Consider the following 71,738-nt stretch of genomic DNA (forward strand, 5'->3'; position numbering starts at 1 on the left):
CCATTCACAAGTTCAAAACTAAGTTAATTTTTTTTTGGAGAGTTCATTTATTGAATTCTGGTTCACGAGTCAAGGCAAGTTCTTGGTCAGTCTTTATTGGTGCGTATAATTTAAAATGCACCTTTTTATTTGAATAATGACAGAAATACTAATCAATCTATAGCAAAATCTGAAACATAGTCTTGAAGAAGCGTCCGATCATATTACCTCTACTTTTTTTCCTTTCTATTTCCTCTAAAACGATATATGAAGGGGAAATTCTCATCACGATTGCATCTTGGTAAACCTCCAATTGATTAAGTCACACAAGGTCAGGCAAAAACTCGCAATTATATGTAGTAAATTCTCAATTACTAGAGGTTAGGTATGTGTTTGTGTCTATAAACTGAGTAACTCTTTCGCATTTTGTGACAGACATATCCCTATTAAAGTGCAAATGTCGCAAACAAACTAATAGTACTTGGTGGTATCCCGATGGTTGGTGCAATGGATGAGACAGAGGTTGATAGACGGCTAGTATCTGTTTTGAGTTTTTATGACATCAACTTTTTATGCTACAAAAAAAAAAAAAGACACCAATATGCAAGTTGAAATATAATGAGAATGTCACCATAAAGTCTCAAAAACAGGTTTGGTACCTCGAGAGAATATGGGGAGAAGTAGGCTCCTACTCTAGCTAGGTGGTAGGACTATAATTGAAAGTGGGATCAGAATGACATACTACAAGAACTGCACTATTCAATGACACGGTTTACCCCAGCCTGGCATCTCTAGGAAGTGCCAGTGATTGAGTGGAATTCTTGTATTCAATCAGATCCGAACTACCAGAGACACACAAACACACGTACATATGTAAGACAATTGATGCTAGAAATTCACCTGATCATGTTGGAGGCGTGGAAGCTCATGTCCCTGCACATGTTGCTGCTGCTGCTGCTGAGTGCGTACAGCGCGTTGATTTCACATGGCTCTGCTGCATTTGATTTGGAGCTAGATTTTGAAGTACTTGTTCGGGAGGAGGACGTTTGCAGAGAGGAAATTGATGTACCTTTCTCGTGTTCTTGGTTTAGGAGGGTTCATCAGGCTCTGTGCCCACGTCTTGTTGGCCCGTCCGGGCTGTAGATCGCTTGTTTCTTGTTGCTTGTCATATGGCGTAAGCGCTTGTACCTCCCAACTGTACCTTGATCGAGGATAGTGATCCATCTATGTCTTGAAGAAACACATCTGGTTGATGGATCTGCCGCAACGATCATCGCAATCTTCCCCCACGCCGAAGTTACAAGCTCATTTTGAATTTACCACTGCAACTGCTCTCTCTTAAGGCTGTGTACGTACAGAGTTTCCAAGAGGACATAATTAAAAAACATTTGTTTCCTGATCCTATGTTTTTAAACACTATGTTTTGATTCTAAAGGGGTAACTATTTTTTGGTGAGCAGGAGATTAACAACGGCTATCTCGTGAAAATGGGGCCTATGAGGCCTGAAGGTTTCCTCATTTCTCCCTGATTTTAGGGTCTTACCTAGATGTGGTACTCTACACCTAGAGTGTCACAATCTCACAGTTATACAATCCATGTGAATAACACCTATAGTAATCAAATTGACTTGCTTTTCAGATTTAAAAAAAGAGAAGGAAGAATCAATGTTTCATTCCTATCAAACCAACCATGTAAACAGTATCTATGCAGTTAAAATTTAACTTCAGGCTTCAGCGTTAGCATTCAAAAGGTAAACTATAGAAGTTTGGCTCACAGCAGATATAAATGCAATTATGCAGAGAAATGACAAAAGCAAGGAGCACGATCAAAAAGAGTCAGCAAGCACAGCTTCTTTTGTGGAAAACTAGCATCTCAGTGCCTGTCCATATGGCCGGCTTTAAATAAAATGGGTGGATTTTTTTGTTTTACTATTTTGAGAATGTTAATTAGTGTACATTAAACTAAGAAAATATATGGGCATTAACTATGTAGGCTTGTCACATGATAGTTATATGGTTAAATATTATTTATAGGTAAGAGTGTCAACTGCTGAGTCATTGATTCTACGGCTGCATCGTTTATGGAATTTCATCATGAGCTGACACTACACAAGGAAATCTACCATGTAAAAAAGAACAAAAAATGCTACGTAACATTTTTCTTATCCCCAGCAGATTTTTAGTAGTATTGTAGAAGGAACTGACGGAGCGTTATTTTAAAAAAAGGTCAAAAGGTGCCACATTTTTTGCATTTGAGCTTTTCTGCCTTTATAATTTTTAAGACGAGAAAAAGATTGTACCCAAGTTTAGTACTGCATTCTGCCGTGCTAGTGAATGAAACAGTGGGCTAAACCTTCTGTTCTCTACGCAAGTGGAGACATAGATGTCCTTATCCTTGTCATTTATCCTTATCTTCATCCTCTTAAAGACTGACAGCCATACTTGCTTCGACCGAAACACCTGCAGATTCTTCAAACCTTGTCACAAATATCTTTAACTGGTTTTAAAAAGCGAGATTTTTCTCAGATATAATATGATAAAGTTGTTTTTCTCAAGAAAATCACGACAAATTTAAAAAAAAAGAAAAAAAGTTTCTAAAAGTTAAAGTACAAAAATACAGAAATAAAAATGCAAAAAAAAAGCCAAAAAACGTGAAAAAGTGTTATTTTCATATTTTTTGGAGTTCTTTTCCTTTTGAAGTTTTGTCTAACAAATTTTTTTTTGGCAGTTTTTTTTGGGTAACCTGTTTTTTATGTATAAAACAGGTTTTTCTTAAAATGCATATAGTGAATGATATGGACTGACATTTGAACTGAAAGTTACTAAATGCACTAGAAAAAGGGCCGAAATTTTCAGTAGATGTAGGATATACCCTAACAGCGGACAGCTAGCTACCTTTACCATGCAAAACCAACGGCACACCCTTGGCATTATAATGTTGGCAGAACACCTTTATGCAGTAGGTTATGGGGTTGTACCCCATATCACGTGCCACTGCTGTGGGCAAGTTCTGTTCGTGAACTTACTTGTGTCTAATGCAATGGGAACCATCTGATAAGTCATTTTAGAGAGTGTTGACAACGAAGTTCATGCACTTAGTTTTAATGGCATGTGCACCATATGATGAATCAATCTAGCATGACTTTTCCTTTTCTTGCTTTGAATAGTTGGAGGGCCCAAAGAGAAGAAATTGAGCAGCATAGTGGCCAAGGCACCATCCTCCATGGTAGAACAAAGGGTTCTAGGGCTACTTTTCTTAGACTAGACATAAAGATGCACTGGCTTTGAGCAACTCTCTGCATGTCTGCTAGGAGTTGGAGGGGCCATTGAAAGGTATCAGTCAGTGTCTCCTTAAGTTGCAGCATGGCTGACCATATGGTAGCCAGGACAGAGTGTGAAATCAATGAAGACTGACTCTTCATCACTTTTGTCTAATCTGGTTTTAGATTCAAGTGGCTAGGCAGGGTCACTTCCATCCGGCTGGAAAGTCCTTTTCATAGGAGCCTTCCTCTACAGTAGAGTTTTGGAGTACTGTTTGAGTCTAACCTCAAGATGGGTTACCATGGGAACTATTTGGTCATCAACATCTAAGTTCCATACGGAAGTAGCATGCTTAGTTGTTTTAAATTCGAAGGCATATGTGGTGTAAAACCTTGCGGTGACCTCCTTCTGGACACACGTGAAATGTCGTGCTTTGTTCGGACTCGAATTGAGCGTCGCAGGAGACTCTTCAGAGACATCCGATAAAATTGGAAGGATACAGAGGATCGGAGGACACACCAGCTTTTGCTATTGGAGTGACAACCTTGAGCCTTCATCAATTTCCAGTTAAATGCTATGTCTTAACAGTTGAGTCTATTGATTTATCTGATACAGGAAGACCAGACGAAAACTGGCTCTTGTCAAGAAAGAACGAGAAGGTGTTTTTAGATATCAGACATCTAAGACGATAGAAAAGGGAACGAGCTTCCTATTTCGCACTTCTCATTTTTTTGCTAATTATACGATTTAGCAATATCTGAAATTTCGGAAGGCCAATTTTGGGTACTGGCCTTAAAAAAAATATTGATGCCCATAGGAGTTGAGCCATGTTTACCTCCTAGTACTCCACTCTTCATGATCACAAAACGAAAATGAACCCACGGCCCGTTTCATCAAGTCCAGGTCCTCGATTCCCATCCTAGTTATCAACTCCCAAGGAGAGCACTAAGGTGGTTGTATTGGAGTGAATTGCTACCAGTTTAGCTACCAACCTCCCATCTTTGCCATTAACTCCCAACAGCGGATCAAGGTGTTTGAATTTGATGGTGAAGATTGCGACTGGGGTTCTAAAAGATTCCTTTTGGGCTACAGCGATTCATCCTTTTAAGAATGTCAGGAAAGCAAACTACTTCATCTATCACACTATTAGAATTTGGGACGATGAAAGTTCTTGATGTTTTTGCACCACTGCTAAAACATGCAGACTAGTCCTGTGCCACAAGGGAAACAAGGCATCCCCTTCTTTCGCCATTGACTTAAGACTCGAATAGGGTCATACTTTGCCAAGCATGGTTCCGTCATAACGGAGGACAAGAAGCTCAATATCTTCTTCTGTGCAGCGACATTGTGGTTAGGTGGCAAATCCACTACCATCTCAGAAATAGTGGCAGCAAATGAAAAAAGGTATACCAAAACTCGATCTTATGCATAATCTCCTTAAGTTGTCAACTCCCATGCATTGAATCATAGCTAAGCATCATAAGTGGCAACTAGAAGCTGCACCTTTTATTTTTATTTACTATTACCATAGGAAGAGGAGTATTATGTTCCCATTGATTATTCCAATAGATTAACAATTATCATGAGAAGTTTCTGACGCTACACTGTGAACAGACTTAAATATAAAGATAAAGATGGTGCATTACATCACATCGTCAATTTCGTTGATGGTAATACTTGTTCAGGAGCTTCTCGGAGTACTCTCCAAAAGTCAAACAGTCATTTGGTTCAATCAGCTGCAATATCTACCACATTAGTGATGAGTAAAAAAATGAAGCAACTGAACAATGAAGGTGACGTGGGTCAGTCTGTCATTTGCAAAATTACCTCTTGATGAAGGTTCAGACTAGAAGGAAACTTCAAATTTTCATCCCTACATCGAAGAAATATTCCTTCTTAGAGAAACATGAATTTGTTATTTTGCATAAACTTAGCAAATCAAAACGCGGTTAACGGCAAAATCATATGCACCATGCAACAACCGTTTCTGGACTATTCCTGCTGTTAAGTTCATTATATAAAGTTCAGCACCTAAGTTTCCAGCGTAATCCAAAATGCACATTAAGCCATGTTGGCTAGTCGCAAAAATATACAAATACCAGGGAACAGAATAACATAAACGAAAAAACTGGACGTGCATGTTTAATTGGCAGCAGCAACTGTACCCTTCCTAGATAGCACAGATTAACAAGATGGAAGACAATTGCTCACAAAATATACAAATACCAGGGAACAGAATAACATAAAGGAAAAAACTTGACGTGCATGATTTGGCAGCAGCAACTGTACCCTTCCTAGATAGCACAGATTAACAAGATGGAAGACAATTGCTGCTCTGTTGAAGACAATAAACTGCAAACCCACAATAGAGTCATAACCCGATGTTTTCTTGAAAAAGCTGGGAGGTACTAACCAGTTAGGCTGCATGAAAAGTGCGAATGTTGCTCTGCTCACATCATAAGCCATGTCATTTTTAGGGGCCTAGCATATGGGAGCAAGGAATAAAAGACAGGGATTATGTTATGAACGTCGATGGAAAACCATAAAATGGAAAACAGAGTCTTTGCAATCTATTCTGATATATGTTAGTGTGAATTAAAGAGGATAATTCTATTGTAAGAAAGATAAAATTCTGATTATCTGACCCTAACCATAAACATGAAGCACATCTTATCATTTTTTTTCCCTAAAAAAGTTATCCAATAATACAGATAAGTAGATATTTTTGACATTCTGATCACAACAGAATAATAACCGTGAACTGAACTTAGAAATGGTAAAGGTTTAACTCATCCAACTATAAATGCCAACTTCTCAAATATGATCTCGGAAATCCTCAATCAAACATTTGTAGATAATGAAGATCAGACTTTACCCTATGAAGTTCAGTTTCAGTACTATTAGAATTCAAAACATCATTTGCTTCCTTTTAATTTACGGTTTATTTACTACGTTCACCAACATCTGCCTGATACTTGGAAAAAAAAAAAAAAGCATGTGCGTTTTCCCTCGCCAAAAATAACAAGAGAGTACCATTTTGATCCAATATATATGACCCCAACTCTCGTGAACGACAGTACATCTTTTCAAAATTCTTCCAAGAAAAAGTTTGCTACTCTGCTGGTCAATACATTGGATTTCTAAAATGACCTATGACATTACAAGAACGTAGCTAGTCACCTAATAGAACTTTTACTCTATTGTTCATTCATCTACCTTTGCAGCTTATTATAAAAAAAAAATTAGCAAGGGAATTGTGGCCATCCTTTTAAAGCCATACGCCACTTTATATACATCTTATCATGGTCTACGTACTGACTATGTGTACCTGAACACAATGTGGTGTTGCACACAGATAGCCATGTGAAAGAATTTCAGTCATTTCTCCTATCTGGTATGCCAATTCATCATCAGAGAAAACCACCTGAAGCATGAAAGAGAAGGCTTAGACAACACAGGAAATGAATATAGTTCATGTGTTTAGTAGAAATGATGAATGCAAGTAGACAGTGATCTAAAGAAGCCAAAATATAAAGTTACTAATCAATATCTTGCAAACAAGGCCCTATCAAAAAGTAAAATCACTAGCACAAGAAAAACTCTTCTTGCCAATAATTATCAATGAAGCATTGAACCATAAGAACAAAGAATACGAGGTAGACAGCATTGAGACATATCACTTTGCAGCCAAATGCTTGGAGCAAAAAGCCACATCTAAACATAAGCTTTTCTGGCACACTAGCATGATAAGAAAAAAGACTCAAACTATTACTCCTGTAAATTAACCAAATGCATCAACTTATATGCATCGACCTGTTTGTGTGCATGTATGTGACACCTGCAAGTAAGACCAACAGTTAGATCCATTATCCAATCACTTTACTGGCATCAACTACCATAAACATCATTAGCATTTTCCTGGTTATCAATAAGAACCTACAAAAGTAACAATTCCAGGTCCTGTTAATCTTAGTAAAAGCATTAAAAACATGAAATTGGTATATCATTTCTCAGGTAAATGCTTAGAATCAACATGGTTATACTGAATATGAGTAAGTTGCCTTGCAGTGCAGCTAGAGTTCTGAAGTCATCAGGTTTGCCTTACTGCTAAATCTCTTTGCACAAGTAAAGCCTCAGCCTCATTGACATAGGGCAGGATTAGACATGCATCAGAATTAACCCTTGTGCTTATTTGAACCTAGAATGCTAACAGGATTGAGTTAATCTCCATAATTTTCATGTGAATGATGAGATCCACTCTGTGACTCTGACTAGAAGTATATGTTCTATTGCATTTACACCTCAGGCTCAAATCTCTCTCTGTCATTTAAACCGCTATTTGTATATCTCCATTTTAATATGTATTGGTTCACAGCATTTTTCCCTGATGCACCCCTTGATCTATTAAGCAACATTATTTGTGATTTCCATTTATTAAGCATTACATACCGAGTTTCGTGCCAGCCAAATGCCCAATGCTGGTGCTGGACTTGTGGAAATGCAGTCTAATTATGTTGTGTTATTGACATCTACTGGATTTGAATAAAACTAAATCCCCGATTTAATGCCAAACTCGTAGGTTTCTACGATGATGCAACTGTCATCTACATATCAGAATTTGACAATGCAGAATTCGATGTTCATCACACTAGGACCAGGACCACCAACTTGCTACAAGTACTAAATCCTTCACAAGAGATCAACACTGAATGACTTAGAATGCAAATAAATACTGATTGCAACCATATTTACCTTAGGGGGATGCTTTACCATAGACTGGTGTATATCTATTTGTAAACTGTAGAGATAATACTTATATGAAGTGTTGTACGTGTCGTACGTGTCGTACGAAATGGGGCCGTATCGTAAGTTATATGTGTGACTTTATTAGGCTTAGGATATCAATGACACTTGGAAATTGAAACCAAAATGCATAAATATCAATGTTGACATCGTGATCCACAGCTCATTAGTCATTTTGACTATCTTGCCATAATGTCTTAATTCTTAAACAACATTCTTTCTCTCTAAGGACAGATGGCTTGTAAGAGAAGAACCTTCACATGCTATCCATTTTTAGCCTAATTAATCTTAACCAGGGTAGCTTGCAGGTGCACTGGGCATAAAGCTACAATGCAAGAACAAAAGTATGCATGCAATGCTATGAATACTTAAAACTAAACCAAAAAACCAGCCTTTTATGAGAGATTTGGCACAATGAAATCTTAAGTCATAATGAGAAATAATCAACTGTGAACAGACTATTAAAATATTTGGCAACCTTAACAATTTGATCCATTCTTGTTTTGATATAAAGTCCCGCGGTGGCATCAGGACATGGTACTTCTTGAGTGCCTCTCATAAACATGGCACAAGTAAGACCTACAAATGGAATTGGTATGAGTCAGAATAACAACAGAAAATACAAAAAGACCAAGGAACAGATCAAAGAAGCTATGAACATGACATTCTCAAAAGTTTTGAGAAATTCTTTTCCTTTTCTTATTGACAATTAAGCAATTTTATAACATGTGTGACATAACCTGTACTGGCTAGGCCCAAGGTTAGAAGCATAATATGAAATAATAAGGAAAAATAGGGAAAATAGGAAAAAAAATCTCTATGAAAATATGAATTGTATAAACGTAAGAAAATAACAAGTACATGCCTCCTACACACTGCATGTTTTCATTAGAATAATCAAAATTGACGACTCAAATAATTTATAATACTTAAATGGGCATGGAAATAAATAAGTTTTTATTATGTATGACTTACTCCCTTCGGCTCTTGAAACAACTAAATAGTCACAAAAATTGAAATCTTTTATTTTGGAGGATGTAGAATCTTAAATGACAAACCATGAAACGTTTCATGCATGATATCAGCCTAAATTTTATTTTTTTGCTACAACTGTGTAAAAATGCCTGTCATGAGCAACATAATATTCAGCCTTAAGACATATAACTTTCAAGTTAAAAAGGTCACTTTTTATTTTCCGAAGGGCAAATTAAGTTATACACTATCATACCATAACATACAGATCATGGGGTGTATTGTGAGTTACACCTCATATGGTATGATACATCCCTGAGACTATCCAATTTTTTTCATAGTTAATATTGCATAACAGATCCTATAACACACTATGTTATGTACAACACTGCAATCAAGAAATATTTTCACAACAAAGTTGATAACCACCATGTCAGCTTCCAGGTTTACTTACACATTTGTCGAAAGGGTACTTTGCTATAATGAATTCAGTGGACTATGAGTCACAGGCACATTTTACTACAACCACATGAAAAGTGCCAAGAGAATATTCACTGTGTTGCATTGCCAAGATGATGCAACAAATATCATTCGCTCAAGTTGGAAACAGATAAAGTGGACATCATGATTTGAAGTATCACTGCTGCACATTTCAGTAGAGATATAGTACCTGTCAACGAACCATGGTCTGTATGCCAGCCACACCAAGAAGACATTGAACCAGCTTCTTCTCCCAAAACACTAATGGCAACCACAAAAATTGGAGATGAGAAAGATACGAGGACATTTTCTTAAACAATGTATTTATTTAGCCATATTTCATATTAATGAATTTGCAGATTAGCATGTATTGTCCTCCATATCACTACATCATGTTGTATGTCTCTGAAACTCCATAACTTGCTAAAAGAAACTAAGCCTCACAGTGAAGCACAAATATGAAAAACAGAAACCACACATACAGAAATGCAAGAGATATAGGTGCCAAAATAGAAATGGTTTATTCTTAGTGGTGCTATGCAAGATGTAGCACACCATCCAGATGGTTTTGAAGCCAATGACACCAAATGTCAATAGAAACACTAAAACATATAGCAAGCATTATGAAGTTTTTCACATGCACATAAAGCAGGTGCTTGAGTGAATGAACTGCACGCATGGTTATGCATGTTCAATATTCATGGTCTGAAACATGAAGTATAAAAAATCATGTTAGCAATTGTTAGTTCATAGACAACATGAAGAGAAATAACTTAAAAATTAAAAGGCATAATTAGCAAAAACTCACAAAAAGAAAGCAAACATTAAAGGACCAAGTACAAGAATAAGCTCATATACATGGCGCCACATCTTGTCTATGAAGCATCATGGAATTTCTAGTATCCATGCTTTATATTATTCTCTGAAATGAAGAAAAAGGCACGAGAAGCAAAGTTGTATAAGTTCAGCGGTGAAGTGAGAACAGAGAGCAGCTACACAAGTTAAATGTGATAGGAAAACAATCAAGCAGTTAACCTTGGACATACAGCTAAAAACCATTTTAACATCCAATGCAAAATCAGGGTTCTACATGAAGTTAAACCTTTTCTGTTTTGGGAAGTAGTACAAAAGTCGGCCTTTATGACAACGAGAGCGCTGAAGCATGTGTTTAAGACTTTCAACTTCAGATACATTCACTTCCTTGGAGACTGTTCAAATTAAAACATAATAAGAAAAGAAACTTAATAATTTGAACTATTCCAATGCAAAGAAAACTGTAGCACATGAAGTGTCATGTATAATTGGTCAGACCATGATAAATTATATCTTTGTGAAGGAGAACATACCATATTGATCACAGTGACCTGCCAACATGACTCCCACATCAAAGATCAAATTTCCAAGAGATTTGAATGCTTCATATACGAAAAGGACATAGATGACCAATTTATTAGAAGTAATAACAAAAACAAAAATGAATCGTTCTTATATACCTCACCTAAACAACTATTTAAATCAACCCTTGACCACTGAACAATCTGGAAAAGGGAAAAAGTATAATTAATACACACACACAACCGAAAGAAGGTATTTTATCCTTTCTTAATTTTTCTTTTCAATCAGACTTTTATGGCACATTTAAGGTGGAAAGTTCAATAAGTATCAGTGTAAGGTATAAAGTCAGAATCAGAACTTTATTGGAATATCATAGGCCAAGTCTGTAATCCATCTAAAGAATGATTTATTATTCAAGTAGTTAAATCTGATATGAGGAGACGAGATCTGAAGTCCCTCGTACATTATAATCACACACACCCTCACAGTCTGTGAGTTCCACTACCATGTTATTCAAGTTTGTGAGACAAATAGACAACAAACAACTAAACAAATCCTATATCAATGGAATTTCTCTTTACCATTTTCTGACATTTGATCTTGAAAGTGACAATAGGAAATAAAAAGAAGTTCTCTATATATTCACATAGTCTTCTTTATTGTTAGTTTTCTTTATTGTTTTGGTTATAATACTATACTTTTGGTTTGTCAATAATTTAACAAAACGATGCCATAATTAGGTTCCAATTCTTGGTGACAATATGAGATGTTACAGGAGCTCTACCTTTCTCTAGAAATCTGCTTTGTTATTTATCAGTAAGGAAGGACAAACCGCCGCCTATTTGCAATGAGCCAAATCTTTACTTGTTTTTCACGATCTAGAAATTAAAAGAACTAAGAAACAGAAAAATTATACTTACCAAACTCAAGTTCCGGCAAATCATTCCTAGGCCATATATTTGGTCGACAATAAGATGGATATCTAAAAAAGATAGACAGAGATAATGACAAATAACAGAAAAGCAGCATAATAAAGCAAGTGATGGAAAGAAGCAGTAAAGCAAAAGCATAGAACCCCCCCCCCCCCCCCCTCCCAAAAAAAAGGAAAAAGAAAAAAAGAATATGATGTGTTTTACATGAACAACTGTATTCCTATAAGGAACTAGGGTTGATATGTTGGTCTTTAGTTTTCTATCATCAGTTGTTTAGGGGACATGAAATCATGTGTGAGCAAATCGATAGGGTCGTCTCAACAATAAAAGACTAATGTTTAACATTACACAAGAAAGCACTCAGTGGTCAATTTAAGGATTTGTGCTACTCAAAAATTGAATTTCATAATTGTCTATTTGAAAGAAGAATAGCAACGATGGCACTGTCCATTTCCAAAGGATTACTCAGGAAGGTTAATGGTTGATACCATCCCTCCACATGGCAGTTTTTATAAAAGAGGAGAAATTTTTAGCAATATCTTTATAGAAGTATATATAGTTCTGTAACAACCTTTGCAGAAGAGAGGCCTCAGCTGAAGGAACATCAATAATTGGATTTGCATAGAAAGATCCTTTAAGCATATCTGCAAAAGAAGAAGAAAATGCAATATGGAAGAGGATTTAGGATTCCAGAAAATGGTTGCATAGTAAAGTTAATCCCTTTGTAGACTTGTGCTCACACTCTTAGTCTTAGATTCTTGGGAAAAAAGAATTTGTATATGTAGAGGGAATTCATAAAGAGAAAAATGAAAAGGGTAAACTCCAATTTCTGCTTTGACATCTAGGATGTTTAGAACCCTATAAAACAATGTTTGAAGTTTATCAATGTAAACTAGAAACTGACATACCCAGTTTTCCAGACTCAACCTTCTCTTTCCCATGACTCCATCCAAAATTGTACCTAAAACATGACATGTCATGGCCAGCTTAAACATTCTTAAGTACCGGCTCCGAAAGACATGCTTTTCATTCTCAAAGATAACCACAAAAGAAGTACAAAACTAATTCATATATCAGCAGAGAAAGATGTTAATTGTAACCAACATGAAAAAGAACAACTATCCCAAAAATGGCTGAAAAAATGATGAAAATTCTAAATACACCTAGTCATGCTTCTTTACAATGCTGATGAAAAGCCCTCCTGTTAAGCATGCGCCTGAAACCGTCTAATATATAGCATTTGTTCTTCCACAAAGTATATGAACAATGTCAGGAACAAAATATTTTGACCAAAAAACATCTCATAGAAAATTTACCTTTTCTTCACTACAATTTTTTCTCAAAAAGTGCTGGGGAAAGAACAGAACACATATACCAAAATTCATCTAGACCTGTTGACCATGGCTTATAATGACAACAAGCATTGATAGCTTAATTGTCTCTCAGTTCTATCTCTGATTTTTGTGTGATGATTTTAAATGAGGGGAGACTTCAGAAGAGCATTTTATGGGAAAAGGTAGAGTGAACATTTACAATGCAGAGACTTGATCAGGAGCAACGATCTACACATTGAAATGTTCAACACTTTTTTCACTTTTCACAAGTGTTGCCGATTCATAAAAATTTTTGTGGAGGGTTCCCAACACAACAATCACTAGATATCCGTACTCTCTTAACTTCTAGTAGCAGTTCTTTCCTTGGCGGTCAACTAATCAAGCCTACATGTCTGCAATGGTCCAAGAAACCAAGAACCAAAAGTATTATTAAAAAGTTTACCGACTATCAGGGTCTTCAAGCTTCTCTTTGACCTCTTCTGGTAAAGATGCTAATCTGAAAACAGTAGGAATAATCAAAGGCTAGTATTCCACAAAGGCCCATCATTCACGCCCAGCTAAGGAGGAACTGCATACCTAACTGAAAGATGTAACAGGTTTCTTCGTAGTACGTCAAGTTGAGGAACCTTTAGAGGCAGAGAAGAGAAAGTTATACCCAATAACAGGCCATGTCTTTTGCAGCATCAAGCAGATACAACATAGAGCACCAATTATTGCGAACAAGAATATAAATGCTAGTAAAGGCTGGCTCTCCACATGGATCATCCAAGCGTGGTTTTTATGTATATGCCCACTTGCAGAAGACAATTGCAAATTCCTATTGAAACTCAGGCATGATTGATAGCCTAAAGTCCTTTACTGCTTAAAGCTATAGACTTGTAAGTATTTGCTTATAGATTAACCAAAATGTGCTTACGTAAGCGGATAACCACTTGCAAAAGGAAACTGCAAGTTTCGTATTAAACTCGGGTATAATTCATACCCTAAAGTTCTTTACAGGTTATATATAAAGCTTTCAACCTCTAAGTACTTGCTTATAGTTTTTGTCCCTTATGCGGGAGAAGCAATGCAAAGCTACATTATTTCTCAAATAAATTGGCTCTCAAGTAGAGCCTGTATTTAGAATGAAAGGAATTCCAAAATGGATCAGTTTAGGATGGTTTTCCAAGCACACAAAAGCAAGTCCACAGAAACGCGTACACCAGTGACGACAACGATTCCCAGCCCGTCGCGTCCGAATCCATCTTCAATCTTCCTCGACAGATCCACGCCCTCGCTCTGAACTCGGCCCAGCCCAAGAAAACAAAGAAAACAATTACGACTAAGATCATCCAAAGAAAAGGAAAACAGTAAAACAAGGAAAACCCAATCGATTCTCCCTTACCCGAAGTTCATCATAGGAGATGGTGACGGGCTTGACGACCTGAGGATCGGTCTCCGGCAGAGAAATCAACCCCTTGCAGGAAGACATGGCGGCAATCCCTCTCTTTCTTTCCCAGAAAAGGGCGCGCAAGTCGAACGCGGGTGCTTTGAGATATTGAATTGTAGAACGGACTGGGATTTAGAACTCGGACCCACAAATGAGTGCTGTAACGGTACGTCAGAGATTTTCTTTTTTTTTTTTTCCTTTCGACCTGCATTTCTATTTATAATTTTAAAAAGCGCACTGATGTTTTCATAAATTTTTTAATAAGAAAGTAGTAAAATTGCTTTGCTTCATCTAATAAAAAAGAAAGAAACCAAGAACAGGAAAAAAAAAACTGGAGAAGGGAGATAGAAGACCACAAAGGAAAGAAGTGGGTTGCGCTAGGAAAGGCGATGCAGGTTCAACGTTTTCCATTTTATATTAGAAACCACAAGAAAGACGAACAGTATTCTTCCTCCTTTCTGTAACATTTTTTCCGTAAGATAAACAAAAGTCCAATGGAGTTGCTTGTTATTATCAGAAAGTTATAAGGAAGGTAATTTTAGACCCGCCTTTTCCCGCCAGTATTGTTATTTGACCAATACTAAGATACGCTTCTTTGTAAAATTTATAAAGAAAACCTAACTTTTAGTATATTAACGAACTATATATTTAACATTTGAACATGAGTGAAACAGAAGAAAATAAAAGTAGATTTATGTGTATTTTTTTTTTTTAACCAGAACCTTTCTTTATCGGTGCGTGCCATTCTTATACAGGGCCATGCTAATCTTCTCTGTGTCATTCCAATGTTATTGGATGACCTTTTAACTAAAATCTTAAGATATACAAAGAAGGTGTTCGATGAAAAGCAAATTGCTTTCATATAACACATGTATTCGTAAATACATAATCCAATAACCCAATAATGCTATAATTTTTATATTGGGAAAATACAATATAATTATAGATGTCATTCTTAGATTCAACAATTGAGTGCCAATCACATTATATTTCCTGAAACAAAAATGTAGTGGACTCTCTTAAAACATGTATTATGAGAATGTGTGTTAAAAAAAAAAAATCATCGTTTTTTTTATCAAGCACCTTCATAATTCAGGACAAACTTCTTTTGCCCCTCAATTAAAATTTTGATTGTGTGTTTCTGACTCGAATTTCTGGCTAAACAAAGATTTTGCAGACATGGAGAATTAAAAACAAAAAAGAAAGAAGATAAACGAGATTGGTGGTTAAGGAATATGGAATTTTGAAATTTGAGGACACCATGATAGAAAGATCAGTCACTAATGGGTTTGGTTGATTGGGACGTGGAATTATTTTAGAATTGTATCGTGTCACGGCATCCTGCCTGTTTAATCGTCTAGATTGATCATCTTTGTTGGCGTATGTGATCGCATGTGTTGCCCTGCGAAGCCAGAAATTTTGGTGAATGGCACAAAAAATCTATAATTTAATACTTGGTATCTTTTTTTTTTTTGGTTTTCTTTTTAATTCTTATGATTAAAGACATAGCTTCAGAATTGGAATTTTACATTTGTCAACTTACTCGGTTCATGAAATTTTGTCTATAGGCGCCAAAAGCCTTGGTTCATTTTTGTTGTCAAAGAACTTGGAGGAATTGAAAGCTACACGCTCTTCTTAATCATGCTAAACATTCTCATGTATAGGTCTTTGAGATTCAAACGATTGAAAAGAGTTCGAAACCTTTAGTTTAAAAATTTGTAGACGTTTAACTTTGTCGTTAGACAGATGACCAACTTATAACTTGGATCACATTTCTATAAGAAAAAAGTAAATTGCTGAATAGGTGCCCACGATGAAACATGATGAAGAAAAGGTGTGTTCTTCATAATAAATAAAAAAAAAATACTTGTTTGAATAACTACAGTTATTGAAAACTCATCCTGCTCATCCATAACTAGAGTTAGTGAAAACTCTCTTGGTGGTGTGCCGTGTGCTTATCAAATTTTGCAGTTAGGGCGACCTTGACTCGAGGAAATTCTTGGTTTCGAGTGATGAATGTGGGCGATTATTTGAGTCAAGTCACCGACTACACGACAAGTTTTCAAGAACACAGAGTTCCCGAATTGTTCAACTTCTTCCTACAGAGGGGAAAAAATGTCTGAACTGAATGGACGGGCTTGATTTTGTGGGGAAGTTGTCCAAGAAAAAAAAAATATACAGACTGAACCCTTGGGTCTTTTATTAAATAAAATAGACTTGGCTACATCTTTTTTCGGTTAGCATTTTTATGATTTAAAGACGACATGTCCAAGGATCAAAGTAAAATCTTAATATTGAATAAATATTTTAATCGATGCTTACATAAACATGAGAGAGTGAGAGAGGGAATCTACAAAACGGGGAAATATATTAAACAAAAATAAAATGACAGCAGTACTGGGTAAAAATAGCCAACAAAATAAAATAAGAGAGAGAGAGAGAGAGAGAGAGAGAACCATAACTATATTTAGTAAGAGTTGCAGAAAGTTCTGAATTGAAGATTTTGACAAATTTTCAAGGGGTTATAAATTGGTGTTTCACGCTTCAGTTGTTTTAATTTGTACCCCTTTTAAGATGCGAATAGAAGCTAACAAGAAGAACGTTAGAATCTACCGCACCGAGCTGTCCCTTTTTTTTATTAAAATTCAAAGCATATCAAAAGATTGTTCTTTCTTAAGATTCAGAGAATACCAAAAGATTCTGCAATATTAAAACACTTAAACGTTCTACATTATTAAAGACGTACCTAACCTTTTCATAACTGATTCAAAAGGTCCATAGGTTTCTTTTCAACCATCAAATTAGAGAAAAATTTACGACTTTTCCATCGGAAAAGTACCTAACACACCTAATACTTGAAGAACCTCAAAAGTTCACCTAAAAGCTTTGGTGATATCTAACTGCCAAACGTTAATAAGCAAATGCACATGACCAATTCAAGTACAGCTAAAATGACACAGGGTTAGGTAGAATCCTACGTGGGCGATGTCTCTAGTATCAAATTCAGATTCCCTAAGGTTTTATATTCAGACAACTGAAGGTTAGGATCTCTCACATTAGTTTAAAACAAAAATGCAAACATAAACCTTGTTCAAGTTATTGGCATTTGGCGAAATCCTTCTAATGCATTTTCTTGATCACAGGCTGTAAACCTACAAATTCGACTTATACCCAAGTGAATCTAACTATGGTTGCCCGTTTAACAGAGATCACGCTTCAATGCCAGCTTCTTTCGGCCAAAAATACGTTTGGGAACCGTTTATAACCTTCCAAAGATACAATTTTTTAGCTCATCTACATCAAATAAACTGGCGTTTGAATAATTCAAATTGATCACCGCTGGAATTATTTAATTGGAAGATATGAGCAGTTGAAGAGACAGCATGTGCACGGTGCAAGAATACTGCAAAGACAGAAGATGACTAGCTGTGCTTTTATACTTTCTCAAGTTGAAAACTTTAGATTATTCTTTAAAAAGAAAAATACAACGACAAAATTTTACAGAGAGGAGTAATACAATACAATGACAAAATTTTACAGAGAGGAGTAATACAGCTTGCAATCATACATGGCGATTACAATTGCAAAGAAAAGAATTGATGAATGATGAATCAATGTGGAAAAGAATCGTTGGTTACTTTTTTTTTGTTCTAATCGACCTTCATGCATTTCTTGAGAACCTCGGCGATTTTCTGGTACATATGGTTCTTTAGGAATAACCTCTGTACCTTCTCTCTTCCTTTAGCCCCCATTGCTTCCCTCGCAGAGGGGTTGTATGACAAAAACTCAAGATTGTCAGCCAGGGTTTGCACTCCTTTCTGTCCCAGAGGGTGTAGCAGGCCGGTGATGTTATGTTCCACAATTTCCCGAGTGCCTCCTGCATCTGTTCCAAGGATCTGCAGTATCAACACCAAACTTAGAAAAACCAGAAATCACTCTCTCTCACTCTCTCTGTGTGTGTGTGTGTGTAAAGTTATTTCACTTTCCTATGGAAAGACTCCAGAGCCAGGACATTTTCCTTGTGAGAATTGAGAGTGAGCCGACCACCAAGCATTACGGTACAGAAACAACACCATGGAAAAAAAAAGAAAATAGAATGACAGGCTTGAGCCATCCAGGGTCTTGAACTTTTGACCTATTGCACTTATATTCCCGAGGTTATAAGTTATTAACATACTGAATACAACGTCAATCACAAAGTCATATATGCAAAATGCTTAGGCAATATTCAAGTCCAATTACCGGAAGCCCAAAAGCCATTGCTTCAATAGTTACTCGTCCAAATGTTTCTCCAAGTCCCTGCAAGCCAACTTGCTGTTAACCGTCAAATGTTTTCAAGGACGAGACAAAATAGTAAATTGCAGATGCAAGTAGCTTTCCAGAAATAGGAACATAGGCATGTGGGTTATGCCCACGTACCAATACTGGTATGGTGATATGTAAGAAAAAAATGTGGGCTTTTCCGAAATTTCTTCAATACAGAAGCACTTTTAAATGAGATTTTTCTGATTGCTCAGATCTGTCTCTCTGTTTCTCTTTAAAATTGCAACCATGATTCACAGCAACCAACTCAGGTTTTCTCTTGTTCTGCATTTCATCTGCATTGGGCCAGTTTTCAGCATGGTTCTGCTCAGATTCACGGCTGAAAATCATGAAGACAATATTCTCACAGTTATGGCAGCCACACCTTCAGCTCTGGATACGTTATCACAAATCCCAAAGCAGTTGGATGGAGCTCTTTAATTCTACAAAGCTCTGTGTAGACAAAAGCCTATTCTGCAATAATGAATGACGATGACCAAGTGGTCCATACACATTGTAGAGATGGGTTCAAATAACAATGATCACTAGAACATTCGTCGGGCTTCTTGAAAAATTGGATGACTAACAAAAACCACTACTTTTGACAATACCAAGATTTGGTGATAGAAATAATACTGCCCGGTTCCTAAAGAAAAAAACCTAGCTCTTCAGAGCATGCTCATTGAGATGAAAGAGTAACCTGTAGAGGCAGCAACCACTGTTTACCAGCACTCAACTAGAAAATTTTAACTTGAGAAGCAGCTATGAAGAGATCAGCAAGTTACCTGAGCATTGATGACATATGCATCTCCAGCAGCATAAAGTGAGGCAACATGTGTAGTAGTTGGAGTCCATAACATAGCTTTTGCTAACTCTGGGTGTTGAGATAAATACCTAATAATGGATTTTACGTAGACTACTTTATTACTTTTGCATCCAATTGAGCCAATTAGAACTTTCAGAGCAGCGGTCCTCTTTTCCATATGCAAGGACAGTGTTTGCTTGTTCTGGTGATTCCTGTCATGACTTAGATGACTTCTACGGAAGAAATTATGTGACAAGCTTGAATTTTGACCAGGGTTTTCTTTTCCAGCCCACCTAGGTCTCATAGATATATCTGATGACCGGTTGTGTTCAAATGATAGAAAAGGAACCCTTAAAATTTTTCTTTTACCAATATGAAGATGATGATTGCTGCCAGTGTGGGTGGAGAACTTTCTTCCTCCTGTGGAATTATTTTCTTTGTCATCCGTTCTGGATAACTTACTTGACAATAGAGCAGCTGAATGAAGAAGCAAAAACTGGCCTTTTCCAGGATTGATGCTACTCAGTGTCATCACAAGCATATCATTATCACTTATTCCTAGTTCTCTTCTAATAGCATCTCTAAGTAGTTTCCTTTTCTCCAACATCTTTTCAACAGTAAATGAAGGACTATTTAATGAGGAAGGAATTCCAGCTGCAAAGGCCAGTTCATCATTAACAGAAAGGGGAACCAGTGCAGGTGAGTGTTTCAGCTCAATGTTCTCTTCTTTGCACCATGAAAGCCACTGCTTGGACTGAGATTCTGATAGGAACATTAGCATCTTTACTTTTGGAAGCACATGCTTTGAGCGTTCAAAATAAGGTCTTCTGTTCTCCATGATCCACCAGATTATTTGACTCCAGCTATTCTTATAGTGCAAAAGATACTGCTCTGGAAAGAAGAAAAAAAGAAGAAGGACCAATTAAAAGTGCCAGACTTCTTTGTGCAACAGCATTATCTTACAAAAAATGATGCCTTTAAACCTACATATACAGGTTTCTTCGCAGCCATTAGCTAAATTAGATCCAATACGAAAGAAAAGAAGACGTTGATGAAAAGTTAGCTCACAAGTGAATGTCTAAATTAGACAAACCCAGTAATTTAGGGATAACTGAAATTTAGGCAAGAAAATTAGATTTTAATTATGAATAAAAAATTAAAATTTCATGAAGCACGTAAAACATACCAATCCAGGAGGCACATACGGCTGAACCTGCAATCACAAAATCTGCCTTTGATGCAGCCTTGTAGCTGCGATCTGCCTTATCCATCAGCACTTTGATGCCACGCCTTGAGAGGACTCCCATTAGCCCCCCCTTCTTGCTCAGAGCTACTGCAGACACGGTTCCTCCACAGCTTAAAAGTTCACTAGCAAGTTCCATCATTGAAATCGGAGCTCCTGTTGTTGAAAGCTCATGAAATATCAAAATGACAGACCTACCCTGTACAGATTGAGCAAACAAGCTTGTCCTGTCACATGTACCAGATCTCTTTCCTGGATTCCATTCCAAAACGCTGTCTTCTATTGTACCAAAAGGACCAATAATGGGTCCATAGGAAGTATTTCTTACTGGTGTCCCGTACCTCGTATACGTAATATTAGTATTGCTTGTTTGTGTCCCTTCATTTAACTCTCTGCTTTCGCTCACTATGTCATTACTATTCCTATTGCCTTGAAAAGTAGGGGCTTTCTTCACCTTCTTCTTAGCTGACCGCCGGCGCTTTGTCCTTGGAATGGCTGGTTTTTCATTGCTTGACACATTAATAGAAATTTTATTTGGATCCGTTATTGAACCACCTTCTTTCAGGGAGTCCTTCTGGTTCTTTTCTGCATCACCTCTCCCTCCGGCAAATGAATTGTTGATGTGACCATCTATGTCATGTTCAGAAAAAGTTTTGACTTTGTAACCAGGGAAGTCCTTATTTTCCTGATGAGCCCATTTTGATTGAATGTGAAATCCCACATAGCTCCAAACAGCAATCATCACCAGCCAAGGCAAAAGCCGCTTGCCTCTGACCCATCTAAGAGGAGCTGCACGAATTTTGGGATCTTTACGGGGTGTTCTACTCGAATGAGATCGGCGATATGAAGGAGAATGCCTAGGGGTCAGTCTGCCTGAAGAAGTAGCTGTAAGACTTGGGTTCAGTCTCAATGGAGCAAGTTTTACCGCATTTACCCATGAAGCACCTTCATCAACAGCTTCCTCCATCAGCCCTTTCAAATTAGGGCGACCAGAACTTGAGAACATCCCATTTGGTTTTCCTCAACCATTTGACCTCAAAAGATCCAAACACACTCCTCCTTAATGACAACCAGAACTAAGTCAGTAGTTCCAGAAGGCAAGGAGGACTTTTCATTACTTCGATCCCTTACACACAGTTTAATAGCAGAAGGCATAAACCAAGATCGATTGCCAGAAAGTATCATCAAAGATCAGCTTTCTCTATGTTGTTACCGCTGATTAAGTTAGAGTTCAATCTCTGAAAATTTCTGCAAAACGGCCAACAAAGATTTGGTGGGCGAATTTTCTCAAGCACAGAAGAATCCCAAACTCCAGAAAGGATAGGATTAAACGAGAAATCAGCAAGTAAGAAAATAAAAGAGAAAGCCAGGGGATAAGCTCAAATTCACCTTCTGAATATTGGAAGAGAAAAGAGATACATCGTTCAAATGTTGACAACTTACCACATCAGACCGTTCCACAGAACATATATTGGCCTAAAAAGACTCCCTGACCTCAATAATCTAAAAACTTCATCATGTTAATTCCTCCGATTCGAAGATTAACATACCATCCAAACAGCAAAGCAATAGCTTTTTCACAAATTTTTAATAAATTAAGTAATTTCACGTCCAGACTTCGAACAGAAAATCACATCCGCTTAGGAAAAGTGATCTTAGCATCCAAAACACAAAAAAGAATCGCCGTTTTACTGTTGGACATAAGCCTAAAGGGAAGCACAACGCATATAAACCAAATTCTGCACAAAAGCTCCTCGCAGAAGCACCATTAACGGCTACTTCAAGTCAGCTGCTGAAAAAAGCTACAGTTTTCAGCTGAAACAGGGCGGTTTTCGAGTTCAGAATTGAAGAACCGGCTAGATCGTCGAGATTCCTACATATTTAAACTTAAACTTTCAACATTTCCAGCTAGATTCTACCGGGAACTGACGATAAAGAATCCGAGCGTCTAGGTTGCGGCACAACTCACCGGCGAGCGCACTACCGTGGGGAAGAAGGAAGGTACTTCAAAGATCAAACTTCCCTTCTCCCACCCGTCCCATCCCTTTTCTTTGTTCCGAAGAAAGGAAGCCGCGTGAAGGGGCTCTCCCTGTCTGGAATTTCCAGAGAAAAACAGAGAGCGATCTCCTGTCACGTTATTTCAAGTTTTTATTCATTTGAAGCTGAGAAATATAAAATTAACCTTCAGGTGGAGGAGTATTTACGGAGACGCCATTATCAGTGGCGGAGCGAAGTAAACAAAGTCGACGGATCCAAATTTGTCATTCGCGATCTATGATGTGGAGATGGCGACACATCACAATATGGTATGCATGGTCGATGATGATGATGATGATGTTGACCATGATCACATCACCACCGGATGACTTCGAGTTCGAGACAGAGCTTAGAAGAGGCATTCATACTTAATTTAAGTTAGCATTTATTATTTCTTGTTACTGTTTGAGTTTAAATGAGATTTTGAATGGCATTGAAGCGGAGTTAGAAATTTACGTGCAAGATTTACAGTAACTCCGAAGTATGAATTACTGAAATTTCTTTAAACTGAAAGAACCATATTTGTTTAAACAAAAAATGATTTTAGCTCACATAAGATGTCACTAAATGGTACTAATGATCATGCTATCCCACATTTTAAGTGATTCTATGTTACTGCTCCTAAGACAAGTAACAAACAGGGCCGACAGGATTTGAAAGACATTTTTGTTTTCAAAATAAATGCACTATAAAAGACAATAATGAGAGTTATAGACCAACGGAACTGTGGCGAATAAGCTTTACGATCGAGAGGAAAACAGCTAGTGATTGAAAGTTGAGTCATGACCAACCAAATTGCGATCTCAATGTAAAACACCGATTAGTGGTTTTCCAGGCACTGGAACACTTCATTGGTGGATTTCTGTCAGCAGAACATGAACAAGAATTGATTGACCGACCGGTCTCTAATATTTACATTTTTAAGAAATTCATTCTTTCGTTGTTTTAGCTCAGATTAGCAGCTGTTCATCTAAACAAAATGAGTTCATCTCATTTGAAAATACCTATGCACTTATTTGATTCTTTCCTTTCTTTCTCTTAGAAGGGTGGGTTGCTGTTTCATTGAATGACAGAAGGTGTTGACGGACAATTTGATTGCGATGGCTGATTCAGGATACTTAAGAACAAAACAAGAATGGATCTGTAAACAGTAATCAGGCAAGGTTGGAGCTGCCTGCAATTTAGACATGAGTTTCATAAAGCCATCCGGGAGAAACAGGCTTGAAGGATGTTGGGTGTGTGAAAGAGCAAGGCAAGGAAGGTTGTTTGATGAAAAGAGAATATGTCCACTGCCAACTTCCTGGTTAAACGATGAAAATGAAAATCCCAGATTGCACAGTCAAAATTTCTATTGACAAGCGCAAGCATGTTAGCATCTTCTTAACCAACATCAACATACAACACAATCTAAACTTCTTTGAGATAAGGAAGCTAAGAGTTAAGGCATATAGTTATGCCATTTAACTTCAACATAAAATTCATCATAATTCATAAGTCCAACCTTCCCACTTACATGCACCCAATTTGCAGCAAAAAGAGAAACTGATCTCAATCGCCATCAGAAATAACTTGCAGTCCGCAAGGATCTCTCTTCAGAAAAACTTCAAAGCAAAAAACTTCCTTTCTTGTCCGCTTGCCCTGAGCAGCTTTACTCTGTTCCATCTCCAAAGGAGCCCTCGCAGAGCACCTACCACTCCAGAGCCCACGACAAGTGCGAAAAGAGGCAATAGTGTTCGATTCTTGGATTTTCCAGGGGAAAACACCATCCAAGCAGCGGCCATGTAGTCTACCAACATAAACACCATACACACGATAAGGTATTTGCGAAGTCTTCTCCAGTGATGAACAAGCCCATGCTTATTCAGCGCAACAAAACTGAAGTGAAGGGTGATGATAAGGAGGGAGACGAGCAAGGCCAGGAAACTGAACACCACGAAGACGCTGAAGGCCCATGTATTGCTGAAAATGGCAGTTCCTGCCAACGGACCATCTTGGTATACGCCCCCCGGCGGGCTCGCCATTGTCGAGAAGGTCACGGTAGCGATTAGAACGGCCACCACGATGATGGTGTTCTGACCGTTTCGGAATTCTTCGTCAGGGGCTTCATAGATGGGTCGCCAGATGCGGAGTTCCCATCTTGATAACGCTTTGGCCTTCCGGAGGGTGGAGATCATTTGGTCAGCTTGAGGGGTTGTATCATAGTTGCTGATGGCAATGTCCAGCGCAGTCATGCCTTCTCTGTTCAGTGCATTCACATAGACGAGCAGCTCCTCGAGAATGAAAGCCACCAACTAGAGTTGCAGAGAAAGAAAAAGGGAAAAGAATGAATAATGTGGAGTCAATCATCAATGTGGTATGAACTTCTTTACATAAAAACCAAAACCCCCAAAAAGGTAGCCCAACTGGTTGGTGGAGTTTTAAAGAGGGAGAGAGAGAGGTGTACTTGCAGATGTCCATTCATAACGCAGATATGCAAACTTGTGTTCCCTTCTTCATCCTGGAGGGAAAGAAGGCCTCGCTGGCGGTATCCTATGGCGAGACGCAAGAAGGACTCGTAGTGTCCATTCTTTGCCATAAAATGGAAGATGGTCTCCCCTCTTCTTGTCAGAACACGAGCAGAGTTAGGATCATTGTCAAGAATCTTCCTCATGATATCCGTCCACCCGTTCTTCGCAGCAAGATGTAAAGGAGTTATTCCTTCACCGTCAGGCTTAACCGCAATGCTGGGGTTGGAATTCAACAGCATTTCTGCTGCAGAGAGGTTCCCACTTAAGCACGACTCATGAAAAGGCGTATGCCCGAACTCATTTTCCTCTGCTGCTAACATCGGCCATTTCTCCACCAATGCTCTGACTATCTCTGTGTTGATACATCAATGGAGAAAAAGGTGAAAAAAAGGGGAAACATCTACGTGGAAGGAGGTCTAAGTAGAAACTGCTGGTATGACAAGTTTTGTTGGAAGGTTACACTAATGAGCACGCATAGAAGGCGTCCAGTTACCTCTTATCTTGAATTCACAAATTTGATTCGTCATGCTTTTCTCGATTTGACAAAAGTGATTCCTCAAACTAACTACGCTTATGAGTTTAAATCTTAAATCCATGGATATCAAATCCTGTAAATGGAAGATCAAGCTAAACCAAAGCAGGCAAACGAGTACAATGATGATTTCAACTGTCCACACTTAAGCCCCAAGTGTATATCTTAAATCCGGCTTGTAATATCTTTAGTTTCATCGATCGTGAGCTTCAGCAGAAAGCAGAAACCTTTTGCTGCATCAGCAAACACGTCACGTGATGAACAGAACCGGAAAGCCCCCACAGTCCAGACCGTTTTCCTTTCCAGTATCACATTACAAAGAGGAAATGGCTGTAATGGGCTTGATTAAGAGAATGGAAAGGGGCATACCATGGTGTCCTGCCAAGGCTGCAGCATGGACTGCGAGACGATCTACGGTGACCGGAGAAGCAGAAGCAGAAAGTAGTCGATTCACCACAGAGAGATGGCCAAGCTTGCAAGCCAGGAGGAGTGGGCTCTCCCCATTGGAGTTCTGCCAGGTTGAGAGCTCTGGTTTCACATTCAGCAGATAACGAACGATTTCCGCCTGTCCTTCTCGAGCAGCCAGATGCAGTGATGTGTCTTGAGATGACGATGTTAGTTGGTCGAGGATGCCGGGCTGGTTCTCCGTCAACTGCTGCAGTCTACTCTTGTCGCCGGAGATGCAGGCATCGTGGAGCCGTTGGTCCATATCCTGCTGTCTCTTTCCGGTCATCAGTAAGAAAGTCGAACCGCACTGGAACGCGGACGGTTTTATTAAAGGGGAAATTTTCATTTCAGGCCTGGCCTTTGTATGTAATCTGAAGTAACGGCCTCAAGTTAACTTTTTCCGATAGGAGAGGAATTTTTGCTTGAAATCTCCAGGAAGGTGTTGACAGTGACTGATTCGCTTGAAGCACCACCTCTTGGAAGATGTTCAAATAAGAGAGAGGTTCAGTTGGACACGAAGTTCTCATATTTGAAAGAAGAAAATGGGCTTGAGATGAAAAGAAATAATCCGGAGTTAATTAAAAAAAGAAGGAACCTCTCTTTTTTTTTTTTTAAAACTTCTTTTTAATTAAAAATAAGGCAGATGCAAACTTTGGCAAGATTTTGTCAACTAATGTCAACTTGAGCTTGCAGTCAAGTGGGCCAAACCTTGGTGCTCTTCTATTTTTTGTATTTTTTTTATTAAAAATTACGTGAGTCTTTGCCTTATTGTGTGTTTAAATATCGTTTCAAACCAATGTCAAAATCCAACAAAAACAATATATGAAATTTGAGTTGATTCATAAAGCCTTAAAACAAATGAATATAGGTTCGAGATAGATTCTAAAACACTCACAACCCACTCATACGCTTGAACTTTTGGTCTCATGGATCCTAACCCACCTCCCATAAGTGTTTACAAAAACTAAAACAACAACAACTTAACAACGCATTTTTAAACTCTTGAAGACCTCTCAAAATTTTCAATACATGACCAAACTTTTGGGTGTTACATAACTCACTCCCACATCGAGCTCCGACGTTTTCGATGGATCTCTACTTAACTCTTAGTAGTTTCGGTTGCAGCATAAAAAAAAAGCTGAAAACCAAACTCATCCATTAAACTAGACATTGAGAGTTTTTGCATCCACCATAGCTTGCTAAATTGTGTATCTAAAACTTATTGATTGTTTAAACAATAAATTTCATACCATAAACAACGCAACACTTTGACATAAACATGTTTGTTAAGTGGATGTACTAGTGTCTATGCCGGAAATTTGATACAGTAATCCGACCATGACATTTAGTTGTACAATATTTTGACGTTAGTTTATCTACTAGGAGTACAAAACAAAACTGCACACCCATTCGGTGGAGATTAACTTTCATAATAAATAATCTGGGTTTGAGTTAAGGGATTCTATCATGGCGTTCAGGTCAAGTCAATGTTTACTTCCACACGCTGCTGCCCTGGAATGAAACTGGTGAGAAGTGTGACACTCTGAGATTTGTGACGGTTGCTTAGTTCTGGCCGTTCGGTAGCAGTAACACATTATCATTGATGCATGCATCTACCCTAAAAACCAAGCATGTTAATGAAGCATCAAAACAAAGGTTTTATAAATGTACTCCATTTATGAGACCGTAACAATGTGTTAATGTTGCTAAACAACCATTCAAGGATCACTTTAGTTTGTTCATAAGAAAAATTTCACCAAAAAAACTTTGTAAATGGCTGTCAACTTTTAAGAGTGTGTACATGAGTTGGAAGGTCGATTTGAGGCTGTTTGGCATTAGAAATACCTTATGGGTGTTCCATGAATCTAATCCAAATCTGGAGTGGATTCATAAAACACTTTTTATGAAACAAATGTTCTATCAATTCACCTTAAATTTGGAGCAGATTCATGTAACACCCGTATCGTGTTCCTAATGTCAAATAGCCTCCTTGCCAGTTGAGAGACATCTTATGCTGCTCTCCCCTACTAGCATGTTCTCAGCAAACTCCCTACTAGCATGTTCTCAGCAAACTCCGCAGGCCTGTCGGGACACGTATAATCAGGGGCAACCAAAAAGACCCTCATTAATAAAATGTTTTTGTTAGATTTTCCCAGTTTGCTGCATATTATATATATATATATATAGTGCACATGAATCTTTGTTATAAATGGGAAGCAAGGTAGTTGAACTGGTAGGTTAGAGTGCATACATAACCTAAATTTGCCGTTAGTTCGAGTAAGGTTGCCTCTCTCTCTTAATTAAATGGTGTAACTCTGAACAAGTTAAAAGGATGAGAGTGGGCAAAGGGTGGCCTGATTAATTTATATTATCCATTTAGCCAAGTGCCAAACCAGTGCTACCAGAATTGGGCTGAATTGACAGATTCGGATTGAATAAGTGGTAAACCGATTCAATTCGATGACCAATTTAAGAGCATGCATGTCTGGTCATGACTTTTCTACTATTTTCATAAAAATTAATATTTTTTTTCACTTTAAACTATTTTCTATATTTTCCATTTGATTTTAAAAAATGATCTTTTTGAATATTCTTCATTGATGCGATTGAATCGCTAACTTAGCCGATCAACTTATCAATTCGTGGCTTTGGCGGGTTTGAGTCCGTAAGTGATTTTGACAAAATTGTGCCTAACAAGATCAGTACTCGTTTCATGCAACTTCACTCTTTAAATTAGTTAGCATACTTCGATTTTACCAAGAGCAGGAAGACATGTGAAATCAGAAAATCTAACCAAGGGCTGTTTTGTTTTGTCATAAAAGGATTCAGGTTTACCTGGAGACTGGAGTTTCTCAAGAAAATAAAATTTCACACAAGAAAATGGATTCAAACACTGTACCTAAAGGTAAAGTATGCTCTTAAGGCCCGTTTGATGGCCTTGAAAAGCACCGTGGCTGAAGAAAAACATTCAAATTTTTAAAGTTTTTTTTATGCCGTTAAACATTTTTTTAATGCCGAAATCAATTTTTTTTTTCGGAATTATGTTTCTACCTTTTGCCCGTTAGGGCACCCACGCATCGCCTCCCTCCTACTGCATCTGCCTCCCTTCGTTGCCTCCCTCCTGCTAGATGCTCGTCGTCTCTCTCGCACCCACGCATGGCCTCCCTCCTGCCGCAGCTGCCTCCCTTCATTGCCTCCCTTCTGCCAGATGCTCGTCGTCTCTCTCCCACCCACACATCGCCTCCCTCCTGCCACAGCTGCCTCCCTTCGTTGCCTCCCTCCTACCAGATCCATGTCGTCTCTCTCCCCCTTTCACTCTTCTGCTCCCCTCCTCGTCTCTCCCGCCCTCTCGCTCTCCTCCTCCCCCTCGTCGTCCAGCTTGCCCTCTCACTCTCTTGCTCCCCTCGTCGTTTCTCTCGCCCTTTCACTTTCCTGCTCCCCTCGTCATCTCTCTTGCCCTCTCACTTTCCTTCTCCCCTTGTCGTTTCTCTTGCCCTCTCACTTTCCTTCTCCCCTCGTCGTCTCTCTCGCCCTCTCACTTTCATTCTCTCGTCGTCTATCTTGCCCTGTCACTTTCCTTCTCCCCTCGTCGTCTCTCTCGCCCTCTCACTTTCCTTCTCCCCTCATTGTCTCTCTAGCCGTCTCCTCTTGCTGGGTCTCACTTTCCTTTTATTATGACATCAAATAATTTTTTAAATATAAAATACATTTTTAATAATAAAATATATATTATTATTAAAACGAACTCCAACTAATTTTTTCAAGCTGGAGCCGAACTCAATCTAAGGGTAGGCATCGGGCCGGCTTGATGTTTGAAACTCGAACTCAGACCTGGTACCCAAAACCAGGGTTTCGGCTACGCCCGACCCAGTTATAATAAAAAATATTTTTTAAAATATAAAATAAAATTTTGACTATAAAATAAAGATTTTTTTATTACAAACGGGTTTGACCGAAACCTAAAACCTAAATATCGAGCCGGGCCAGGCCCAAGTTTTGGGCCCCACTGATTCAACCCGATGCCCACTTCTAGTCAATATATCCAAGTTGAATTAGATATCCTACCAAACCGTTTCCAAAAAATCGAATATATATATAAAAAATTAATATCCAATTAACAAATTGGATCAGATATCCAAATATATGTCACTCTGTCACTAGTTGGATTTCTATAGGACTTATGGTTTCTATGCTAATAAGAAAAATTTTGTCGTCTAACACCACCCCATGGGAGGCCATCAACTTCCAATGTTATAAGAAAAAGCATTTTAAATAAAATATAAATTTTATCATAAGTTGTATTTAAGAAAAATACTTATTTATAGTATAAAAAAATTGGTGTCATAAGGGCCGTTTATTTTTTTTCTTAATTACAAGAAAAACATGTTAACCTCAAAAAATGACTAACTTGGTGTATGATTCCGACTAAAACATTGTTGAGACCATATATATATATATATATATGGGCCAATTATATAAAAAATCACTTCAACAATCAATTTCAAATGGTCTGACTGGTTTTTATCACTGGCCTAGTGGTTTGGGATCTACTAATTGTGCAAAAAAAAAAAAATGATTTGCATTCAAGCTGTCATTTTCGAGTGTAAATTAACAAAAAAAAAAAATTTCTTGTGTAATCTAAATAGAAAATAAAATAATTTGGGCTGAAAAGGATAGAACTGAATCCATACCAAATCTTTAAGTGTTTCCTGCCCTCCAGTTGCTCAAATAAAAGTTTGAGCCACCCAAATAAAAGTTTGAGCCACCCAAGCGGTATCTACTAAATTTTGCATTCCTTGTACAAAGAAGAAAAACAAACAAGTTCTTGCAATTTCATTGACCAAAAGCTTTGGGAGCTAGCTAGTTCGGAAGCACCTTCAGCAAACAGAGCACTCATGGCGGCCCACCGTCATCGGGCGCTTCTGAACGGCAGACCCACCAACATCAGAGCACTGCATTTTGCATCGGCCACTATGGCTGCCGAGTGCTTTGAACGAACGAAACCTGCGATGTGCAAGAAATGTCGAGGCCTGATCGGGCGGCCCGAATCAGCCCATAACTTAAAAATAATATTTACTATTAAATATATGTTATATTCAAAAAAATTATTTTATGTTTATAAAAAAAATATTTTATATTTGCAATTTTTTTTATTATAACCGACCCAGGCTCCACTTAAGAAAATGCAACGAATCTGCATTCATTTGTCAGTATTCTATATTTACCTTCCTTGATCTCTTACGGGATTGAACCGAGCAAACTCCTCTTTCAATCTGGATGCAATTCCCATCTAAGGCCGTACAAAACGCTCCTCCCGAGCATCCTTTTTGAAACGTTTGGATGATGAAGTAAATCTTGAAAATGAAGGTGTAACGGAAGGTGCAGACTTCTCTACGAAATCCAACTGTAAGAACTTGGCCAGTGCCCGATGCCTCGCGGTTTCCTTCAATCTCTTGCTTGAGTTTCCAACTCCTGTTGCATGCTGAAGAAGATCCTTGTATCTATAATCCTGTTTCTTACAAAGAAGAAAAACAAAACAAGTTCTTGCAATTCCATTGACCAAAAGCTTTGGGAGCTGGCCAGTCGGGAAGCACCTTCTGCAAGCAGAGCACTCATGGCGGCCCACCGTCACCAGGCACTTCTGAACTGCAGACCCACCAACATCAGAGCACTGCATTTTGCATCGGCCACTATGGCTGCCGAGTGCTTTGAACGAACGAAACCTGCGATGTGCAAGAAAGGTCGGGGCCCGACCGGGCGGCCCGAATCAGCTCATAACTTAAAAAAATATTTATTATTAAACATATGTTATATTCAAAAAAATTATTTTTATGTTTATAAAAAAAATATTTTATTTTTATAATTTTTTTTATTATAACCGACCCAGGCTCCACTTAAGAAATTGCAATGAATCTGCATTCATTTGTCAGTATTCTATATTTACCTTCCTTGATCTCTTACGGGATTGAACTGAGCAAACTCCTCTTTCAATGTGTATGCAGTCGCAAAGTATTTTCCATCCTTCCTCTTGGCCTGGATATTCACAACGATTCCCATCCAAGGCCAAACGAAACGCTTCACCTGAGCATCCTTTTTGAAACGTTTGGATGATGGAACATATCTCGAAAATGAAGGTGTAACGGAAGGTGCAGACTTCTCTACGAAATCCAACTGCAAGAACTTGGCCAGTGCCCGATGCCTCGCGGTTTCCTTCAATCTCTTGTTTGAGTTTCCAACTCCTGTTGCATGCTGAAGAAGATCCTTGTATCTATAATCCTATTTCTTCCTCCCAAGGCAGTAGGGGCACCTAAGGAAAACATAAAAGCTCCCGGTGAAGACATTCTTCTCCTTCAATTGCTCATATAGCTTCTCCACTCGCTCTTCGATTTCTCCCTCACTAAAATCACTGTAATCATCTGAACCAGGCGACATCCCCTACAACACAAAGCAAATCACCTAACTAGAAAACCAAAACTGACCAACAAAATTGATGATACCAAAACTGACCAACAAAATTGATGATCATGGAAATGATTTACAACAAACTTTAAAGCACAAACTAGGCAAAACAAGCCGAGGGTGGAACATTCTCCACAAAAATATATATGAAAAGAATATCTGTTGTGCAACCAAATCCAACAGCATCGCATATGCTCCTCCCTCTTATATAAGAAGCGCTAGTCTCACCCCCCCACACCACACTCATTAATTAATTTTCCTTTTCCGTCAAAATGCACATATTTTGGCTCATTATGCTCTTTAAAAGGTGTAAATTCTAATTAAGTTCAAAAAAGGTTGCAGTTTAAATTTGATATTTCGCTACTATGCACCCACAAGGATGAAATAAATATACTAGAACATGACTAACAACGTGTAAACACAGAAACAGAGTATATGACATCTGATTGTGAAAATTATATTTTAGAAGAGAAAACGTGTAAACGTGTAAAGATCTGGCAGATTATTAGTGCAATCGACCAACAAAATGTGGTATTTAATTGGATAACTCTCCCTTCATAATCGTTAAAGTTCCTAGATCTGGAGTTCTCGTTTATATGTCCTGCAGGGTCACTAGTAGTAGTTGGATTGAAATCTTAGCATCTCGGCTCATCTATTTCTTATTAAATATATGTTATATTCAAAAAAAATATTTTTTATGTTTGTAAAAAAAACTATTTTATATTTACAATTTTTTTTTATTTTAACCGAGCCAGGCTCCACTTAAGAAATTGCAACGAATCTGCATTCATTTGTCAGTATTCTATATTCACCTTCCTTGATCTCTTACGGGATTGAACCGAGCAAACTCCTCTTTCAATCCGGATGCAGTCGGAAAGTGTTTCCTATCCTCCCCCTTGGCTTGGATATTCAAAACCATTCCCATCCAAGGCCAAATGAAATGCTCCTCCTGAGCATCCTTTTGAAACGTTTGGATGATAGAGCAGATCTTGAAAATGATGGTGTAACTGAAGGTGTAGACTTCTCTACGAAATCCAACTGCAAGAACTTGGCGAGGGCCCGATGCCTCGCGGTTTCCATCAATCTCTTGTTGGAGTTTCCAACTCATGTTGCATGCTGAAGAAGATCTTTGTATCTGTAATCCTGTTTCTTCCTCTCAAGGTAGTAGGGACACCTAAGGAAGGCATAAGAGCTCATGGTGAAAACTTTCTTCTCCTTCAATTGCTCATATAGCTTCTCCACCCGCTCTTTGATTTTCCCCTCACTAAAATCACTGTAATCATCTGAGCCATACGACATCCCCTCCTACGCAAAGCAGATCACCGAACAAAAAAACCAAAACGGACCAACAAAATTGGAAAAAAAGTTGAGGGTGGAACATTCTCCACAAAAGTATATATGAAAAGAATATCTATTGTGCGACCAAATCCAACAGCATCACATATGCTCCTCCCTCTTATATAAGAAGCGCTAGTCTCACCTCCCCCCCCCCCCCCCGCACCACACTCATTAATTAATTTTCCTTTTCCGTCAAAATGCACATATTTTGGCTCATTATGCTCTTTAAAAGGTGTAAATTCTAATTAAGTTCAAAAAAGGTTGCAGTTTAAATTTGATATTTGGCTACTATGCACCCACAAGGATGAAATAAAGATACTAGAACATGACTAACAACGTGTAAACACAGAAACAGAGTATGTGACATCTGATTGTGAAAATTATATTTTAGAAGAGAAAACGTGTAAACGTGTATAGATCTGGCAGATTATTAGTGCAATCGACCAACAAAATGTGGTATTTAATTGGATAACTCTCCCTTCATAATCGTTAAAGTTCCTAGATCTGGAGTTCTCGTTTATATGTCCTGTAGGGTCACTAGTAGTAGTTGGATTGAAATCTTAGCATCTCTGCTCATCTATTTCTTATTAAATATATGTTATATTCAAAAAAAATATTTTTTATGTTTGTAAAAAAAACTATTTTATATTTACATTTTTTTTTATTTTAACCGAGCCAGGCTCCACTTAAGAAATTGCAACCAATCTGCATTCATTTGTCAGTATTCTATATTCACCTTCCTTGATCTCTTACGGGATTGAACCGAGCAAACTCCTCTTTCAATCCGGATGCAGTCGCATAGTGTTTCCCATCCCCCCCTTGGCTTGGATATTCAAAACGATTCCCATCCAAGGCCAAATGAAACGCTCCTCCTGAGCATCCTTTTTGAAACGTTTGGATGATAGAGCAGATCTTGAAAATGAAGGTGTAACTGAAGGTGCAGACGTCTCTACGAAATCCAACTGTAAGAACTTGGCGAGGGCCCGATGCCTCGCGGTTTCCTTCAATCTCTTGTTGGAGTTTCCAACTCATGTTGCATGCTGAAGAAGATCTTTGTATCTGTAATCCTGTTTCTACCTCTCAAGGTAGTAGGGGCACCTAAGGAAGGCATAAGAGCTCCTGGTGAAAACTTTCTTCTCCTTCAATTGCTCATATAGCTTCTCCACCCGCTCTTTGATTTTCCCCTCACTAAAATCACTGTAATCATCTGAGCCATACGACATCCCCTCCTATGCAAAGCAGATCACCGAACAAAAAAACCAAAACGGACCAACAAAATTGGAAAAAAAGTTGAGGGTGAAACATTCTCCACAAAAGTATATATGAAAAGAATATCTGTTGTGCAACCAAATCCAACAGCATCGCATATGCTCCTCCCTCTTATATAAGAAGCGCTAGTCTCACCCCCCCCACACCACACTCATTAATTAATTTTCCTTTTCCGTCAAAATGCACATATTTTGGCTCATTATGCTCTTTAAAAGGTGTAAATTCTAATTAAGTTCAAAAAAGGTTGCAGTTTAAATTTGATATTTGGCTACTATGCACCCACAAGGATGAAATAAATATACTAGAACATGACTAACAACGTGTAAACACAGAAACAGAGTATATGACATCTCATTGTGAAAATTATATTTTAGAAGAGAAAACGTGTAAACGTGTAAAGATCTGGCAGATTATTAGTGCAATCGACCAACAAAATGTGGTATTTAATTGGATAACTCTCCTTTCATAATCGTTAAAGTTCCTAGATCTGGAGTTCTCGTTTATATGTCCTGCAGGGTCACTAGTAGTAGTTGGATTGAAATCTTAGCATCTCGGCTCATCTATTTCTTATTAAATATATGTTATATTCAAAAAAAATATTTTTTATGTTTGTAAAAAAAACTATTTTATATTTACAATTTTTTTTTGATTTTAACCGAGCCAGGCTCCACTTAAGAAATTGCAACGAACCTGCATTCATTTGTCAGTATTCTATATTCACCTTCCTTGATCTCTTATGGGATTGAAATGAGCAAACTCCTCTTTCGATCTGGACGCAGCCGCAAAGTGTTTCCCATCCTTCCCCTTGGCCTGGATATTCACAACAATTCCCATCCAAGGCCAAACGAAACACTCCTTCTGAGCATCCTTTTTGAAACGTTTGGATGATAGAGCAGATCTCAAAAATGAAGGTGTAACGGAAGGTGCAGTCTTCTCTACTAAATCCAACTGCAAGAACTTGGCCAGTGTGCGATGCCTCGCGGTTTCCTTCAATCTCTTGTTGGAGTTTCCAACTCATGTTGCATGCTGAAGAAGAACTTTGTATCTGTAATCCTATTTCTTCCTCTCAAGGTAGTAGGGACACCTAAGGAAGGCATAAGAGCTCCTGGTGAAAACTTTCTTCTCCTTCAATTGCTCATATAGCTTCTCCACCCGCTCTTTGATTTTCCCCTCACTAAAATCACTGTAATCATCTGAGCCAGACGACATCCCCTCCTTCGCAAAGCAGATCTCCTAACAAGAAAACCAAAACTGACCAACAAAATTGTAAAAAAAGTTGAGGGTGAAACATTCTCCACAAAAGTATATATGAAAAGAATATCTGTTGTGCAACCAAATCCAACAGCATCGCATATGCTCCTGCCTCTTATATAAGAAGCGCTAATCTCACCCCCCCACACCACACTCATTAATTAATTTTCCTTTTTCGTCAAAATGCACATATTTTGGCTCATTATGTTGTTTAGAAGGTATAAATTCTAATTAAGTTAAAAAAAGGTTGCAGTTTAAATTTGATATTTGGCTACTATGCACCCACAAGGATGAAATAAATATACAAGAACATGACAAACAATGTGTAAACACAGAAACAGAGTATATGACATCTGATTGTGAAAATTATATTTTAGAAGAGAAAACATGTAAACGTGTAAAGATCTGGCAGATTATTAGTGCAATCGACCAACAAAATGTGATATTTAATTGGATAACTCTCCCTTCATAATCGTTAAAGTTCCGAGATCTGGAGTTCTCGTTTATATGTCCTGCAGGGTCACTAGTAGTAGTTGGATTGAAATCTTAGCATCTCGGCTCATCTATTTCTTATTAAATATATGTTATATTCAAAAAAAATATTTTTTATGTTTGTAAAAAAAACTATTTTATATTTACAATTTTTTTTTTATTTTAACCGAGCCAGGCTCCACTTAAGAAATTGCAACGAATCTGCATTCATTTGTCAGTACTCTATATTCACCTTCCTTGATCTCTTATGGGATTGAACCGAGCAAACTCCTCTTTCAATCCGGATGCAGTCGCAAAGTGTTTCCCATCCTCCCCCTTGGCTTGGATATTCAAAATGATTCCCATCCAAGGCCAAATGAAACGCTCCTCCTGAGCATCCTTTTTGAAACGTTTGGATGATAGAGCAGATCTTGAAAATGAAGGTGTAACTGAAGGTGTAGACTTCTCTACGAAATCCAACTGCAAGAACTTGGCGAGGGCCCAATGCCTCGCGGTTTCCTTCAATCTCTTGTTGGAGTTTCCAACTCATGTTGCATGCTGAAGAAGATCTTTGTATCTGTAATCCTGTTTCTTCCTCTCAAGGTAGTAGGGACACCTAAGGAAGGCATAAGAGCTCCTGGTGAAAACTTTCTTCTCCTTCAATTGCTCATATAGCTTCTCCACCCGCTCTTTGATTTTCCCCTCACTAAAATCACTGTAATCATCTGAGCCATAAGACATCCCCTCCTACGCAAAGCAGATCACCGAACAAAAAAACCAAAACGGACCAACAAAATTGGAAAAAAAGTTGAGGGTGGAACATTCTCCACAAAAGTATATATGAAAAGAATATCTGTTGTGCAACCAAATCCAACAGCATCGCATATGCTCCTCCCTCTTATAGAAGAAGCGCTTGTCTCACCCCCCCCGCACCACACTCATTCATTAATTTTCCTTTTCCGTCAAAATGCACATATTTTGGCTCATTATGCTCTTTAAAAGGTGTAAATTCTAATTAAGTTCAAAAAAGGTTGCAGTTTAAATTTGATATTTGGCTACTATGCACCCACAAGGATGAAATAAAGATACTAGAACATGACTAACAACGTGTAAACACAGAAACATAGTATATGACATCTGATTGTGAAAATTATATTATAGAAGAGAAAACGTGTAAACGTGTAAACGTGTAAAGATCTGGCAGATTATTAGTGCAATCGACCAACAAAATGTGGTATTTAATTGGATAACTCTCCCTTCATAATCGTTAAAGTTCCTAGATCTGGAGTTCTCGTTTATATGTCCTGCAGGGTCACTAGTAGTAGTTGGATTGAAATCTTAGCATCTCTGCTCATCTATTTCTTATTAAATATATTTTATATTCAAAAAAAATATTTTTTATGTTTGTAAAAAAAACTATTTTATATTTACATTTTTTTTTTATTTTAACCGAGCCAGGCTCCACTTAAGAAATTGCAACAAATCTGCATTCATTTGTCAGTATTCTATATTCACCTTCCTTGATCTCTTATGGGATTGAACCGAGCAAACTCCTCTTTCAATCCGTATGTAGTCGCATAGTGTTTCCCATCCCCCCCTTGGCTTGGATATTCAAAACGATTCCCATCCAAGGCCAAATGAAACGCTCCTCCTGAGCATCCTTTTTGAAACGTTTGGATGATAGAGCAGATCTTGAAAATGAAGGTGTAACTGAAGGTGCAGACGTCTCTATGAAATCCAACTGCAAGAACTTGGCGAGGGCCCGATGCCTCGCGGTTTCCATCAATCTCTTGTTGGAGTTTCCAACTCATGTTGCATGCTGAAGAAGATCTTTGTATCTGTAATCCTGTTTCTTCCTCTCAAGGTAGTAGGGGCACCTAAGGAAGGCATAAGAGCTCCTGGTGAAAACTTTCTTCTCCTTCAATTGCTCATATAGCTTCTCCACCCGCTCTTTGATTTTCCCCTCACTAAAATCACTGTAATCATTTGAGCCATACGACATCCCCTCCTACGCAAAGCAGATCACCGAACAAAAAAACCAAAACGGACCAACAAAATTGGAAAAAAAGTTGAGGGTGGAACATTCTCCACAAAAGTATATATGAAAAGAATATCTGTTGTGCAACCAAATCCAACAGCATCGCATATGCTCCTCCCTCTTATATAAGAAGCGCTAGTCTCACCCCCCCCACACCACACTCATTAATTAATTTTCTTTTTCCGTCAAAATGCACATATTTTGGCTCATTATGCTCTTTAAAAGGTGTAAATTCTAATTAAGTTCAAAAAAGGTTGCAGTTTAAATTTGATATTTGGCTACTATCCACCCACAAGGATGAAATAAATATACTAGAACATGACTAACAACGTGTAAACATAGAAACAGAGTATATGACATCTGATTGTGAAAATTATATTTTAGAAGAAAAAACGTGTAAACGTGTAAAGATCTGACAGATTATTAGTGCAATCGACCAACAAAATGTGGTATTTAATTGGATAACTCTCCCTTCATAATCGTTAAAGTTCCTAGATCTGGAGTTCTCGTTTATATGTCCTACAGGGTCACTAGTAGTAGTTGGATTGAAATCTTATCATCTTGGCTCATCTATTTCTTATTAAATATATGTTATATTCAAAAAAAATATTTTTTATGTTTGTAAAAAAAACTATTTTATATTTACAATTTTATTTTTTATTTTAACCGAGCCAGGCTCCACTTAAGAAATTGCAACGAATCTGCATTCATTTGTCAGTATTCTATATTCACCTTCCTTGATCTCTTATGGGATTGAACTGAGCAAACTCCTCTTTCGATCTGGATGCAGCCGCAAAGTGTTTCCCATCCTTCCCCTTGGCCTGGATATTCACAACAATTCCCATCCAAGGCCAAACGAAACACTCCTTCTGAGCATCCTTTTTGAAACGTTTGGATGATAGAGCAGATCTCAAAAATGAAGGTGTAACGGAAGGTGCAGTCTTCTCTTCGAAATCCAACTGCAAGAACTTGGCCAGTGTGCGATGCCTCGCGGTTTCCTTCAATCTCTTGTTGGAGTTTCCAACTCATGTTGCATGCTGAAGAAGATCTTTGTATCTGTAATCCTGTTTCTTCCTCCCAAGGCAATAGAGGCACCTAAGGAAGGCATAAGAGCTCTTGGTGAAGACATTCTTCTCCTTCAATTACTCATATAGCTTCTCCACTCGCTCTTTGATTTCCCCCTCACTAAAATCACTGTAATCATCTGAGCCAGACGACATCCCCTCCTACGCAAAGCAGATTTCCTAACAAGAAAACCAAAACTGACCAACAAAATTGATGACCGTGACAATGATTTACAACAAACTTTAAAACCCAAACTAGGGAAAACAAGCCGAGGGTGGAACATTCCCCACAAAAGCATATATGAACAGAACATCTCTTGTGCAACAAAATCCAACAGCATGGCATATGCTCCTCCATCTTATATAAGAAGCGCTAGTCTCAACCCCCCCAAACCACATTGATTAATTAATTTTCCTTCTCCGTCAAAACGCACATATTTCGGTTCATTATGCTCTTTAAAAGGTGTAAATTCTAATTCAGTTCAAAAAAGGTTGCAGTTTACATTTGATATTTGGCTACTATGCGCTCACAAGAATGAAATAAATATTCTAGAACATGACTAACAACATGTTAATACAGAAACAAAGTATATGACATCTGAATGCGAAAATTATATTTTAAAAGAGGAAACGTGTAATCGTCTAAAAATCTGGCAGATTATTAGTACAATCGACTAACAAAATGTGGTATTTAATTGGGTAGCTCTCCCTTCATAATCGTTAAAGTTCCTAGATCTGGAGTTCTCGTTTATATGTCCTGCAGGGTCACTAGTAGCAGTTGGATTGAAATCTTAGCATCTCGGCTCATCTAAGCTACACATATCAGAAAATTTGGTATGCATGTCGTTCTTGTACCATACAAATTACCAGCTCCTCCTGCACATTTCAATAGTAGAGTCATCTACTTCCTTTCCTATACTTCGCCATTTTTGCTCAGGATGAATCTTGGAAAATTTAAACTACAAAATTACTCAAGGAAAGTAAAAAGTCAAGAAGAAATCTTTAAACACAAACATGTAAAAATAAATTACAAATATCACGAAATCAAATCCCATAAGTTGGTGACACAATAGAAACATATCCCGATGCTTGTGATTATACACTCGTGAACTAATGTCTAAACAAGCCCGGTGGAAGCCTGCTTTCACTGTTCGCCTTTTGAAGAAAAGGGGGGAAGAAGACATCCTTATGGAGGCAAGAATAAATGCGTCCCAATGCAGAACTTCGCTGCCAAATAGTCGAATTCAATCTTGCTTTCACGCGAAAGCTTTTCCAAATGCTGCTCATGGTCCAGCACATGTAAAATTTTGAAGTCTTGGGGATCCTCATGGTACAGGACCTTGAGGATCAAATTGAAGGTATAGTGTTATATCTCACGGTCCAACATGTCCTAACTTTTAACTTTTAAGTTACGCTGTTTAACATACGAAAACATTCTCACATTTTTAACATAGGGACATCTTTTTTGCAATTTTATTGGTTGAAAGTTCTCTAAGTTTTACTTTTGCCCTTATAGGGGAGGATTTTGCATCTAATTAGTAGGAAAATTTTGATAATTTATTTCTCATACCACATCTAATTTAGAGGGATGGCATATAACCCACTGGGTCCCAACAAGCTTGGGATGGAAATTAGATGCAATTGAAGAGAATTATTTTGTAGGAAAAGGGAGGTTAATTTGATAGTGCCCCTTAAAATATTAAAACATTAAGATTATTGAACTAGTGCCCCACCAGCTAAAATTTCTGGGTCCACTAGTGGTGTTTGGGTTACACTTTAAAACCAGTGTTGAAGTCAAAACTCGATATTTGGATGCGGATAAAACCTGGTTTCATAAAAAAAAGGAGTGAAAAAACTCGTCCCTTTTATGTTATCCAAAAATCAGGTTTTAGATGTGTCACCTTATAAATCAAAAAACAAAGTTTCGAAACTCATTAAAAAAATTGGTTTACATAAAATCTAGTTTTTACAAAGCTATAGGCAGACTTTGTCCTAGCGTGTTAGGAAAGATTTGCCATTTCTCTGTCAGGCCTCGTTTGTTTCCATCAAGGAACTCACTTTTCCTGTATAGGGACACACGATGGTTCACCTAGTCAGGTGAGAAATGAAGTTTGTTCAGACAAGGTCCTTATGTCGCAATCAACTTTGTTTCTAAAATAGGTTCACCTAATAAGACCGTGGGTTTCACTTTCTCTAGCTCAGATTTTATCGACTTTTGGATTTTTGTTTCATTTCCTGGGTGTTTGGTTGTCTCATATTTTATATCCAAAATTTTTAATAAAGATCTGAATTAATTTTTTCGCTTGAAGAATGCAAAAACTACACTTGGTAAACACTATAATATATATATAGATATATATATACAAAATAGTTATCTTAAATATACAGATTATTGGAACCATGATCACTAGCTTCCTTGTTGCCCTGAAACCAATTCCGGTCCCTGTCTAGTAGAAACAAAAGATCGGAAAAAAAAAAACTAAAGAAACTTTAGGTAAAGTAACTTCACCTTTCTGTATCCGCTGCGTGCAGTTACAAGGGAGCCCCTCTCTATAATCCACACTATACATTAGTCAAGTTGAGATTCCTCTCCCTCTTGATCATCTGCTTCAGGAAAAGGTAATTCGCCATGGTCGCCAAGATGACGGCCCCAACAACTATAAAGGGAATGACCATCAGTGGAGTCTTTTTACTTCCAGAGCCCTATGTCATCAAGCAGCGATCACGTGATCCATCAATATGCATGCGGTGGATGAGGCCAGAGAACAACCCACGACAGATGCGCCTATCCCTGGTGAAGGCCACCAAGCTGGACTGTGTCATGACGATGATGAGAGAGCTGAGCAACACAACCACGTTGAAGGCCAGGAAGGCAGGGAAGAGAGGGCAGGTACTCAGGAACTGTCTTGGCTAACACAATGTTTGCTATAACAACTTGATATATGGGTCGTACAATTTGAAGGTTAATAACTAAAATACCTTTAATTTATATTAATTTTTTTTGTAAAGGTTAAATTGAAAATAAAAAATAAAAAAGTATGAAAAATATTTATTTTTAATAAATTACTTAAACGTCCTTCCCTCCTAAGTGGGCACCGGGCCGAGCTGCCGGCGGGTACCCGGTGGGCTCGAGTCTTGCTTCGGGCCCGATCGAGAGGCCTAGGTTTGTCCGATGGGACCCGATCTGGATGGTAACTTAAAAAAAAATTATTATTAATATATATTTTATTATAAAAAATATATATATTATTATTTAAACAAACTCCAGCAAGTTCTTTCAAGATCGAGCCAAACTCGATCTAAGGGTAGGCATCGGGCCGGGTCGATGTCTGAAACTCGGACCCATGCCTGATACCCAAAACAGGGGAAAGGGCTACGCCCGGCTTAGTTATAATAAAAAAATATTTTTTTAAAATACAAAATAAAATTTTGACTATAAAATTATTTTTTTTATTGTAAACGGGTCACCAGGACCCGATACCTAAATATCAGGCCGAGCTCGGGCCCATGCCCAAGCCAGAGTTTTGGGCCCCGCCGACACATCCCGACGCACATCCCTAGTTGAATTAGATATCCAACCAAACCGTTTCAAAAAAATCGAATATAGAAAAAAAACTTAATATTCAATTAAGAAATTGAATCAGATTCAATGATCCAAATATATGTCACTCAGTTTGAGGACTTATGGGGACTTATGGTTTCTATGTTAAATGGGTTTATAATAAATTGACATATATTTGACTCTCACAAAAACTGGAAAAATTTTGTATAGACCTTTGTCGTCTAACACCACCCCATGGGAGGCCATCAACTTCCAATGTTATAACAAAAAGCATTTTAAATAAATTATAAATTTTATACTAAGTTCATAAATACTAATTCAACACAAAATATGTTCTAATTGAAGTTTTATTTAAGAAAAATACTTATTTTTCTAGTATAAAAAAATTGGTGTCATAAGATCCATTTATTTTTTTTCTTAATTACAAGAAAAACATGTCAACCTCAAAAAAATGACTAACTTGGTGTATGATTCACTAATATATATATATATATATATATATATATATATATATATATATATATATATATATATATATATATATATATATGTTGGCCAATTGTACAAAAAATAACTTTAACAATCAATTTCTAATGGTCTGACCGGTTTTTGTCACTCACCTGGTGGTTTGGGATCCACTAATTGTGTGCAAAATAAAAATAAAAATAAAGTTCAACCAAAAGTTTGAGCCACCTAAGTGGTATCTACTAAATTTTTGCATTATTTGTACAAAAAAGAAAAAGAAAACAAGTTCTTGCAATTCCATTGACGAAAAGCTTAGGGAGTTGGTTAGTCGGGAAGCACCTTCTGCAGACAGAGCACTCATGGCAGCCCTGCCAACAGTCTTTCTTGGGAATGCTACGGCCCACCGTCACGGGGCGCTTCTGAACTGCACACCCACTAACATCAGAGCACTACATTTTGCATCGGCTGCTATGGCTGCCGAGTGCTTTGAACAAATGAAACCTGCGACATGTAAGAAATGCTGGGGCCCGATTGGGTGGCCCGAATTGGCCCATAACTTAAAAAATATATATATATTTATTAAATATAATTTATATTCAATAAAATTATTTTATATTTATAAAAAAATTATTTTACATTTATAATTCCTTTTATTATAACCCAACTAGGCTCCACTTCTGCATTCATTTGTCAGTATTCTATATTCACATTCCTTGATCGTAAGTCTTACGGGATTGAACCGAGCAAACTCCTCTTCTAATTTGGATGCAGTCACAAAGTGTTTCCCATCCTCCCAAGTGTCCGTTTTGAAACGTTTGGATGATGAAGCAGATCTTGGAAATGAAGGTGTAACGGAAGGTGCATGCTTCTCTATGAATCAAACTGCAAAAACTTGGCCAGTGCCCGATGCCTCGTTGTTTCCTTCAACCTCTTGTTGGAGTTTCCAACTCCTGTTGCATGCTTAAGAGGATCCTTGTATTTGTAATCATGTTTCTTCCTCCCAAGTCACTAGGGGCACCTAAGGAAACCATCAGAGCTCCTGGTGAAGACATTCTTTTCCTTTAATTCCTTATATAGCTTCGATTTCTTTCTCACTAAAATCACTGTAATCATTATGAACCAGACGACATCCCGTCCTACGCAATGGAGATCACCTAACAATAAAACCAAAATTGACCAATAAATTGATGATCATGACAATGATTTACAACAAACTTTAAAACCCAAACTAGGGAAAACAAGCCGAGGGCGGAACATTCCCCACAAAAGTATATATGAAGAGAACATCTATTGTGCAACCAAATCCAACGGCGTCCCATATGCTCCTCCCTCTTATATATGAAGCGCTAGTCTCATGCCCGTACTATAAACATTCGGTTCCTACTCTTATGTGTTCTAGTGATCTCCTGTCTTTAAGTTAGGATTTTTTTTTTCTTTCTTTCTACGAAAGAAGACCGATAATACGCTTAGATTTAAATTTTATAGCATGGAAATTCACAATGCAATACTCCAACGTAAACTCCATTACAAGTAGCCAAATTCATGGTTTTACTCCTTTTTCCTTTATTCCTTTAAATTTTTCAATAATCCGTAAACAAACTTGAAGGGCTTCAGTATTTAGTTCATAAGCTGTAGGGAACGGTATGGGATACAATTGGAATCAGATGTATACTTACCATTTCCGTTTTTTCAAATATCTATATATTTATATTCAAATATGAATTTTAATTCGGATAAAAAAAAAGAATCATATCCAAACCCAAAATATGAACTCATAATTCAAATTTGATCATAATTTGGTTTTTAAATTAACATCCAAACCCAACTTTTAGATCTAATCCAAACCATATTATTGGCATTCATTACAAGATGTTTATTCAAATTAACACTACTATCCTGACCACATCTGAATCTGAATTTGGTCAACATTTACTTAAATCTGACTTTAAATCCGATCGGATGTCATGTCTTATATCCAAAGGTGATATGAATTCATAATCAAATATCAAAATTTTTTTCAGTATCCAAATCTTTTCTTTTTATGTGGTCCGGTCATAATGATCGGGTACCGTTGGTCCGCAAAATGGAAATTTCTTTTCGCAATGCAGAAACTGAGTTTTGTAGGCTTTACTCTATTGATGCTCAAGTTCATGGTTCCAGCCCCTTAAGCGATGGATGAAAATTATTTTTCAAGAATAAGAAAATATGTTGATATGAGCCAATGCTTATACCGACACACCATACTAATGGTGGAGCAAGTTGATATATATATATATATATATATATATAATTTAAAAATAATAAAAATATTTTTTTAATATTACCAAGCCTAGATCGGGCCCTGGTGGGCGACCCGGGCCGGCCCATCGGGCTCGGACCAGGGCCCATTACGGGTGGTACCGGGCCGCGGCCTGCAGCCTTCCTAGCCGATTGTAAGAAGAGCTAAAGAAACATCTCCTCCTGTTCATAAGAAAAATTACTTAAATAGATATTCAAATTTAGTTTATTTTCTAATAGGGTCTTACATGTATGGAAACAATGTCTTGGAAGTGAAAAAACAACTAATATTTTTGTCAACAAAAGAAATGTTATCATTATTGGCGATAATTTTGCAACTAGTAAGGAGATGATATCTATAAAAATATAGAAACCAACAAAATAATAATTGCATCGCTATCAACAAAAAGAATCGCTATCAACAAAGAGATTCCTGAACCATAGTTGTAAAAAAAATTAAAGAGATATCTAAAGATTGTTGCACAGAGAGAGTATAAATATAATATCAAACACTATGATTATTAAGGCCAATGGTGGCCTTTTGTGATTGAAAACCATGTTAAATATCATGCTTTCATTATTTTTTAATTTTTATATATTTTTAACAACATACAAGTGTGTTGCATGTATTTTTTTATATTTTTTAGGAAAAGAAAACATGAATCTAAATGTGAAATGCTGGCAAAACTATGCTGATTTACCGGCCTTCATGAGGGTAACACATCGATAAAATTGAAGTTATACCGATGCGTTCGTCTGAAATTTTTTGCTGGCAAAAATTTCACCAACTCAAGCATGAGATTTTCTTTTAATACTTTCTCATATAAGCATCATCTTTGTTGCTTGGACCCCTTTTCAACTAGAATCACCTTTTCTTTTAATACTTTCTCATATAAGCATCATCTTTGTTTACAATTAAATGCTAAAGTAGCAACCATCTCTGTTGCTTTCCTTTTCTTTAATTGGGAAGCTGCAACACATAAACCTATGGAACTAAGAATAGACAGCTGAATTAAGCATGTCACTCCGACCCAACTTTTGGACTACACAACCGGCGGTGCATGCATTGACAGCAACACAGTGAATATTGAATAAATGGTAGTCGCTTTGCATCTTTTGCTTCACGTAAAAATTTTCCTATGATGCCGGGAACTGGTGTGAAGGGGGTACCTGTAAGCTCATAAATCAAAGACAGAGGACATCAAAGAGGAGAGACGGGGACCGAGTGGAGGACAATGGATGATGGAGGAGGTACCGAAGGAATGACCTTCTACTCAATCGAAGTCGTTTCCAACCTAAAAAAATGTACACCCATTTTTCGGCTTTTGATGCCCTATGATTTATTAAAACATGGCATCGTTTACGTCCATAAAAAATCTATTCACCTGGTAGCTGATGAATTTAAAAACCTTCGGTTTCAAAAGGACACGGCTTTTAATGGCACGAAATCTCTTAAAAACTTGTCAGGACTTTTTCTTCCTAAGCTTCTTTGCCTTTACAACAAAAAAGGCGGGACTTCCTAAACTTCTTTTCAAGTTAGTAATGCGCAAATATTGTTTGGAGGAGCAAATGCTGGTTCTCCTCTTCAGCCTCTCATAATTCTCTTCCCCATCTTTGGCGGACGCAGTACCGCTCTGGTTTGGCTTCGGCTTGCCTCCTTCTTGATGTTAATTGTTTATTAAGAGAGAGTATTACTGAAGGTAATGTTGAGAAGGAGAAGGGAGTATGTATCCCTGATATCTGGGGGCCCTGATATCCCGACTTCTCCTTTTTTTTTCTCCTTGCTTCCTCCGCTGGGTAGAGAGAGAGAAAATGGGGGTACGCCCCATGTTTAAGATTTTTCCTTTTCTATGTTGCACTTGTTTTTTAAATATAGTATACTGATTTATCTTACCGACAGCCTGCAGATTGTTTCGCTTTGGGTTTGGGTTCTGATTCCGATTGTTATAAACATTTATTAGAAACGAATGGTCTTTTCTTCTCTCCCTCTTTAGACCCTACTTATACATTTTACACTGAAAGTATAGTGTAAGGTATTGTTATACATTGGTAGTCGGAGTTGCTTCCTTTCGTTCTTTTCGAATCCATTGAAGTTTGAATCAACATCGACACGATGCCACCCAGCTTCCTTCATCCCCACCCAGCATTCATTCTGGCCGTTGTTTGGCAAACGATTGTCGTTTGTGTTAGATCTGAGAAGATTCATGGAAATGTAGATGGAAATAATCTTGAAAAGAAGACCAAGAAAAAAATTAAAAATATAAAAAACACGGGGAAAGAGAAGGCAGTCTCCGAGAGAGATCTATTTAAGCAAACGTTGGGAGAAGGGGATGGCCTTCCTATCCTTCTCCAATCTCTAAATTTGGGCCCCGTTGTTCTTGTCTGCCTTTTTTTCTTCAACATGGACCCGGCAGGAATTTGAAAGGAAAATGGAAAAAAGGGAGAAAAGAAAAAGAAGGAAATGAGGGTTGGAGATCGGACCACAAGATAAAAGGAGAAAAATGTTCTTGTACCCCCATTTTCTCTCTCTCTCTACCGCCTTCCAGAAGGAAGAGAAGGAAGCAATGAGAAAGAAAGGAGATGTCGCATTTCGGGAGATCAGGGCCCAGGGATACATGCTTCCTTCTCCTTCTCAACATTACCTTTAGTCATACTCTCTCTTAATAAACAATTAACATCTATAAAAGCCCGCTAAATCATTTGCATAACACTCTCCATTTTCTCTCTTAATAAACAATTAACATCTATAAAAGCCCGCTAAATCATTTGCATAACACTCTCCATTTTCACCTCCAAGACATACTTGAAAAATCCAAGAGATCATACATTTTAAATTTCAAATATAGGTATTTGATTACTAACAAGGATTTAAAATTATTTATTTAAAAATTCAAGAATTGCATTGTATATTCATAATTATTGATTTAAATCATCGGGAGAACGATCAATTTATTAGAATAGAAATTCACACACGACATAAACCTCTATTTTAAGGGAAACGACACATATAGAATTTAAAGACATAAGAAACTGAAGGTTTTCTTTCAAAAAAAACAATCAAAGAACAAGACACCACATAATCCATATAAACTTTTGGCCAATTTGAGTAAAGAAGGTATTATTCTACTTTGAGTTTGCTTTTCACAAAGTAGTAAAGCTTCAAATGGATTTCAGCAATGCATACAATATAATGCAAGGAACCCATTAAATGTTCAATTTGCCTAAATAATTACAAAAAATTCAATGAAAATTAAAGCAGCCAACAGCTTGAATGTTAGATCTCTAGTTCAACAATAGTACACAAGAAAGATATCTCTACTTCGACTGTTTTGTTGCCCATAGTCTACTTGACCTGCCTTTCATCTACAAGAAATGACCAACTCCACACACACCATGTTTCATCAATTAACTGGGCCTTGCAATGGCCAACTAAACCATGATGGACAACACTTCTGAACAGTTGAAATAATAACATAACATGGTTATTATTTATTTCTATGGCATAGAGCAACTTATTCATTGCATCAATACAGGCCTCCAAACAATATTTGCACATTACTAATTTGAAAAGAAGTTTAAAGGCAAAGAAGTTTAAGAAGAAAAAGTCCTGACAAGTTTTTAAAAGATTTCGTGCCACTAAAATGCCTTTTGTTACATTCATCGTTTCTTGGCATCAATATAGTTGATGACTAAAATATATTTAGTTCACATTGAAAAAGAATTTACTGAAAATCATACAATTAAAAATAAGAAAAAACTCACGCCCCAGTATAATTAATGATTGAAATATCCTTAATTCACAAAACTTTTTATAACATAAAATTGAAAAAAAAAAAATGGAAGACGGTCCTTTACAGGCTTACAGCGCCTGGTGGCCCGGCGTAGGTTTTGCCTGAACCTAAGTTTCTCAGAAGACAGCCTCGTAGACACGGCAGTATTCAGAAAACAATGGAATTCCTTCTCACTCTATGAATTCCATTCAAGCCCAAATAAGAAAGAAGGAAAATTTCCAGAAGATTCCAGTATTCAGTGAGCACAGCGCGACCGCGAAAGTAGAGTTTCAGGAAACGAACGTGACCAAGAAGAAACAGAGAGATAAAAGGCTGACGGCAAAAGAGAAATGGCACTCAGAGAGACAGCAAGGCGGGCGACAGTAACGGCACGGAACAGGACGAGGCCTTCAGAACGAGAGAAGAAGAAAAGGGACGAACACAACACGAATCCCAAAAGCCCGAAGGGCCTCTCAAGCGAACAGAGTAAGTTGGTAGCTCAGTCATCATCTCTGAGAACAGAAGGAGAAGGAGAAGGACAAAAACCATGAAAATTCGCTAAAACTAAACAGGCGCAGACTGACGGAGCAAGAAACTTTTGGCTGTGGGGCACTAGTACATAGTATGTGAGTTTTAATAACATTTTGACAGTCAAAAGTTACAACTGAATCGGTCCACACCTGTTGCATACGCTAAAATATCCCTAACCAAATGAAGTTAGCAAAAGAAATATGGGAAAACTTGGAATGAAGATGACTGCACACAATTGGAAGGCTTTTTACTTCCAAACAGTTATCGACAACTTTTTATTAAACTTGTCATAATCGAGGAAAGAATCCAAATGCTTTATTTCAAGAAAAGTCTAAAAAAAGTTGAGAGAAGAGAAGTTTGATTTGCTTGATTTGAGCAAGCCTGTGTACATCTACATACTCGCTGGCATATAATGATAATAAAAACAGTAAAAAACTTGCATAGCAACCAAAAATCACGCCCAGGCAAAAGCGAGAGGAATTGTAAGTTAAATAAGTAAAAAAAAAATGATTATGACTCTTCTATTCTTTTTTCTGAAATCTGTTCTTTACTTGTGATTATTGCTATTAGGTATGCTGTGTAACTAAATGGCTGGATGAAACTGATGTCTGTCATTATCCGGCTAGTGCATTCCCAAGCTGTGATTAGCAACTAAATTGTAGGAATTTGCTAGGAATTGTAACAACAAAAGAAGATTGCTGAGCTCCCATCATGAAAGAACCTTTCTCATTTTCATCCAATTGACAGGTACAGCCACAACACCTTTATGATGAGTGAGGATCACGGCAGAGCTATGCTTGACAGAGTGACAATTTCTGACTGTAAACAGTCTGCTTTCCATTTCGAACTATGGGGCTCGACCCAAGTCTGGCATGGGCATTGGACTTGAGAGAGTCTTGGATGGAGCTCTTTCCAATGGAAGCTTTAATGGGCTGGCGTGGGCAGGCCCACACCAGCCCACACGTAGCTCCGCTACTGGTTGCAGAGAAGAAAAAGGGGGAAATTAAGGACCGCTTTCCGGCTGTAAGGGCCGCGAAGAAACCTCACGCGAGTTCAGAGCGGTGGGAAACAAACGTTACATGTTCGTCCAGAGCAGTCCGGGAGTCGCTTCAGCTCGAGCAAGAAACCGCCGGCAAGTTGGCAAAATTAAAGGACGAAGAAGATGAAGAAGAAACGAGATTCAACGGCGGAAGATGACAATAGATTCAACGGCGGAAACGTTAGGCAGCTGCTGGCATCGCGGCCATCGACCGTTGAGCGTATCTTGCCACGTGTCAGCACAATAGCTCGACTAAATGGGGTAGGGTTTTTTTTTTTCTATTGGTTTCTAAGGTCTTTTTAAAACTTGTGTACCAAATTGGGGGTTTAGGCGAGAATAGTAGAATTCTAAAATTAAAATTCTCATGTTTTTAGTGGAATAGGGATTGTGTTATTAAACAAAAAAATCTTGAGGGTTCCCCTTGAATCAAACTACTGGAATTATGGTTCTATCATAAGGGGGTGTAATTATGGTTCTCAAATTTTAGAATTCTTTTCTCTCTTTTAAACACATGATGGTTTTAATTCAATCAATTCTAAAATTTTTCATTCTGGTACCATGAAACACGTTATTTTCAATTTCATAATCAAATTTTTATAAACTATCAAGCACAAAAGAAAACTAAAACTGGAATTTTCTTTCTAGAATTTTAAATCTAAGGTTAAAATTCAATGCAACAAAACCAGCTTGAAAAAGAATGTAAAGGTGAACTAGTGGAGTTAGGGTGGTAAGGGATGTACAACGACTTGAGCTCGATCTCGACCAGAACTCATTCTTATAAGCTAAGCTCGAGCATGACTCATTAAAAAGTGAGTCGAGTTTGAGTTTGAGTTAAAACTGAGTTATAAACAAATCAAGTGCCAGTTACAGGAGCTTGCCTTCCTTTTTTTTTTTTCCTTTTTTTTTTAAATTTCTCTTGCTATGTCCCTAGTTTCTTCTTTTTATTTTCTATTTCTCCCTCCCTCCCTCTCATCTTTTCATACCATTGTCTCTTCCTACGACGACAGTTTCTGCTTCTTCTCCTTTGGCGATGCAAAAGGCGAAATGTAAAGCCATGCTACCATCTCTAAAACACCATATAGCTCCACAAGCCATTGCAGGGGGTCCTTATGTAATGGCTTCTTTAGAAAAAATAAAATTCTTGTCTCTGCCCCGATGAATATATGAACATATGTCTTTGAAAAGTTATGGGGCCATGTGGCCTCCCTTGGTGCACCAGCCAAAATTTACAAGTGAGGAAGTTTAACTACAAGTAAAATTCAATCTGAAATGGGGCACCAAGAACATTTACACTATATGTACAATGAAAGTTTTGACAAGTCTCATCCCTTACCCAGGGCGATGTGTTCTGATAATTGATTAAAATGCAAAAGTTTCGCAAAGGTCAAAATTTCTTTATTATGTAAAACTGATCCTGCAATTAATTTTAGCCAATGCTTTCGCCCCTCATTAAACATTACAACTAAACGGCAATTTTGATGAGGTGAATTGCCTTTTCGGTACTGTAGTCAACAAGAAGTCATACGATCGATACTTGCGGAAGAATGGTTAGAACTTAATTGATTAGATAGATATTGTGCATGAAATCCCTCAAAATGCTTGTGTTTGGTTAACCGCTCGATCAGTCTTTCCCAAGGATGGACCCCATGAAAGCTGTTAGAGTATACCCATTAAAATTAAATATTAAAATAATTTTTTACAATCTAACCAATATATATATTTTGATATGATCTTTTGGTGGAAAACATCATTTTCTTGTTTGAACAATGGTTTTTTAATAATAAAAAATGAACGGGACTTATAACATCAACAAATTTGATAGCAGAATTATCAATTTTTTACAAATATGACCTGAACTAAAGCACGATTTTATATTAAATTAGTGTACAAAAACATGTTAGAAGGCTCATATTTTGCTTAAAACATTCCTTAACACAAATATTGGGTCTAGTTTTTATCTCTTTCCAAAATGATCTGGTATCTACTCATTCACATATAAATAAATAAATATATATATTATATATATGTTTGGTTTCTACCAATCATTCATATATATATATATATATATATATATATATATATATGTGTGTGTGTGTGAGTGAATGATTGGGCAAGGAATACATTCCAACCATGATAGTATGTGACTCATAAATACACAAGGGAATTTACTTTGCCTTTTTAAGATAGACATGAAAAGCTCTCCTTCCGACCAAGGTTCCAACTGTTGAGAAAAATACGTCACCCTAGACGTGGAAATTTGTATTAATTCATCAACGCTATCTTAACTGGCATATAATTCCCGCACTTCTTTTCATTCACAAATTAATCGTCAAACTATACGCTTTCTAGATTTTAGAGTTTTCTTTCGCATACTAGAAAAACAGGTTATGTGATTAGGGTGTATAATGACATTAAGGCGTTTGGCTTCCACAACGGATGATGTGGGGACGATGACATTGATGACAACCGCAGAAGAGCACCACAAAGGATGAAGCATTTTTTTTTTTGTTTTTTAATGAAGACAAAAACTCAACCGACCTAACTACAGGGTTGAGTCAAGCCGAGTACCGAGTACCCAAGGACGGTCCGGCCTGATGCCCAACCTTACCTAAAACCCATCCTCCTTATTGTACAAAAGCATAGCCCCTACAGGTGAAGATGGAAACATGCTTTCAACATGCCCCTCTCCTTGTTTGAGCTATGTCCTTGTGCTAATCATGAACTTAAATATGTAAAAGTATACCAATGCATATAAACTGATCCTCTTTTTCTTAATAATGCTTGGACAGAAAGTCAGTATTTGGAATACATGACTGCATATATACCTCAAAATCAATTATGTGTCATCGAGTCTGCATAAGGAAAGGGCCGTGTCGGGACCCTTGACATGGTGACGCACCCACGTCGACGCGATGCGGGTGCTGGTACGACCCAGATTCGCATCCAACCCGCACCCTATTGATTTCAGTTTTTTTTTAGCTTTTTTTTAATCAAATATGATATTATTAATATATTGTAATACTAAATTAATAATAATAATAAATACCATTGCCGTACTGCCGCACTGTAATTTTTTGAGATGTATCGCACCGGCACCTTCATCCGCACCCGCACCCCACATTCTGGTGACATAGAGACCGACACACATTGAATTTAACAAAACATTAATGGCTGGAAACAACAACGTTTAGATTTTTTTTTTGTGGTGAGCCCCTTGTATTGTTAAGTTTGCAATAATTTAAGAATGGTAATGTCTTAATGCCAACTACCTTATAATTTATTTTGACTTTTGGGGGCCGCCAAACTTTTATTGTATTGGGATGAGGTTATATTTAGATGTGTGTGTTCATACTTTGAGAGATCTATGTCAGCATTTAGGGCAAATCAGTAAAATGATGCACGATTTATTTGCAAACACAATGTTTGCTACAACGACCTGGTTATATGTGTTGTATTGGTGCACGATTTATTTGCAGAAAGTGCTAAGAGGAAGAAGAACAGATCCTAACAATCAGATCAATGAACTAAAAAAAGACGACTCCACCAAGTCAGGAGTTGTATCGACTCCATGAAAAGAAAAATACCCCCAATTGGTGAGGTAAACATATTGCTTCATATTCTCAACAAATTCTTGCTTGATCATATGCAAAATCGCGCACATAACTATATATCGTGGTCGACCTACATTTCGAACTCAAGTTTTTATTCTGGTCAAGGTTTTGATAGTTCATGCAGATGTGCATCATAGGTTCCATATATTGGAATTCTAGTTTTGAAAAAGATACAAATTAACGTTTAGCTTTTGATTGAATAACAAATCACCGCTTAATTTTTGAGGGTGAACAAATGACCGCCAAACTTTTGTTCTAAATTCTAAAGTAGGCGATTCCTCATTCCAGTCACCGTTGTTAGTTTAACTGCAGGTGAGGTGAAGTTAAGTTATAAATTTGACAAGTATTTTCTTCCAAAAAATCAAGGGCTTCATCAATTTGTCCAGCACTCACCGGCGGCGGCGACACTGGCAGCCGTGAAGGACGATGGAGGATGACTACTAAGACTCTCTCCCTCTGTGTGTGTCTGTGCTTCCAATAAAATCGGCAGTGGCAGCCTTGAAGGACGGTGGAGAGGCTGGAAGCCGGTGACCAAGAATGGAAAGAGGGTTTGCTAGGAAATGCGTGGATCTGGTGTATCACCAGACATAGACATAAACACATTTCATACGCTGATATGGATTCAATGAAGGCAAAGAAAACCATGGAAATATGAAGAAATAGAGGTTGTTGTGCATTGGCCTCAAGGGGCATAGCGTAGGTGGTCAGGCTAGAGTTTTGTAAAAGGCATGTCTTTAGTTTGATTTCCATGGACGTTATGTTCATGTGTCTTAAGGCGAAAGACGTGACATCCAAGTTTAAGGGTATGCCGTTCTATCACTGATACAAACGCAGCTCAGGACCCTGGAGGCATGGGGAATGAGGGGCCTTTGGGCAGTGGGATTGACCCTATCGCTCACCCGAAAAGTTGTTGTGCATTGTAATAGAAGGTCATGACATTGGCAAATTCATAGAACGCTTGCTGAGTTGCTGGTGGAGATTGCAAAATGGCATAAGCAAAGAATCGACATTGACGGGGAGATTGTGGAGTGAATACCCAACAGCGAACTCATGAGTTTTCTCATTATGTGTGAAAGCTCTTTACGTGAGTTTCTTTGGGTCCTTCATTGTAACTTCTCTTTGCAATGTTTATTTTGATACATTTTGTGCATTTTGGATGTTGGGTTTACTATACTTTGCGGGCTACTTTGATTTTGTTATTGAACTTTCGTTGAGGAGAGATTCTGTTACAATTATTTTTAAAAAATTGGAGTACCCTGGCTCTTTCGGATTTTATCTGGATGAACTAGTGAGTATCATTTGTATTTGGATCTTGTTGCTGTTGGATGCCTTATATAATCTGATTTACTGTTTTAATTTGATGAATTTTTTAAGTCTGTAAATTTAAATGTTTCGCATTCATTTACATGTTTGGACTTTCGGAAAAGAAAATACGAGAGGCAAAAAAAAAAAAAAAAAAGAGAGAGGCACGATTGCTTGCTTAGCTAAGTACTGAGCTCGCCAAACGACGCCTCTATGCGCAACTAAGCAAAATGATGAGCATTATTTGGGCAATAATATATGAGATCTAGAATTTGACTTTCAACATCGTTACCCATATGCAATTATTCTAGCTTTCAGTTATTGTTAAATATCCCCCGCATGCCTGGCTTGAGTGATTATGAATTCATAATTGAGATCTGATCCAAATTTCGTTGTTAAATTAACATGCCAACTTTTAGATCTAATCCAAACCATATTATTGGCATTCATTACAAGATGTTTATTCAAATTAAAACTACTATCCTGACCAAATCTGAATCCAAATTTGGTCAACATTTACTTAAATCTGACTCTAAACCCAATCAGATGTCATTTCTAATATCTGAAATTGATATGAATTCATAATCAAATATCAAATTTTTTTTCAGTATCCAAAATCCAAAATTTTTTTCAGTATCCAAATCAAATATCATTATGTCGTCCGATCATAATGATCGGGTACTGTTGGCCCACAAAATGGAAATTTCTTTTCGCAATGCAGAAACTGAGTTTTGTAGGCTTTACTTTATTGATGCTCAAGTTCATGGTTCCAGACCCTTAAGCGATGGATGAAAATTATTTTTCAATAATAAGAAAATATATTGATATGAGCCAATGCTTATTGGCCGATGCGCCATATTAATGGTGGAGCAAGTTGATACAAACATATATATATATTTTAAACTTAAAAAATAATAAAAATATTTTTTTTAATATTATCGGGCCCTGATGGGCAGCCTTCCTGGCCCAGCTAAAAAAATGTACAAGAACAAATAAGTGCTCCTCCTGTTAATCAGAAAAGTTACTTAGATATTGGAATTTAGTTTTTTTCTAATAGGGTCTTACATGTATGGAAACAATGTCTTAGTGGTGAAAATGGAAAGTATTATTGAAAATGATTTAACATTATAAAAAAAATCTTCTCAATAAAAGAAATGTTATTATTGCTAAAGATAATGTGACCACTTATAAGAGAACGACATCTATAAAAGCAAAGATGTAATAAAAATAATAATATCAATGTTATGAACGAGGGTGGCCATCCACCTGAACTTGCAAAAAAAAAATAAAAAGCTTTCCTAACCTTATTGTAAACTGAGAGTATAAATATCGAATCTAACAATATTGATGTTACCCAAAACAACTAACATTTTTTCTCAACAAAAGCATTGTTATCATTGTTGATGATAATTTTGCAACCTGTAAGGGAATGAGATCTATAAAAATAAAGAAAACAACAAAAATAATAATTGTATAAGTATCAACAAAGAGATTCCTTGACCCAGAGATGTAAAAAAAATCAAGGAGATATCTAGAGATTATTGCACATGGAGATTATAAATATCAAATCAAACACTATGATTCTTAAGGCCAACCAATGGTGGTCTTCTGTGGTGGAAAACCAAAACCACGTTAAATCTCATGCTTTTATTAGTTTTTATGTATTTTTAACAACACACAAGTGTGTTGCATGTATTTTTTTTATATTTTTTAGAAAAAAGAAAAAACATGAGTTTGAATGTGAAATGCTGGCAAAACTATGCTGATTTACCTGCCTTCATGAGGGTAACACATAGATAAAATTAGAGTTATAACGATGGGTTCGTTTGAAATTTTTTGCTGGCAAAAATTTCACCAATGCAAGCATGAGATTTTCTTTTAATATTTTCTCATATAAGCATCATCTTTGTTGCTTCGACCCCGTTTCAACTAGAATCACCTTTTTTTTTTCTTAATGCTTTCTCATATAAGCGTCATCTTTGTTTAAGATTAAATGTTAAGTAGCAATCATCTGTGTTGCTTTCCTTTCCTTTAATCATAAACCTATGGAGCTAAGAATAGACAGCTGAATTAAGCACGTCACTCCTACCTAACTTTTGGACTACGCAACCGGCGGTAGATGCATTGACAGGAACACAGTGAATATTGAATAAATGGTAGTCGCTTTGCATCTTTTGCTTCACGTAAAAATTTTCCGGTGATGCCGGGAACTGGTGGGAAGGGGTTCCTGTAAGCTCATAAATGAAAGACAGAGGACATCAAAGAGGAGAGACGGGGACCGAGTGGAGGACAATGAATGATGGAGGAGCTACCGAAGGAATGACCTTCTACCTTCTACTCAACCGAAGTCGTTTCCAACCTAGAAAAATGTACACCCACTTTTCGGCTTTTGATGCCCTATGATTTATTAAAACATGGCATCGTTTACGTCCATCAAAAATCTATTCACCTGGTAGATGATGAATTTAAAGACTTTCAGTTCCAAAAGAACAGGGCATTTAATGGCAAGATATGATTTATTAAAACATGGCATCGTTTACGTCCATAAAAAAATCTATCTATTTACGTCCATCAAAAATGTTGAGAAGGAGAAGGGAATATGTATCCCTGATATCTGGGGGCCCTCATCTACATCCTTGCCTTTAAAGACGATTTTTTCTCAATTAAATCAGCCGATTCACCAATGAGGTGATAATAATATTGGGGCCGTACCACCACAGCCAATTTAAACAAAGATGGAGATGCATAAACTAGGGTCCATGGCTAACTGTTTGTACAGCTGAACGATTATCTTTTTAGGGTGAAAATGTCATGTAATTGCCAACTTACCAAAGCAGATAAAATGTCATTGATGATGAGACCCAGATCTCATATAGAAGGAGAAGAAGGCATGCCCGAGTTTAAATCCAATATTAAAAGCGTTAATCCCTTGTTCATAAACAAAGCCCAAAAACTCGATTGGATAAGGGACCGAACCTTGAAGCATTAAACGGCGGCAATTGAGGGTGTTATAGTCTTTATAAAGATTAAGGACTGAAAGAGATTAATGAAAAAAAAAAGACGAATGCAAAGACACGTAGATGGTTAGATGACTTCGTGTTGAATTTCAATATCAAGCCCAACATCTCATTGCCCATAATCGGAGACCGGAGCGAAGGGTACGAGGGAGGGGGAGCCGCCTAGGCTATGAACCTACCTCAACCAAATTCAAAAAAAAAAAAATCTAGTGCAAAAATTGAAAAAAAAATTGTTTCAATGTATTTTTTGGATATAAGTTTAGTTTGATCTTACCCAAATCCAATACAAAAAACCCAATTCCCATTTGGCTCGCTCTCACGAAAAATCTTGGCTCTACCCTGGAGGTAGCGGCAGTATATGGCAATGGCAGAAGACGGGATTTGAATATCCGGATCTTGCCGGAGGAGGGTGGAAAACCGCAAACCGCCTTGCGAAACCGGAGTCGCTTTCTGTACCAAGAAATCGATGACAGCACGATCATGGCTGGTGGTCGTGAGGGGGAGGTTTGCTCATGTAAGGCCACCTCCTTCCCATCCATTGCCTTCGGTCCCTTTGCTTCCCTGTACTACGTTTAGTGCGTTTATTTTACGTTCGTTTCGTTTCTTCGTTTTTCGCCATTCTTGCTGTAGTTTGAAAATCTTATCACCTTTTAAACTCCACAATCTCATCACCTACCACCTTTCCTATGGAAGAGCGTTGATACTTCCTACTTCACTTGATTGCAAAAGCCTCTTCAAAGGAACAGAGTCCAAATAAGATACAACAGCGTGTCAAGTTGAGCAGAGGAATGATCTTTAGAAGCAATAATGAAAGGCGGAGACAGGTTCCTAACAAAGAAAAGAGAAGACGCCACGGTTTCGGTTCACGAGAGTTAAGAGTAAACTTACCTCAGATCGGATGCCCGAGAACTTGGCACTCTCTCGGCAAGGAAGAGAGAAACAAGGAGACAAAAGGAAAAACGAAGAAACGGAACGAACGTAAAATAAACGCACTAAACGTAGTACGGGGAAGCAAAGGGACCAAAGGCGATGGATGCAAACCTCCCCCTCACGACCTCCAGCCATGATCGTGCTGTCATCGATTTCTACTACAGAACAAAATCGTTCTGAACACTTCCCTCCTTTTATCTTAGTGGACCGATCTAGAACCCTTGTTTCCTTGCTTCTTTTTCTTTTTTCCCTTTTTTTCATTTTCCTTTCAAATTCGGGCCGATGTCCAATGCCGGACGAGAACAAGAGACAGAAAAAAGCTCAAAATCAGATATCCGAGACTGATAGGAAGGCCATCCCCTTCTCCCAACTTCTGCTTAAATAGATCTCTTTCTATCAGACAGCCTTTCCTTTCCCCGTTTCTCTATATTTTTAATTTTTTTTTCTTGTTCTTCTTCATTTCAAGATTATTTCCATCTACATTTCCATGAATCTTCTCAATCTGGAATGCTGACTCACTCTACCTAATAAAGATAAAAGATTTTAGATATGCTCAGACGAGAATGGAGGCAGATTTTCGTATTTATCATCTAATCTTTGCTACTTCATTTGTAGTGTTAGGAAGCACGTCGGATTGACCATCATCTCTCTTTCTCTCTCGCAACACGCAGAACAGAACACTAGCGTTCTTCGGGCCTCTGCAACCCCAAACCACACCTGACACCCTATGCAAAGAAACAAGACGCGGAATAAATCTAGCTAGTTTCAAGCGAAAAGGGCAGTTTGATTTGTCTACCAAACTAATGAAATTATATTACAGAAATTCCTAATTAACATGCTAACTTCATTTCGTGGATTTCTGGGTAAAGGCAAAATAAAATCATCTATGTTGATCAACAAACTGAAATGATTTTTTCTACCTCCAGAAGGAGGGAAGTGTTCTTGTACTCCCATTTTATCTCTCTCTCTACCGGGAGAAGGAGGAGGAAAACAGGAGAAAGGAGGTGTCACATTCAGCACATAACAAACCAGAGCCTTCGACCAGGCAGAACTCCACCGGAGAGAGAAGACGGAATTTTTTTGGGCGGCTTCTTCCCATGCGGGAAGCTCAAGCGAGTTGGGCAGGGACACCTGGGAATGGGCGTTCCAGAAGCACCTTCACAGCAACGCCTCGACATCGTTCCCGTCGTCTTCTTCCCGGAGATCAGTAATGTTGATGGACGGGGCGGGGGCGAAGACTCAAATAGCTTTGTCGGAAGTGTTTTTCGGAGGAAGAGAAACGCTTCGACACTGCCCCATGTCGATTCAGCTGATTATCAGGCCTGAAGCAGCGTCTTGATCTTGTTTGCGCAGCAGTCGCCATGGCTCGAGTATGGCTTGTTTGTTTGTTGACAAAACCAATCATTCAGTTTAGTAAACAAACAAGCCATACTCGTCGAGCCATGGCGACTGCCGTGCAAGCAAGATCAAGATGCTGCTTCAGGGCCTACATAATCGGCTGAATCGACATGGGGCAGCGTCGAAGCGTTTTTCTTACTCCGAAAAACACTTCCGACGAAGCTATTTGCGTCTCCGCCTCCGCCCCGTCCATCAACATTACTGATCTCCGGGGAATTACTGATCTCCGGGGAAGAAGACGACGGGAACGATGTCGAGGCGTTGGTGTGAAGGTGCGCCCATTCCGAGGTGTTCCTGCCCCAACTCGTTCGGTGTGCCCGACTTTACCTGGTTATTTTTTCCTGTCATGACAATGACATGTATGAGTTCACTAGTCCAATTTCATTTCATAGTTCTCGCGCGCTCACAGCAACCATCATGTTGAAATGCATATAAGAACTATTGGCAGGGCCAAAAAATTAATTTTCGAGAAGACACTAACATGTAAGTTGTTTTATTAAGAAGGTGCATGAATCTGCAGGGACCTTTCTCGTAGAGATTTTGAAAATTATGTAATGGCTCCTTTTGAAAAAATTCTTGTCGCTGCCCCGATGAATATATGAACACGTCTTTGAAAAGTTATGGGGCGATGTGCACCAGCCAAAATTGACAAGTGAGGAAGAGCAACTATAAGTAAAATTCAATGTGAAAAGGGGCACCAAGAACATCTATTGTACAATGAAAGTTTTGACAAGTCTCACCCCACACCCAGGTTCTTCTCAAGCAGCCCCGGACCAGTTTTGACAAGTCTTTGTACAATGAACTTCGGGCTCGACAGCCCGACCGAGGCCGGCCCGAGGACCACTCCTAGGGTTGATATTTGTTGAGCAAGACTAGACTAGGTGTGGTAGGCGATCTATGCCTAAATCAAAAGCAAACACAATGTTTGCTACAAGTACCTAGTTATGTGTTGTATTGGTGCACAATGTTTATGAGCAGAGTCAATGACTAAAATATCCTTAATTCATACTTTAAAAAAAATGTAAAGACAAAATTTAAAATAAAAAAAATTATGACATTTTTTTTAGTAAATTACCTAAATGTTCATCACTCCTTTTAATGCGCTTGCAGCCCATGTTACTTTCTCTCCCTTTAATATGCGTGTCTTACCGCCTACTCCCTGAGTACGAAATTCATCAACTGCAACTTCCAAAAATGAGTCCAACAACTTAATGAAAAAAATTTATAGGATCTACTACACATTCCCCTTGTCTTGTAGAAATTTGTATTAATTCATCAACGACGAGGCGATGACCTGGCTTCAGGTCCTGTCATGCCGTTTGTTCGCCGACGGTTAACAGTCACTTGTTCAGATTCAGGATGAAGGTGTTCTTCATTGGCAATGTTGAGAGCCGTCTTACCGGCTTGGTTGCAAACGTTCACTCCCACCGCCTGCTCCCCGAGTATGAAATTCATCAACCGAAACTTCGAGAAATGAGTCCAATAACGTAATGAAAAAAATTTAGAGGATCTACTATATATTCCCCTCATCTTGTAGATTATGCTGCTACTATTCAATCAGAAGCGAAGGTTAGGAACACCGACAGAGATTTGAAGCATTTATTTGCAGAAAGTCCTCTGGAGAAGAAGAACGGATCCTAACAATCAGATCGATGTAGTAAAAAAAGATGACTCAAGGAATGAGGTACACGTATTGCTTCATATTCTCAAAAAATTCTTGCTTGATCATATGCAAAATCGCGCAATAACTATATATCGTAGTCGTCCTACATTTCGAACTCAAGTTTTTATTCTGGTCAATGTTTTGATAGTTCATGCAGATGTTCATCATAGGTTCCATATCTTAGAATTGCAGTTTTGAAAAAGATACAAATTAACGCTTCACTTTTGATTGAGTAACAAATCACCGCTCAACTTTTGACGGTGAACAAATGAGCGCTAAACTTTTGTTCTAAACTTCTGCTCAAGTTAGAAAGACTGCAAAGTGTTATAAGCGAAGAGTCGACATTGTGGGGTCAATACCGAATAGCGAACTCACGCGTTTTCTCATTATGTGCGAAAGCTCGTTACGTGAGTTTCTTTGGGTCCTTTTATTGCAAGTTCTCTTTGGAGTGTTTATTATGATACATTTTGTGCCATTTGGATGTTGGGTTTCCTTCACTTTGTGAGCTACTTTGATTTTGTTATTGAGCTTTCGATGAGGAGATTCGGTTACCATTATTTAAAAAAAATGGAGTACTCTGGCTCTTCCGAATTTCGTACGGACTAACTGGTGAATATCAATTGGACTTGGCTCTTGTGGGTGTGTGGTGGACGAGCAGCGGCCACTAAGCCTATGGCTCCACAGTGATGAGAAGGAAAAGAAGGAGGCTACCCATACCGATCACAGTAAAAGAAAGAAGAAGAAGGAGAGGAAGACATAAGAAGTGTTTTCTCAACTGTGGTTGCTGCTGTTGGATGATCTGATTTACTGTTCATTCATTGAACTATGGCTGTTGCTGTTGCTGTTGGATGCCATATATAATGTGATTTACTGTTTTCATTTGATGAAAAGTCTGTAAATTTAAATGTTTCGCATTCATTTACATGTTTGGACTTTGGAAGAAAAATACTAGAGGCAAAATAAAAGAAAAAGAGAAAGAAAAAAAGGAAAATAACATTAACAAGTCCAACAAAAGGTTGAACATGAAAAAAAAAATTACATCTAAAAATCAGCTCTTAAGTTCTCGTAAGAAGCTAGAAGAATCACCTTTCCCCATAAGTTAGGGAAAATTAACCAAAATCATAGAGGATATCATGAGCTGAACTGAGACAACCTCATTTGTTTGCTTGGCTGGTGTTAGGCCAAATCAAGTAGGTGGAATATGATTATAGGATGATTGGCCAGGACGATGGCCTTAGCTAAGTCCTCAGCTCGCCAAACGACGCCTCGATGAGCAACTATGCAACATGATCTGGACTTCTCTGTTTATCAAAATTTTCTCAAGCGATGTGTTGCTTGATTCTTAAGAGTGTCCTTCTTCTCATAAAAAATGGACATGGGTGTATAAGAGAGTGATTAACTAAAAAAAAAGCATGGATTCGCCATGCTTTTGGAAATGTGGCCGTTGGTGAAAGTGCATTTTTACCAACGTTCAGGATGCAATGTCGCTGTAGTTTGGGTTTCTGCAGCGTCCGAAGGCAATAATCGCACGGATCGGATGATGTCCGTGTTGCCCGTTTTTGCTGCCAAATGTAGTGCTGTATATTTCTCTCCTCCATAAGTTTTGTCCACAAGCGCCGGTTTCTCGTCAAGCAGGTACTGGGCGATATTTAGCCGCCCCGCTTCGGCAACCACGCGCATTATCGTGCGCCCAGACGGCTCCTTGTGGGCGAGGATGCCCGGAGATGCATTCGCCAGCCGCTGAAACTCCGCCGAGTCTTGGGTGGCACAGCCTTTGGGAAAGGCAGGCTCTTTCTCGTGAAATTATAAATGACAACCAAACATTTTGCAACTAAACTTAAAGAGCAGATTCTTGCCTGTTGATCAGAGAAAGAAATGTACCATCAATGAGAAAATTAATGTTCAATTACGTGCGTTAAACCTTCCAACTTTCCAAAGCTTAAAGTATACATGCAATATTCTTGAGTTAGAGACTTGTGGTTCTTCTTAAACAGACCAGCAATTTCCTTTTTAAAAGACAAGTTGGCTACCAGCCGGCCCACTCCTTTTCCATGCTCGGGCTCCTCGCTCTGGCGAATCCTAATCTTCGCTTTAAAAAAGGATGTGAATCAGGACACTTAACTATTTAGTCAAATCCATTTTATAAGCCCCGTAAGAAGGGACTACACTTTTTCTGCTGTGATAGCCAGTAATTTGCTAAATCCTTGTGAACATTTGGTGACAACGATAGCATGGTTTCGTCCAATATTAAATGCAGATATAGCCATAAAACTAGAGGGTTGTAATGAACTTAATTGAATAAAAAGTCTACCTCAAGTCCTTCGACTATGAGATTTTTTGTTATTCTTAAACTGATCGGCAATTTTCTTTTCGAAAGACAAGTTGGCATTCATTGTAATGAACTTAATTAATTCATATGTTGTCACGGAGAAAAAAAAAAACAGTTGCTTATTGTTACCATACATATGATCTCTCTTACTATGCATTGGTGCCCCGCTAATTAAAGTTTCCTGCATCGATCAGTCGGCGGTGTCTCCTTCAGTTCAGTACGCGTTCACTTTGAGTACTCCTTTTTTTAATTTTTTGACTTTGTAAAAAGTACACTTCAGTACGCGTTTACATTGTGTTGCTCACCATTTAAAGGTTGCATTTTTTGGGGGCTCATTGTTTTTAGGGCAATTCTCAAACAAACACTGAGCTGAGGAATTAAAATTACCCCTTTTCTCTTTCCTTACAAGGCCTAGGAGAATAGCACCTATGGAGTGAGCCAAAATTCTATCAGAAATTCACACCTAATCCCACAAGGCCTGGAAAAAAAGCACCAACCCATGAGAGCATGCAATATCAGCTAAGCTACGTCCCTCAAAACATTTTATAAAAGCCTAAGGAAATTGTCAAATGAGACTTGAATTTAGCAGCATATATTTGCATACTAAATTAGATGGATGTTTGGGAATATTATTTTTTCCACTTTCTTTTCATTGTCTATAGAGAGGGAGTTGTTCTTAAGGAGTTTGTTGGATCAGTAAATCGGGGTTCGACGCCCTATGCTGTAATACCCCAGGTAGCTACCAATTGAAATACGTTCCGTATTAAAATAAACGAAAACAAATTCAATGGTCCGTGGACTAAAACTCAATAAGAAAAAAGAAAAACGAAAGAAGATCATTTATATGAAAAGACAAAAATACCCCTAACAAAGTGAAAAATGTGGAATTAAATGGATAAAATAAACCCCCCCCCCCCCCTCTCACTTTCTTTCCATCCTCTGCATTCCCAACCAATCGATGTTGCAGTTAAAAAGGGGTGTGCATATAACCTGTTTGGGTTAAGAGCACATATGGAATGAAACTGGAGGAGGTTTTGGCGCATTTTTGAAATTTTATAGAAAAAATATACTTTTTACATTTTTTACATCTTCAAAACTCATTTTTATCCTCATAAAAGGCTTCGTTTTTACTTTCACCAATGGCATTTTGGTCATCCCTGTGCACAAAAAAAAACGGTGTGCACATTACCAGTTTTGTTGGCTAAATGACATTGTAAAAACTGGCAGATACAAGCAGTGGCAGAGCCACGTGTTGGCAAGTGGGGGCAGTTGCCCACCGCAACCCAACAACATGTCTTGGTCTTCAAATATTTAATATTACCGTCCCTGTGCAAGCTTTTAGATTCGCACTCCCGAACCTAAAATTTCATTCTCCCTTTCTTCGCACAAAGACACGTGCATTATTATTATGAACTTTCACACAAACTGCACTTTTTTAACCCAAAACAAACCAATTCTTAAAAGGAAAAGGAAAAGGAAAAGAAAGAAAGAAAGAAAAAAAAAAACAGGACACACACACACAATTTTTAAAGCACAAAAAGAATAAAACAAAGGAAAATAGCAACCAACACACACACACACACACACGGGGGGAAACTTTAGCTAGTGCAGTCAATTGCCCAATTCATGTTGAGCTCCCTCCTAATCCTCAGCTTCCGCAGAAGGTAATTCACCACGGTCGCCCCTATGCTTGCGAAAACCAATGCAGAGACAGTTATCATCACTGGAAACTTTTTGGTTGTGGGGCAGTATATCAACCATGCACCGATCACGTAGTCGATCAATATGCATATGGCCGAGAGGTCCGTGAGTGTTTGCGAGACGTCCCACCGGCAGATGAGCCTGTCTCTGGTGAACGCCACATAGGTGGACTGCATGACGACAATGGCGAGGGAGGTGAGCAACGCGATCACGTTGAAGAACAAGAAGACATCGAAGAGCCGGTGAGTGCTCAGAATGGCCCTCCCTGCCAGAGCACCCTCTTGGTACACACCGCCCGGGGGGTTCAACAGCGCCGAGAACGCTAAGGTTGCGATGAGTGCGGCTGCGACGACGGTCGTGTTCAGGACCCCGTGAAGGTGCTTGTCCGGAGCCTCACGACGACTCCAGAATCTGCCTACACGTCCTGTGGTGCAGTGCGCTTCTCGGAGGGCAGCGATCATTCGTCCAAACTCAGGATGATTGTGTTCTTCAATGGCAATGTCCAGAGCGGTCTTCCTCTCTTCGTTGCGAGTGTTCACACGCACTACCGTCTCCTTGAGTATGAAATCAATCAACTGTAAATTTGAAAAATTAGTGCTACTACCAAGAACAAGCACCCTTCCCATCATACAAAGGAGGAAAAACAAAAACAAGATTAAAATATTCTTTTGACAAATCTGACTGTATATGACCTTATCAATGTTTTGATAAAAAACTAACATATATTAAGTGTAATAAAGTTACAATTACCTATTCTGTAATATGAAAAGAAAATAAACGACTCTTAAAATATTAAAATTTTTAATAATAGAAGAGTGAATATTTTTCGTAAATACTACGTTAACTAATTAGACATGCTTAAAGTTAAACTAGTAATATTTATAAACATATTAAAATGTTTATATGTTGTTTAAAATGGTTTCAAACAAGAATTTAAGATGACAAATCACCTCAATGATCTGCAATGTATCAATTTTTCAATTGAATGATTAATCTGAAAAGAACACTTTAATGATTATTTTGAATGGATCTATTACCTACTTAAGTGGTCTGGTATTATAATTTTATGTGTATATATATGCATTTTTCGAGAGTTGAAGTCTAAGAATATGAGAATTCACGAAGTGTCTGACTAAATTGGAAAACTGAAAGTTTGTCCTTAAGAAACACTTTTCACAATAGTGGGCTTTCAATCAAATATAATGATATTTCAGAAATGAAATGTTCATAGAGAGAACCTCCATTGATCTTTTCATAACGCTGAGGTGCAGAACGGTGTTTCCATGCTCATCACTTTTCCTAGCATATTTGCGGGGATTATATGCCAGGTAAGTACACCTAAAGGCCTCGTGCTGACCATTCTTCGCCATTAAATGAAAAATGTTCTCCCCAGCACTTGTGACTTCTTTAATGGCTTTAAGTTTTTCATCTAGAATCGCCCGGATTATGTCCGTCTCGCCGTTTTTTGCTGCCAAATGTAGAGGTGTTAGTCTCTGTGACCCATAAGTTTCGTCCACGAGCTCCGGTCTGTTGGCCAGCAGGTACCGGACGATCGCTAGCTGCCCTGATTCGACGGCCACGTGCAATAGCGTTTTTCCAGAAGACGGCACCAGCTGGTTGAGGATGTCCGGATCGACCGCCGCCAACTGCTGTAACAGCGGCAAATTCCCGGTGGCACAGGCGGTGTAGAGCCTTCCGTCCATCCCTACTGCACGCCGGACTTCAGGCCGGATGACGTGCCCACTATCGGAATCGTTGCTGTCGCTTCGTCTAAGCACTACTCCTGTTAAACACCCATCATGCATCACATCAGCAGCCAGAAGGAAGAACGACGAATACCTTTAGGTGTTTGTTCATTAAGCACCCCGTAATTGAACTTCAGAGTAATCGAAAGATTGATTGCAACCATAAACCATATAACCACTTGAATGGAGTCTGGTGACTAACACCGTAACCAAACTTCCTGGTTCTTGTTATTAAGAATCTCTAGTGGCTTGTGGGACAGGGTTTTGTTCCAAGTTTACGCATCCTTTTTATTTTTATTTTTTTGTGATTTTATAGAGTCCGCAATTTTTTTTGTTAATATATATATATATATATATATATATATATATATATATATATATATATATACTTTGTCTATTTTGAATAAAGGTGTAATACCTAACTCCCATCAACTTCTTATTCCCCTCTTTAGTCAGAGTGAGTTGCGTGCACAAAGGTGTGCACGCACCAAAGGAAGGGCAGGGCACTTTTGTGATTTTTTATAAGGGAAGTTGATATTTTAAATTTTTTGTCTTGTTAAAATCTTTTTTTTAAAAAAAATATTATGTTTATAAAACTATTTTGGCCATTGCAATCATTGTGCACCAAATTTTCGTGCACCAAACCAGCTTCCATTCAAATAGCTTTACTTCTCACTTAATTTTCGATGGTGTAATTTTGGACGCTAATTTAAATGGATGAGAGAGGCTGGACCAAATGAATTCAATCCAGTAGCTGATTCAAGAGCATGCCATGTCTCCTTTTTAATATTTAAAATAATAATAGTTGTTCTAATTTTAAATAATGCTGATATTTTAGATATAATTTTTCAAAAAATATTCCAAAAATGATTTTGGCAGCATTGTGTCAAACATGGAGCAGCTGGTAAGCTAAAATTAGATGGTTAAACATAACATGTTCTTAAATTTTTAAGATCGGACAAATGGAGAAAATGATAGAAGACATTAAAATGAAGACAAAATTAGATCCATGCAAGCCTGCGCATGTACCTTTACGCCTTGCGCTTTGCCGGTGAGCCCGTGCCCCATAAATTTGAAGAGATGTGTAATCAAAGAGGGCAAATTAAGAAGCAGAAGATTGATGGGAAAGAGATGATACGCACCTGAGATGCAGTGTGGCCAAGCCCAAGTTGTGAACACAACAAGATGCTTATAAATAGCAAGCGGGTCTGTGAATATCCTAATTACTATTGTTTAAGGATCATTAAGAATCTGTCATTGTCTAATGAACTACAATAGCTCAAGTGGAAAATATTTATTTCAGAAACAATTATTAATATTTGCTTAACTAGTCAATGTCAGATTGCAATATAATTAGATATGGAGTTGAAAAAGCCAGATGAATCAACCTCATTTTATTTTTGTTAGAATTGAGTTTCAGCTATCATATTTTACCAAGATGATTCGAAAGAGTGCTCAAGAAATTATCGAAATGAGGTGTTAAAACTTGTTGATCAGCCAGACCTTCTCTAGGAACAAATTTGAAGGAAAGGCTTAGACATTAATCAAACCATTAGCAATTTCGAGAGTGAGATTTTTTGTTCTTCTTTAACAGACAAGCAATTTCCCTTTTAAAAGACAAGTTGGCCTTCGTAGTACCAGCTGGCCCACTCTTGTACCATGCTCGGACTCCTCATTCTGGCAAATCCTAACCCTAGCTTTAGCAGTTTTGGTTAGCTTTAAAAAAGGATGCGAATCAGGACACTTAACTATTTAGTCAAATCCATTTATAAGTCTCTTAAGATTCCTCACAATCTTACATTGGGACTAAACTTTTTCTGCTGTGATAGCCAGTAATTTGCTAAATCCTTGTGAACATTTCATGACAACGATAGCATAGTTTAATCCAATATTAAATGCAGATATGGTCATAAAACTAGAGGTTGTAATGAACTTAATTGAATAAAAAGTCTACCTCAAGTCCTTCCACTATGAGATTTTTTGTTATTCTTAAACAGATCTGCAATTTCCTTTTCGAAAGACAAGTTGCCATTCATTGTAATGAACTTAATCAATTCATATGTTGTCACGGTGAAAAAAAACAACAGTTGCTTATTGTTACCATACATATG

At 37.9% G+C, this 71,738-nt stretch overlaps 4 protein-coding genes and 1 non-coding gene across 12 annotated transcripts; all 5 read right to left on the bottom strand.

The window, feature by feature from the left end:
• Positions 1–4,710: 4,710 nt before the first annotated feature.
• On the bottom strand, positions 4,711–14,654 carry LOC116256490 (uncharacterized). Of its 2 annotated transcripts, none has more exons than XM_031632869.2 (15): positions 14,480–14,654; positions 14,296–14,373; positions 13,672–13,721; positions 13,538–13,591; positions 12,670–12,722; positions 12,333–12,405; positions 11,750–11,811; positions 10,841–10,909; positions 10,597–10,702; positions 9,685–9,755; positions 8,521–8,621; positions 6,568–6,663; positions 5,653–5,720; positions 5,067–5,112; positions 4,711–4,984 (listed from the first exon to the last, which is right to left on the bottom strand). In XM_031632869.2, exons 1-15 carry the CDS (start codon positions 14,564–14,566, stop codon positions 4,895–4,897), a joined length of 1,104 nt encoding a protein of 367 aa, XP_031488729.1. In that variant the 5' UTR covers positions 14,567–14,654; the 3' UTR covers positions 4,711–4,894. The 2 variants fall into 2 exon arrangements, with proteins under 2 accessions (XP_031488729.1, XP_031488730.1); XM_031632870.2 differs by having other exon boundaries at positions 4,711–4,975; positions 14,480–14,652.
• A 579-nt stretch (positions 14,655–15,233) lies between these two features.
• Positions 15,234–15,339, bottom strand: LOC116256936 (U6 spliceosomal RNA). Its single transcript, XR_004173256.1, has one exon. It is a non-coding gene; the product is annotated as a U6 spliceosomal RNA (small nuclear RNA).
• Positions 15,340–17,956: 2,617 nt separating this feature from the next.
• On the bottom strand, positions 17,957–22,973 carry LOC116256403 (uncharacterized). 5 transcript variants are annotated; one of them, XM_031632765.2, is made up of 6 exons: positions 22,844–22,973; positions 22,264–22,747; positions 20,818–22,122; positions 19,612–20,522; positions 18,767–18,823; positions 17,957–18,420 (listed from the first exon to the last, which is right to left on the bottom strand). In XM_031632765.2, the coding sequence occupies exons 3-6, from the start codon at positions 21,878–21,880 to the stop codon at positions 18,175–18,177; spliced, it is 2,277 nt and encodes a 758-aa protein (XP_031488625.1). In that variant the 5' UTR covers positions 21,881–22,122; positions 22,264–22,747; positions 22,844–22,973; the 3' UTR covers positions 17,957–18,174. The 5 variants fall into 5 exon arrangements, 3 of the variants coding, with proteins under 3 accessions (XP_031488625.1, XP_031488623.1, XP_031488622.1); XM_031632763.2 differs by lacking the exon at positions 22,264–22,747; XM_031632762.2 differs by having other exon boundaries at positions 20,818–22,747.
• A 1,334-nt stretch (positions 22,974–24,307) lies between these two features.
• LOC116255532 (uncharacterized) lies at positions 24,308–29,606 on the bottom strand. 3 transcript variants are annotated; one of them, XM_031631390.2, is made up of 4 exons: positions 29,449–29,606; positions 26,320–26,662; positions 25,355–25,770; positions 24,308–25,202 (listed from the first exon to the last, which is right to left on the bottom strand). In XM_031631390.2, the coding sequence occupies exons 1-4, from the start codon at positions 29,473–29,475 to the stop codon at positions 24,504–24,506; spliced, it is 1,485 nt and encodes a 494-aa protein (XP_031487250.1). In that variant the 5' UTR covers positions 29,476–29,606; the 3' UTR covers positions 24,308–24,503. The 3 variants fall into 3 exon arrangements, with proteins under 3 accessions (XP_031487250.1, XP_031487249.1, XP_031487248.1); XM_031631389.2 differs by having other exon boundaries at positions 26,320–26,704; XM_031631388.2 differs by having other exon boundaries at positions 26,320–26,872; positions 29,449–29,600.
• A 38,173-nt stretch (positions 29,607–67,779) lies between these two features.
• LOC116255896 (ankyrin repeat-containing protein ITN1-like) lies at positions 67,780–69,791 on the bottom strand. The gene is made up of 3 exons (XM_031631982.1): positions 69,722–69,791; positions 69,121–69,665; positions 67,780–68,457 (listed from the first exon to the last, which is right to left on the bottom strand). The coding sequence occupies exons 1-3, from the start codon at positions 69,789–69,791 to the stop codon at positions 67,780–67,782; spliced, it is 1,293 nt and encodes a 430-aa protein (XP_031487842.1).
• Positions 69,792–71,738: the final 1,947 nt, after the last annotated feature.

The sequence above is a fragment of the Nymphaea colorata genome, chromosome 6 (genome assembly GCF_008831285.2).
Source record: "Nymphaea colorata isolate Beijing-Zhang1983 chromosome 6, ASM883128v2, whole genome shotgun sequence".
NCBI classification, from domain to species: domain Eukaryota; kingdom Viridiplantae; phylum Streptophyta; class Magnoliopsida; order Nymphaeales; family Nymphaeaceae; genus Nymphaea; species Nymphaea colorata.

Coding starts and splice junctions, on each gene's coding strand:
- LOC116255896 (XM_031631982.1), bottom strand. CDS start 69,791: ATGGTTGCAATCAATCTTTCGATTACTCTGAAGTTCAATTACGGGGTG. Junction 69,666..69,721: donor TAATGAACAAACACCTAAAG/GTATTCGTCGTT, acceptor GGTGTTTAACAG/GAGTAGTGCTTAGACGAAGC. Junction 68,458..69,120: donor TTATGAAAAGATCAATGGAG/GTTCTCTCTATG, acceptor TCAAATTTACAG/TTGATTGATTTCATACTCAA.
- LOC116255532 (XM_031631388.2), bottom strand. CDS start 26,743: ATGAAAATTTCCCCTTTAATAAAACCGTCCGCGTTCCAGTGCGGTTCG. Junction 25,771..26,319: donor AGCCTTGGCAGGACACCATG/GTATGCCCCTTT, acceptor GTATCAACACAG/AGATAGTCAGAGCATTGGTG. Junction 25,203..25,354: donor TTATGAATGGACATCTGCAA/GTACACCTCTCT, acceptor CTGCAACTCTAG/TTGGTGGCTTTCATTCTCGA.
- LOC116256490 (XM_031632869.2), bottom strand. CDS start 14,566: ATGTCTTCCTGCAAGGGGTTGATTTCTCTGCCGGAGACCGATCCTCAG. Junction 13,722..14,295: donor GAATCGTTGTCGTCACTGGT/GTACGCGTTTCT, acceptor CTGCCTCTAAAG/GTTCCTCAACTTGACGTACT. Junction 5,721..6,567: donor CAACACCACATTGTGTTCAG/GTACACATAGTC, acceptor CCCATATGCTAG/GCCCCTAAAAATGACATGGC.
- LOC116256403 (XM_031632763.2), bottom strand. CDS start 21,880: ATGTTCTCAAGTTCTGGTCGCCCTAATTTGAAAGGGCTGATGGAGGAA. Junction 20,523..20,817: donor CGTATGTGCCTCCTGGATTG/GTATGTTTTACG, acceptor TCTTCTTTCCAG/AGCAGTATCTTTTGCACTAT. Junction 18,421..18,766: donor CAATGGCTTTTGGGCTTCCG/GTAATTGGACTT, acceptor TTGATACTGCAG/ATCCTTGGAACAGATGCAGG.